This window comes from Lissotriton helveticus, chromosome 10 (assembly GCF_964261635.1).
Source record: "Lissotriton helveticus chromosome 10, aLisHel1.1, whole genome shotgun sequence".
In the NCBI taxonomy this organism is placed as follows: Eukaryota; Metazoa; Chordata; class Amphibia; order Caudata; family Salamandridae; genus Lissotriton; species Lissotriton helveticus.
The window spans coordinates 55,281,608-55,353,696 of record NC_136071.1 but is presented as its reverse complement, the minus strand read 5'-3'; the positions used below and the strand labels follow the sequence as shown (position 1 = coordinate 55,353,696).

The following is a 72,089-nucleotide window of genomic DNA, read 5'->3' as shown; positions in this document are numbered from 1 at the left end:
ACCGTTCAGGGGATGCTGATGTTCATTTTCCTCATAATTTGTATGGTGAAACTTTGAATAACTTCCTAATATATTATGATATGGAAATTATGGAAAATGAAAAGAATGACCTGGGAGAAAGTTTACCGACGTTCAAAGGGAGGGGGGCTAATACTACCATTGATTTTATGTGCATGTCTACTAACCTAATCCCTTTGTGCTCAGAGACCAAGGTGGTTGATGTCATGTTAAGTGACCATAACTGCCTAACTATTGAAGCCATGATCTGGAAAACAGTCTCCACCCTCGATCAGGGCACTATAGTTAATATCGAACCACATAGACCGAATGGGTTTAGGTTGAGGTGGAAAGGAGATAAAGCCGAATTAACCTCTGATTTCATCATCCATAACTGTTTGACGGAAATTACGGCGATTCTTGAACAGGATGAAATCGTGGCTGACTGTATTGATCACTTTGAAAGAATTAACGCAATCATCAATAGGAAGTTCTCTAGAGTAGCAGGGCACAAGAGTGGACAAAAAAGGGGATGGTTTGACCATGCTTGTTTTATTGCCCGGAGAGATCTTAAAGAGGCCTTAGCAGTTAAACCTAGAGATAAGAGTCTGGTGATTCAACTTAGGCAGGATTATAATTTGACCCTTAAACGTAGAAAGGCTGAACACCAGCAGGAAGCGTGGGATAATCTTAGTCAAGCAGCAGAACTGAAGAACTGTACACTGTTTTGGACTACCGTGAACAGCCCATTCCTTAAGGACGAGAAGGTGCCAGAGCTTACATCTAATGTAAGCATGGAATCATGGATTCAACATTTTTCCAGTATTTTTGATTCTGGTAATATACCGGCCTCCCTTCAAGATGGCTGGCCTATCGTTGTTTTAAATATTACTACAGCTGAGGTTATGCATAGTATAAGAGCCAGTAAGGGAGGGAAGGCCCAGGGACCTGATCGGGTACCCATAGATGTGTACAAGACTGCCCCGGAGATCTGGGGCCCATTGTTGGTTAAGATCATTAATGCAGCAGTTAGTTGCAAGATACCGTCAACATGGGCAGATTCAATAATTGTCCCGATTTTTAAAAAAAGGGGACCGGGGCAATGCAAAAAATTATCGGCCAATATCCTTACTGGACTCATCTGTAAAAGTTATGAGTCGGGTCCTTTTAGTGAGACTAGAGGAATGGGCTGAGACTAATGAGATTTTAACTAACAGTCAGTTTGGGTTCAGAAAAGGTCGGGGCACCATTGAACAGTATTTGAATTTAGAACTTTTGGTAGGGAAATATACCCAGGCCAAAAAAGGGGCAATTTATCTATGCTTTGCTGACACAAGCAGCGCGTTCGATATGGTAGACCACGCAATATTATGGACTAAACTGATTGAAATGGGAGCTCCCAAAGGTATAGTCTACTTTTTGGCACGCTTGTATGAAAAGCTTTACACCAGTGTCCGGTATGGACCTAATGGGGAGTGTACCAATAAGTTCAGGATCAGAAGGGGAATTAGGCAGGGGTGTGTTCTAGCACCCCTGCTCTTTACACTCTTCATTAATGAGGTGGATTCTGTTCTACAGACAGTTTCGGCAGACGCCCCAAGAGTAAACAATCTTAACATCCCTGTGTTGCTCTATGCGGACGATGCTGTGCTGCTGTCTAGGACCCCTCTGGGTCTCCAACGCTTGATGGACAGATTTGTAAAGTTCATCAAGAGTAGGAAGCTGGTGATTAACAGGTCGAAAACCTATGTGATGGAGTGCGGGCCTGGACGAGCTAAAACGATAGCTAAATCCCATTATTCCATAGAAGGGGAAACAGTTCAAAAAGTCGATAATTTTTGTTATCTGGGGATCACATTTTCAAAAAATGGCAGCTGGGATACCGAACATAAAGCGGTTAAAACAAAGATGATTAGGACTGCTAATGGGGTCTTTGTATTTGCCAAGAAGTTGGGGAATAGGAGTATTAGGGACATGTTAAAAAAAATTCAATCTAGATGTCTTTCTGTGGCCCTTTATGGGGCTGGAGTTTGGGGTGTGGCATCAGCCGGGAGTCTACAGGTAGAGGAGAATAATTTTCTGAAAAGGCTCCTGTGTTTACCCAAAACTACCTCGAACAACTTGGTTCATAAGGAAACAGGGATTCAATTCCTGAATGATTTGATTTTGCTAAGACCCCTACTATTATGGCGCTCGGTATGGCTCAACGATGGTACCTCTCTGAATAGAGCCATTATCGAGGACTGCCTTACTTTGGACCAACACCTAAAAATCCCTTGGATCAAATATACTATTGACTGTTTTGAAAAGGTTTTTGGGTTCAATATGACCATTGATCGACATTGTGCCTCTGACATCTCCAAGTCTAATATGAAAGACATTTTTCTGAACTATTGTGCAGAGAGGCGTGCTCTGGAGGAATTAAAACTTTCTACCTGTGTACTGTATAATAGCTTGAATGATTTTATTGGATTTCATCCATACTTGACACAGGTGACCAGAGTTTCGCACCAGTTTGTGCTGACTAGGATGAGGATGGGAACAGTACATCATTTGGTCGCATGTCCTAATATAAAAATGCGCCCTACTGGACCCTGTGCCTGTGATAATAACACAGAACAGAGCACTACGCACTTTCTTTTGTCATGCCAATTGTACAGTGAGTTGCGGAAAAAAAAATTAAAACCATTGTTGAGAAGATTTGGAGTAAGGACAATTACTAACTCTATGAAACTGCTTTTTAATTTGCATCATCCGGATATTTGCTTTTTTACAGCTACCTTCTTGCTCAAAGCAATCGGTGCCAGGAAAAGTATGTGTTTTTAATCATTTTTAAATTATTTATTCCATCCCCTTCTGGATAATTATATTATGTATTATGTGTGTTCTTTTTCTTAAAATGATGAAATGTTCTGTATTTGTAATTTGTGTGCTTTTATGGACATGTTTCTTATGCTCCGAATAAAGCTTTATGAATTGAATTGAATTGAATTGACTGCAAGTGGAAGGGAAGGAGGGTAGGCTGCTAGCAAGGCCGGACTGGCCGTAGCGGGCACCGGGCATTTCCCTGGTGGGCCAACAGGGTGGGCCCCTATGGGGCCGTTTTTGTCATAGGGGTAACAAATCAGCTGAAACTGGCTCTAGCCAACAGCTCGGCCGCACCAACATGGGGTGGATTGGGGGGCGGCTGAGCAGCTTGCCAGCAAAGGATTCGGTTCCCAGTCCGGCCCTGGCTGCTAGGGTGTCCCAGGGGTCTAATCTTATATACTGTACTATATGGTTGGAACATTGTGTGCTGTTTTCTTCTGTGAATATGTGATCTGTGATGAATTTCTATTTTTACCCCATTGTTTGATATATTACTTTATTATTGGATGGATGACAAAAAAGGGTAAAAGCTTACTAAAAAAACTTATAAAAAAGAGAACATGTTGACAAAACATATCTATACTACTATTATAAAAAGAGAACTGGGAACCTTTGAGGCGGGTAAACTCCAGAAGTACACCACCAATCACAACACCCAATACAGCGTTGGAAAGGGGAGTTTCAGGAGATGGACATAGGCTATACATTTGTCCAACATATACATTACAAAGGGCAAACAACATTAGGGGTAAAGTAGTTCCTTGTGGGCGTTGTTCTGTTGTTAGGGAGTAGAATGGGCGTGTCAAACTAAACCTGTGGGCGGCAACATTGGCAGAGGGGCATGTCCCAAAATGCATCAAACTTCACTCGCTTACAGGGGCTGTGAGCTTCAAGCACACAGAAAACACAAAGAGTTCAGGAAGAAAACTTCAAGCCTTTATACAGGTGCCACTGGTGACATAAACAGCGTTTATTTGCCTGTTACTGAGGAGAGTGGCCATGTGTAAGTAAACATGTCGGCAGAAACATTGTCATAGGGGCATGGCTAAAAACAGGGTACTCACTTCAGTCAGAACATCGCTAGCACATTCCGAGCTATATTAATGCCTTTCGAAAAGCAAGGTTCGGATCGGGCATAAACAAAAGGGCGCGGCTTACAGAAAGAAGATGCCTAACGTAAGCAAAAGGGGCACGGATATAGGGGCGCGGTACCATACGTAACAGCCCACTTCGCGACCCCTTCATTTTCAGTCGGATCAGAGCACAGCAAAGGGGCGCGCCTTGGGCAAACAACCAATGACGATACATTAAGTAAAAGTATAAGGGGCGCGACTTTCACAAACAACCAATAGCTACGTAAAAGTATCACACTACTTGCCGCAAAATATATGGTAAACGATTACAGATTGGTCCAATACACACGTTACAAAAACTAAAAAGCACAATGATTGCTTTACGCACTCTGGCCATTATTTCGATCGTAGGGACAAAGGCGTTCTCTGAGGGCTCACTCGAATTGCTGCGCCAAAGCGGAGAAACTTTCACACTTTGCACGACATCAAACGTTCAAACAGGGGGCTGAGATTGAAAGAAAAACATGCCGATTTGAATAAGGCTCTTTGAACTTGCTGAAAGACACGTCATGTATGCTAATTGATGGGGCTTTCCGTAATTGCACTGTTCTTTCGCCACAAGCCGAAAACGTGCTTCTAAAAGCACAAACATTGCTTTGCTAAGTGCGCCCATTAGTTCAAGAGTCAAAACTAAAGCTTTCTCGCAGTGATCTGTCTAATTGCAGCACGAAGAGAAACACCCGTTTACACTTAGCCCTACATCAAAGGTTCTCTCAGGGGGCTGGACAAAGGCGTTCTCAGAGGGCTCACTGAAATTGCTGCACCAGAGCTGACAGTTTTTCACAGTTTGCACTACATCAAACGTGCGCACAGGGGGCTGCCACTGAAATAAAAACATGCAGATTTGAAGAAGGCTAATTTAACTTGCCGAAAGACACGTCATGTATGCTAATTGACGGCGCTTTCTGTAATCACACTGTTCTTTCGCCACAAGCCGAAAAGGTGCTTCTAAAAGCACAATCATTGCTTTGTTAAGTGTGCACATTACTTCAGGAGTGCAGCACGGACACAAACACCCTTTCACACTTAGCCCTACATCAAAGGTTGTCACAGGGGGCTGGACAAAGGCGTTCTCGGAGGACTCACTGACATTACCGCACCAAAGCCGACAGAATTTCACACTTTGCACTACATCAAACCTTCGCACAGGGGGCTGTCATTCAAAGAAAAACATCCAGATTTGAATAAGGCTAATTTAACTTGCCGAAAGAGAGGTGATATATGCTGATTGACAATGCTTTCCGTAATTGCACTGTTCTTTAGCCACAAGCCTAAAAGGTGCTTCTAAAAGCACAATCATTGCTTTGCTAACTGCCAACATTACTTCAGGAGTCAACACTAAAGCCTTCTCGCAGTGATCAGTCTAATTGCAGCAGGAAGACAAACACCCTTTCACACTTAGCCCGACTTGCATTTTAATTAATATTTACTGCTGTTTTCACCTTGGTCGCGCGTCTGCCTGTAGCGCTCCGCTGTGCTCCCCCCTCCGCCTCCATTTTGATTGTTGTTGTGGTCCTCGTGTGCCCGCCCCGCCTCCCAGCTGAGACGCCCTCGCCCCTCCCCCTCCACCTTCCATTTATGACAGTAGCTCCCGCGCGCAGCGTTCACGCGCAGCGACCGCGCCCCACTCGCGCCGAAGGTGCGCCAAAGGTAAGCCCGTCTACGTCCGTCCGCGCCTGGACCGCGCCCAGCGCCAGACCCCCTGCCCCTCGCACTGCCCAGCCCTCCCGCATTACCTACGATGCCGCCACCCTCCTAGCCCTTAACCCCGGTCGCGCCCCCAACTGCGTCCAAGCCGCTCCTGGACACACCCATGGACCTTTCTCTTGCTACTCCTGCAAATTCATAGGCACCGACAACTTCTCCGCTACGACCACACCACTGATCCCCGACCCCAACCACCTACAATGCATCCTTCTCAACACCCGATCGGTCCACAGACACGCCATTGACCTCTGGAATCTACTAGACACCATCTCTCCAGACATCGCCTTCCTAACAGAAACATGGATGAACGCTTCCTCCGCCCCAGACATCACCATTGCCATCCCTGAAGATTATAAGATCACACGCAAGGACCGTACCAGCCACACAGGAGGAGGAATCGCTATCGTCCATAAGAAATCCATCCACATCTCAACCAGCTCAGACGTCAATCTCGCCAACTCTGAACACCTTCACTTCCAGATCCACATCGACCCAAAGACCACACTCAGAGGCACCCTCCTCTACAGACCACCTGGACCCCGCGCAAAATTCAGTGAAGACATCACGGACTTCATCACTCCACACGCGCTCCCATCCAAAGATTACATCCTTCTGGGAGACCTCAACTTTCACCTTGAAAAGAACAACGACCGCAACACCACCACCCTCTTGGACAACCTCGCCAACCTCGGACTTAAACAACTGGTCACTCCCCCCACCCACATCGCAGGTCACACACTCGACCCCATCTTCACCTCCAGCAATCATGTCTCCTTCAGCCACACTACGGATCTCCTCTGGACTGACCACAGCTGCGTTCACTTCACCTACAACAAGCCTAAACCCATCAACCACCTCCAACCAACTCTGCAAAGAAACTGGAACAAAATCACCATCGACCAGATCTCCTCATTGCTCCTTCTAAACACCCCAGCCCACTCTTCTAACCCAGACCAAGCCGCCGCCAACTTCACCCTATGGTTATCCAACACCGCCGACACCCTAGCACCACTGAAAAAACGTCAAAGCAAACCTGGCAGCAAGAAGGCCTCATGGTTCAACGATGATATTAAGAAGTCCAAGAAACTCTGCCGCTCCCTGGAAAAGGCCTGGAAAAAAGACCCAACCACTACCACCAAGGACGCCTTCAAAAACGCCACCCGCACACACCACCAACTAATCCGGAAGGCCAAGAAAACAGCATTCAAGGATCGACTAGACAACAACGCCCACAACAGCAAGGAACTTTTCAACATCGTCAAGGAATTTACCAATCCCTCAGCCAACTCCAACGACATCACCCCCTCTCAAGCCCTCTGCGACTCCCTGGCTTTATTCTTCCACAACAAAATTGCAGACATCCACAACAGCTTCGACAACCAACCCGGAGACCAACCCACCCAACCATATGCTGAACATTCTTCCCCCTTAAACACCCTTAACGACTGGAACCCAATCTCCACTGAGGACACCATCCGCCTGATGAACTCCATCCACTCAGGATCCCCCACAGACCCTTGTCCTCACCACATCTTCAACAAAGCAGACTCCATCATAGCACCGCACCTCCGAGACGTCATCAACTGCTCCTTCAACTCCGCCACCTTCCCGGAAAGCTGGAAACACGCTGAACTCACCGCCCTTCTGAAAAAACCCACAGCAGACCCCACCGAACTCAAAAATTACCGCCCCATATCGCTCCTTCCTTTCCCGGCCAAAGTCATCGAGAAAGCTGTCAACAACCAGCTCGCCGCCTTCCTCGAAGCCAACAAATCCCTCGACTCCTCACAATCTGGCTTCCGAGCAAAACACAGCACTGAGACCGCCCTCATCGCAGCAACAGACGACATTCGAACTCTACTGGACAATGGAGACACAGTCGCCCTCATCCTCCTCGACCTCTCTGCAGCCTTCGACACAGTCTGCCACAGCACCCTCTTACAACGCCTCAGAAACATCGGAATACAAGGAAAAGCTCTTGAATGGATCACCTCGTTCCTCACCGGAAGAACCCAGAGAGTCCGCCTTCCACCATTCAAGTCCGAGGCCACTGAAGTCATCTGCGGCGTACCACAAGGATCCTCACTCAGTCCCACCCTCTTCAACGTATACATGAGCCCCCTCGCGGCCATCGCTCGCCAACACAACCTCAACATCATCTCTTACGCGGATGACACTCAACTGATCCTTTCTCTCACCAATGACCCCAGCACCGCCAAAACTAACCTACATGAAGGAATGAAAGAAGTTGCCGAATGGATGAAACACAGCCGTCTGAAACTCAACTCAGATAAAACAGAAGTCCTCATCTTAGGTACATCCCCCTCGGCATGGGACGACTCTTGGTGGCCGGAAGCCCTTGGAAAAGCACCCATCCCGACAGACCACGCACGGAACCTAGGCGTCATCCTGGATTCTTCACTTTCTATGAACAGACAAGTCAGCGCCGTATCCTCATCCTGCTTCAACATTCTTCGCATGCTCAAAAAAACATTTCGCTGGATCCCCACCGAAACCAGAAAAACAGTCACCCATGCTCTGGTCACGAGCCGACTGGACTACGGAAACACCCTCTACGCAGGTACTACTGCTAAACTCCAGAAGAAACTCCAACGAATCCAAAACGCCTCAGCCAGGATCATATTAGACATCCCGCGTAACGAACACATCTCTGGTCACCTGAAAGACCTCCACTGGCTACCCGTCAATAAAAGGATCACTTTCCGACTGCTAACCCACGCACACAAATCACTCTACGACATCGGACCAGAATGCCTCAACTCACGTCTGTCCTTCTACACCCCCTCCCGCCAACTACGTTCTTCCAGCCAAGCCCTCGCCACCGTACCTCGCATCAACAAGACCACCATGGGAGGCAGATCCTTCTCATACCTGGCAGCTAAAACATGGAACTTACTCCCCACTTACCTTCGCCTTACCCAGAACCACCTAGCATTCAGAAAGCAACTTAAAACGTGGATATTTGACAAGTAATCCTTCTCCCCTCCCTCAGCGCCTTGAGACCCTCTGGGTATGTAGTGCGCTATATAAATTCTTTGACTTGACTTGACTTGACTTGACTACATCAAAGGTTGTCACAAGGGGAATAACATCAAAAGACGCATCACTATTTCACTAAATCAAACTCCACTTTCCCAATAACAGCTGCTGTATGGTACTTCATGCTGCTTTTCTCTATCGCAAACTTCTGTTGCCACAAGAAATCAACTTCACAATCCAAATTTAGAACGTGTCAGGACCATTAATTACACTTGCACATTTTCACAGATACATAGGGGCCAACAGTACAAATAAGACCAGCAGGAATTCAAGCACACTTTCAGACTTTAAAATACATCAATCTTTTGCATCAACTTACACTTTCACACTGAGAAGTGAATACTGCCTTCTGCAAGAAAGTTAACCATTTCACATCTAAAGTACCATTAAGTATACTCACCAAATCACACTTCGCCCTGCTGACAAACATAACAATAAATAATTAAGGGGCATTATCTATACTACTATTATAAAGGAAGAACTTTGAACCTTTGAGGCGGGTAAACTCGGGAGCCACAGCGCCAGTCCACACACCCGATACATCGCTGTAATTGTCAGGGTGTGCAGATGGACATAGGCTATATAAACGTAATAAATTTACGTTATTTAAGAAATTTACCACAAAAAAAAAAAAGTAGTCCCTTGGAAGAAGCGCCGGCCGCGACGTGCGTGCCCGACGTGAGGAGCGCCGGGAGGAGCGGCGTCCAGGAGCGCGAGGAGGACCGGAGGACATGGCGTGGGGAGGAGCGGTGAGGAGCGGCGGACAGGCGGTGAGGAGCGGCAGACAGGTGGTGAGGAGCGGCGGACAGGCGGGAAGGAGCAGTGAGCGGCGGATGAGGTAGGTTATTTATTTATTTAGGAGGGGTGAGCGCTGGAAAAATTAAGCAAAAATGAAAATCGTGCGCAAGAGGAAACAAACGGAGCATTACAAAAGTGAGCCAAACGGTGCATTACTGGAGGAAAAAGGTACGTGTGCAGGTTACAAAAGAGTACATCGTGAGCAAGAGGAAGCAAACGGAGCATTACAAAAGTGAGCCAAACGGTGCATTACAGGAGGAAAAAGTTACGTGTGCAGGTTACAAAAGCGTAGAAAGTAAACATAGAGGTATAGGAGGAAAAAGTGATGTGTGCAGGTAGCAAGAGGAAGCAAACGGAGCATTAAAAAAGTGAGCCAAACGGTGCATTACAGGAGGAAAAAGTTACGTGTGCAGGTTACAAAAGCATACAAAGTAAACATAGAGGTATAATACTGCAATATATGGAGGAAGGCTCCGGGGGACCCACGGAAAATGTCGGGGCGGGCGGGGGCCCTGAAGCCTAATTGCTCCCGGACAACGTCGGGACGGGCTGCTAGTCTTAAATAAAGGAAGCCCATTGAAAATGCTCTTAATATTTATTCACAAAATAATTGTGTAGGCAATAGCAATACTTTTCAAATTCAATGTCAAGTGGCTAAGGCCAGAGCTGAGTCAGTGTGCAAGGGAAATAGAATGGAGTACCCTAGAAGAGGTAATACCAATATTTTGACTGAATTTAGAATGTTTGCTGCAATTTGGTGAACTGTGCTGAATTGACTTCCCCTGAATTTCTAGAAGAGGAGGTCGGAGTGGTGTCCATGGCTGCTTGAGGTGAACACATCAGTTAGAGACAACCAATTACAATCCAGGAAATGCTAGACTATCTGAACTGTGGTAATATCCACATTGTAATTGTAAAGAATTGATCATCACTAAATATCCAATGTGTTTCTTTTTTGATCAACAAAATGAGTCTTGTTCCCTCAAAAAAGAGAAAAACTTTAGGTAAACTAAAAGGAACGGTGTCTCATTTTGGAAAGTTTCCCCAAGTGATTAAATATTACAACTTATGATATTCGGTGTTTGGCTGCAAGAGCGGTTGCGAAAGATCCGTATCCAGATTAATTATTAAGCTGCCTGATCACCAGGATAAATGATTTCTCTTTTGAGAAGCATCAGACAATTACAACCGTCTGTGTGATACTATGGTGAAAAATATAAAGGTCAAAAGGAAATAGAGGCATTGAGCTCCTCCCATCTGATCTTTATTGCAAGAAGAGTTGAATTTGAGGATACAAAAGACTGCAAAGGAAGAGAATTAGGCACACTATCACTAGCTTCCAAACTAAACAAAGAACAAATAGCAAAAAAAATCCAGACACAGCTATGTAACATTACTCAAAATGGCCTATTTGATTTCAGAACTCTTAAACAGGGAGCAGTGTGGTAAAGACAAGCTGGAGGCAAAATCTAAGGAAACCTTAGGACACAATACCCCAGAAAAGTTCTGTAGCTGATGTCAATCAGTACTATAAAGAAGCACTGTTTACAAATATAGAGAATCATGAAGTCCAAATGAACCACTGCAGTCACCGACATCCCCCACAGATGGTAAGAATAAGAGAAGTCAACAGATCTATAGCAACACCAGTCATGAGATACAGTGGAAGTACATAAAAGCCAGAGGAATAATGATGTCCGAGATAATTCCCCCTTTACAGTTAAGAATAGGAAAAGCTTGGGTAATACACTTAACAGTCACAAGTGCAGTCAGAACTTTTCTTAGAAATGTGTCTCTCTATAATTCCAGCATAAGTAAGGACATGTTTTAGTTAACCATGTTTTCTGTGATTATGCAGCATTTAGAAATATTGGATAAAAAACTAATCTCTGATCAATGAAGCCCGAGGAAAAACCAAACAAGATATTTGAGCGATAAAATAGTAAAATGCTACTACTTACTAGACTGTCGATCTTGGATATATCAATATATAACACAGAGGGCAGTTACTCCCCCTCATTCTGACAAGAAGATCCAAATCAGATCAAATATGAACTTCAACTGAAGTTGTCCCAGAAACTGACCTGTTAAAGGGTTATATATGTTGCATTCAATTTGGGAATCAATCCTCGATGTATTGGAGAATATTCTCTCTAACTCTGACCATAGTGCTGTTAAGATGACTCAGACTTTAACTGCATTAGGTGCTAAAATAAAGAAAGAAACAATAATCCATGATTTCCCAGGTGAGATTGGGATTCCAAATTGAAGAAAGAACTTGGAATACCCTGCAAAATAAAAACAATTCAAATACAGCAGGGAAACTGGGCATACAAATGTACCTTGATAGAGACATATTGTGAAGTACTGGAGAAATTAGGATGTGGATCTGAGCGTAAGCAAGAAAAAGACAGATCTATAAACATAAACAAGTGGAACAAGTATGGGGATAAGAACTCAATGGCAGATTTACTACTTCTGGCGCATCTCTGCTAATCAGCAGGGATGCCCCAGAAGAGTTGCGATGCATCTGCCCACCCCTGCACAACTACTGATTTTTCCATGCCATTGTGCATTTTCTGCACCATGTACTATGGCCTTACATGGCAGGTAAATATGCCAATTAGTAGTTTTACGATGTTACTGTTTTAGGGGTCGGAGCACATATACTAAGGCCTGGACAGCAGTGGCATTGTACACAGAGTTCAAGAACCAGCATTATCTGCAACAAATGGAGTCATTACACAGAAATAGATACATCTTTCTCTAACTCGTTCACTTGGACTCTTAGTCAGCCAGTCACTGATACACCGTCTCAGTCAATCACTAAACCAGTCAAACATTTGCTCACTCACTCACTGACAGTGGTCCTTTCAGAGACATCATACTGATACAATAGACAAACCTTTATGAGCCCTGATAAACATCTGACACAACATTAACCCTCAAATCTTACCTCAATAAAGTAGATAATGAAGTTTCCTGTTGACTCTATAAAGAGGGCTGTGAGTGATGGTCCATCGTTTATTTAATTTGGCTTAGTAAATCTTGTATAATTGCCTGCCATGTTACAGACTGTCTGAAAGAGTGGAACCACCTAGATTGCATCTTCATGTAGTACTGATACCTAAGTGGCAACTGCAAGACTCATGCATAAAAGTCTATATGGAAAATAATAATATATCATGTTCACTACATTGCCTACAACTACATCGTCAAGGTGAGTATATATTTACTATTCTTAACTGCATGTCTACTTTACCTAAACTTAGAATATGCTACATCGTTTAGGAAAATATAATTGCATTGCAATATTTTTGCTTTATTGCATGTGATGTAGTTTGAGTCTAGGCAGGCAATCATGGTAAGGACGCAGTGGTGCTTCAATAAGCGCTTGATGTACTGCTAATACCTCAGAGGGCAGCTTCCAGGTACAATCCATAAAACGTACAGATTAAAGACAGAGTAGTCAATATGCTATTGATTATGTTGCATTGAATAAACTACTGATGCCTATAGGGGAGATATCAAGGCTTGTGTATTGAAAAAAGGCCTACACAGTCTCCATCATCCACCGCGACGAAGAAGTCTGCAGCAAAATGACCATTCGTGTGGTCAGTAATTCATGTAATGTTTTACAAAAACATTTACAACCACCTGAAAATCCCCCCCCCCCCCCCCCCCGAAGAATTGTCTTTCTTTAACTGTATAAAGAAAGAGGCAGTGCATGCAAGCATTAAAATTGTCTGAGACAATTGCATCAACATAAACATATTATCACACTATAGGTTCTAAACTAAACAGCCCCCACTCTCACATTCTGGCTCACATACATAGACTGCTCAGTCCCTTCTCCTAATACTCGGTTCTGCTCTGATACTGTGGATGATAAATTCAGGCACTGCTGTCAGCACAGAGCTCTGGCTGCAAAATTAGCAGGTATTTAAGCAGGTTGTGAGGTCCTTGGGAGCTCCATTCCGCTTCCCTCTCATGTGCACAGGGAGCCGCAGATGGCAGAAGACGCAATACATTTCAAACATTTCAGTTTAATGATGTTGTTGTCTAAGAATTAAAGGATACACAAGCCACCCTGGGCTTTGACTCATTATTTTATTTTATTTAATGCTTGTACCATACAGCATGGTCCCATCAACAGGATTCAATGGAGGTGAATGTTCATCAACATCGTAACATATTTGTAATTAACCATATATGTCATTTCGAGAAATAGTGCTATGAGAAATAGGCTATAATAAGGAGATTATATATAAACACAACACTAATAAAACAGTATGTAAACATGAGTTTTTAAACAACAGTAGAAAATGTACAATCAGCAGATTCTTTACAAGGAACCTTTGTCAATCACTATATATATTTTGTGGCTACTTCTTTGCCATAAAGGGCCTCCTGGCCATCCCAAACTATTAGTTTGCAATAGTCACGTAAGGTATAGTTAACACAGTTAGATTATTGAAAGAAATTCCATTCACTGGTTTCAAGGTTAAACACAGGAAATGATATTGATTTGTATGAGGTTGACATGCTAGCTTCACTTTGGATCATTTGTAGCTGATGCAGATTCCTCAGTAGAGCCACTACTTTTCCCAGGGCTATTATAAGCCTCTCCTGGATCAATGTAATTTCACATTTGACGTCTTGAGGGCACTTGGCTCAGACACAATCAATTTGGAGGCCTGCACCCAACTTCCTTTGATCTGTCAAGGCCATCGAAGGATAAGCTAGTGCCTTTCGAACAAATCTTCATCCATCTTGTATAAACAACACGTTCAATCAATTAAACAGAACTTGTAAAGCAGAGCACTGTCACCCTTAAGGGTATCTGGGTGCTGAGGATGCTGCGTCACCTTTGCAGCACCATGTCTTGAGTCTCTTTCTGAAATCAGCCAGGGAGAGTGCAGTTTGGAGGTGGAGGGGCAGGTTATTCCAGGTCTTGGTGGTCAAGTAGTAGAAGGATCGGCCTCTGCTACGGCTGTGATGGATGCGAAGCGTATGGGCAAAGGAGAGTGAGGAGTAACGCGGGTGTCTGGATGGTTAATGAAAGTTCAGTATTTGGTTGATGTAGGACGGTCCTTGGTTGTGGTGGGCTTTGTAGGTTTGTGGGAGGATCTGAAACTGGCATCTCTTCTGGAAGGAGAGCCTGTGGAGGTCCCTTAGGTAGAGGGTGATGTGAGACCATTTGGGAAGGTCCAAGATGAGTCTGGTCACAAAACTCTGTTTGGTCTGAAGTTGTCTGAGAAGCGGATTGGAGATGCTGTTGTAGAGAGTGTTGCCATAGTCAAGGTGGCTGGTGATGAGGGCCCGGGCGATGGTCCCTCTGGTGTTATTTGGGATCCATTTAAAGAGCAAGCAAAGTGTATAGGAGGAGGCAACTACATTGACTTGATGCTTCATGGTCAGTTGGCTGTCAAGGAGGATTGCGCAAGTATTGGAGTTGGTCCAAGGTCAGCTGGCCACCAGTTGTGGTTCTAGGCTGACGTATTGTTCCTGAAGATCAGTACTTCTGTCAGTACTTCTTTCTTGTCTATTCTAGTCATGGCAATGGAGAAGTTGGTTCTGGCGTTGGTGGGGTCCTTGGTGAGTGAGATGATAAGTTGAGTTTCATCTGAGTAGGAGATTATGATGAGGTGACATGCTGACATGCTGACATGATACCTCTGGCTTCCATGTGCATCATAGCAGCCTTCCTATTCAGTGCAACCGGCTGAGTGTGGAACTGAAACCCATCTCCTCATCCCTTTTAATGGCTATTTATTTTGTCAGGTGAGTTGGTTCACACTACTTAGATGATTTCAACTTCCTTCTGCAAAGTCTTGCTATTTATATATTCTATTTCCTTTTTGGGTCTGATGAATGCCAACATTTGGCTCCATAATCCATCATTTGGTCCATTCCATAACACTAGTTTTGCCTAGCAAAAATGGATCTTGGTCCTTTTTTAAGGCTCAACTCCACAACAGTGAACCTCTTGCCCATTTAAATGTTTGAGAACGTATTGGTTCAGTCCATGATTTGTAATCACTTACTTTATCAGCCCTTGTCCGGGAGCAATCAGGCCTCCCTGACCCCCGCCCGCCCCGACATTGTGCAGCAGCCCGGCCCCCCGCCCGCCCCGACATTGTCAAGCAGCCCGTGCCCGCCCCCGCCCGCCCCGTCCCCCGCCTGCCCTGACCCCCGCCTGCCCCGACCCCCGCCTGCCCGGAGCCTTACCTCAGCCACCGCTCCTCCCCCGCGCTCCTCATTTCACCGCTCCGCCGCTCCTCGCCGCTTACCGCTCCTCCCACCTGTCTGCCGGTCCTCACCGACATTCCGCCATTCGTCACCGCTCCTCCCCCGCGCCATGTCCGCCGCTCCTCCTCGCGTTCCTGGACGCCGCTCCTCCCCGCGCTCCTGACCTCAGCACGCAGGTTGCTGCCGGCGCTACTTCGAAGGGACTACTTTTTTTTATGTTAATTTTTTAAATAACGCATATTTTTATACTTTATATAGCCTATGTCTATCTGCACACCCTGACGATTACAATGATGTATCGGGTGTGTGGATTGGCGCTGTGGTTCCCGAGTTTACCCCCCTCAAAGGTGCAAAGTTATTCTTTTATAATAGTAGTATAGATTTTGACATTTTTAAACTTGATAGCAGTGTCTGTGCATTAGTTGTACCTCATTACTACCAGTTTAACACCCAAATATAGCAATACGTTATAGAAAGGTGACCAGTTAATCTTTGCGAAGGTCTTTCCACCGCGCGGCAACATGTCGCTGTGTTTTTTCTAACTTTTCAACTGGGCTAGAAACTTTTTTTGTTAAACTCTGCAGAAAATGAGGCAGATGATGGATGGATTATGTGGCAAATGCGGCAAATGTACAATTATGCGAAAAGCCCTGCAGCCCCACAGTCACATAACTCCAGTGGGCCTTCCTATAATTCATGAAAGGCAAAGGGGTGTAAGAAGGGGACTGCTCAGTGACCAAGATTCCCAGAGAGCGAGGCCACCTTGAATCTCCACACTGCTTTGCAGATTGCAACTACCTGCACTGTAGCATGCTTCTGATAAATGTGCGCACACTACTCTGGGTGCCTGGAGATGTCTGTTTGTGAGAGAAAACAATTGCATGCTTCCAGTGACGCATCCCTTTTACGGGTAAAAAGCAATTCACAGCGGTATCCAGCTGGCATGTCCTTGACCCTCCCTGTACATCCCAGCAGAGCCACGGAGGGGTTATCTTTCTGCCACCCAGTGCTTAATTTGTAAAATATTAAGTGCAGGTGCTCACATTTTGTAGTAGGCCACACCCACTGCCCCAGCTCCACCCACTTCCTCACTGGCACCACTCACTTACTCTATTGGCTCCACCCTGCACTCATACAGGAACACCGCTCACCCTACACTCATACAGGAACACCTCTTACTCTACACTGACACAGGAACACCACTCACTCTGCACTCACACAGGAATACCACTCACCCTGCACGGAGGCAGTGGTCACTGCAGTGCTGGACACTCTCCGAGATTGTGCAGACAGACGCTCTCCCCAGGCACTGGTGCTCCTGGACTTGTCGGCTGCGTTCGACACGGTCGACCACAACATTTTGGTCGACCGTGTCGGACAGGCCGGCATACAGGGCACGGCGGCCTGCTGGTTGAGATCCTTCTTGGAGGACCGCTCTCAAGCGGTACGCCTGGGGGACCTAACCGGTGTTAAACAACTTACCCCATGCGGAGTGCCACAGGGTTCCTCCTTGTCACCTCACCTCTTCAATATTTACATACTCCCCCTTATACAAACTTTGAGGGACAAACAGGTGAGAGTATTTAATTATGCAGATGATCTGCAGTTACTCTTCACCGTTGACAACTCTGAAAAATACGTCAGTCACTTCCAGTCGACCATGAGGTTTATTAAATCCTGGATGGACCAAAATCAATTGAAATTAAACCCAGGTAAAACCGAACTGGTACTGACCAGGGACAGCGCCAAATACTGGGGTCCCAAATACTGGCCCTCAGACCTGGGTCAAGCTCCACAACCATCACCATCGGCTAAAACACTAGGAGTCATTGTGGACAATGACCTTTCTCTAAAGGCACAAGTGGGCCTGGTGGTCTCCAAGTGTTTTTACCAACTAAAAAAAATCAGGAAGGTTCGGCGATTACTAACGCCTGAGGCTACTACCCAGGTTGTGATCGCCACTGTTCTGTCCCATCTGGATTACGCCAATGCCATCTACTTGGGTCTCCCAGGCTATCTACTCAAGCGTCTCCAGATGGTACAGAACTATGCTGCTAGGATGATCTTAAAGCAACCAAGGTGGCAAGCAGCGACCCCCCTTCTCATTAAACTGCACTGGCTTCCGATCACACAACGCTGTGCCTTCAAGGCAGGCTGTATGATGTTTAAATCACTGCATGGCAGAAGCCCTAAATTCATTAATCAATTAATCACCAGTTATGTTCCCCACCCGCAACCTTCGCTCTCTCCATCGAGGCCTTCTTGAGATCCCCCCGTTCAGGCTTAAACGTTATGGTGGACGTAGGTTTGCAACACTTGCCCCCTTCTTATGGAATACCTTCCCACTGGAAATCCGGCTCTGCCAAGATCTTCTACCTTTTCGGAAAGCCTTGAAGACATGGCTTTTCAGACAAGCTTTTTAACCTACCTTTCTTTACCACTGTTGTGTTACCATCAAATTAGCGCCAAGAAACTAATCAGTGTTAGTGCGCTCAATAAATGATTTAATAACATAATAACATAACTCATACAGGCACATTGCTCACCCTGCACTCATACAGGAACACCACTCACCCTGCATCACACAGGCACACCACTCACACAGGAACACCACTCACCCTGCACTCATACAGGAACACCACTCACCCTGCACTCACACTGGAACACCACTCACCCTGCACTCATACAGGCACACTGCTCCCCCTGCACTCATACAGGAACACTGCGCAACCTACACTCATACAGGAACACTACTCACACTGGAACACCACTCACCCTGCACTCATACAGGAACACCACTCACTCTGCACTCACACAGGAACACCACTCACCCTACACTCATACAGGAACACTGCTCACCCTGCACTCATATAGGAACACCACTCACCCTACACTCATACAGGAACACTGCACAACCTACACTCATACAGGAACACTACTCACACTGGAACACCACTCACCCTGCACTCACACAGGAATGCCACTCACCCTACACTCATACAGGAACACTGCTCACCCTGCACTCATTTAGGAACACCACTCACCCTACACTCATACAGGAACACTGCGCAACCTACACTCATACAGGAACACTACTCACACTGGAACACCACTCACCCTGCATTCATACAGGAACACCACTCTGCACTCACACAGGAACACCACTCACTCTACACTCACACAGGAACACCACTCACTCTGCACTCACACAGGAACACCACTCACCCTGCACTCATACAGGAACACTGCTCACCCTGCACTCATACAGGAACACTGCTCACCCTGCACTCATACAGGAACACTGCTCACCCTGCACTCATACAGGATTACTGCTCACCCTGCACTCATACAGGCACACTTGCTCACCCTGCACTCATACAGGAACACTGCGCAACCTACACTCATACAGGAACACCACTCACCCTGCACTCACACTGGAACACCACTCACCCTGCACTCATACAGGCACGCCGCTCACCCAGCACTCATACAGGCACACCGCTCACCCTGCACTCATACAGGCACACAGCTCACCCTGCAGTCATACAGGCACACAGCTCACCCTGCACTCATACAGGAACACCGCTCATCCTGCAGTCATACAGGAACACTGCTCACCCTGCACTCATACAGGCACATTTGCTTACCCTGCACTCATACAGGAACACTGCACAACCTACACTCCTACAGGAACACCACTCACCCTGCACTCACACTGGAACACCACTCACCCTGCACTTGTACAGGCACAATAAAACCAAGCACTTATGTCCATGGAAAAAGCTAAATATCAGAAATAATGCCCTTTAAAACAAAAATAAGCGTTGGAAAGACTTTTAAGCCACTTTCTAAGATTGGACTATTTCTGCCTTTTCCGTTTTCATATTGCCTTTCAAAAAAATGTTTTGTCTAAACAGAAGCGTTCAGGTCTTACAAACAATATGCTGCTAAGGCCGCTTGTGGAGAGCAGGACACCACGTTAGGATGACAACTCTGAAAGATGAAAACTGACTCCAGAATTCCCAGCGCTTTTAGGTGACCTTTAGACGCCATAACGCACTAAAGAAAACAACCTGTTGAAAATAAAATGAAAACTTTTGTACAAAAACGCGGTCATGGAGATCAGATGCAGTCAGTGCATGTGCATAACAAAGGGGGTTCAAATCAATTTAAATTTGCTAGTGTCCTAAACAATTTCAAAGCAGGCGGCCCTCTACAACAAGTCTAAGTTGCATTGGCGTAATGAAGTGCGAATACAGAGCAGGACACTGCCCAGATTAACAGAGGGGCTCCTTCATATATTTGTTTCCAGTTATGGGCTGTCACAGAGCAACTACACCGACACACACTGGCAGGCACTGACCACGTTAAGTAGGGGGCAGCACTGTTGGCGCGCTAGTGCTATTAATAAAATGTAGAGTGCACTGAAAAGAGATACCTCACTGAAGCACAACATATTTAATGAGTAGATTTGAGTAATGTCAATTGTGCAGGCACTGGCAGCACCTCACCGCAACGACTTCCACCGCAGTAAGAACTGGCCCGGGCATGATTAAATTGTGTAGCTCAGCAGCAGCTGCATAGGAGGGGGCCCCCGCTGGTGTATGCTTGTGGGAAACAGTCCGTGGGGAGTTCAGCTGATCCGACGGGCGGGATAGTTTTAAAAATGTTTCAGAGAGATGTATTATTTTGTACCGTGTACACAGCCTTGCTCAGCACTCAGGGTTACTAACTTTCCACATTTAGTTGCCACTCTCGCTACCAATTTTGCATGTATGCACGTGCTAACCTTAGTGCCCCGTCACCGACTAAATCACTTACTTGTCACTGTCGGAGACTATGCCGGTCCGTGACTGCTGCTACATCGATGGTGCACTCTGCAGCCTGTTCTTCATCCATGCTCTGTTGGCACTCTCGTCCCGGCGGTCCGGCCCTGCTCCCACTGGCCAGCCTGACTGAGCCGACTGCACTTAGTGTGTTGCGCCATGAGAGAGAGACTCTGCGCCTGCCCGAGGCCACGCAGTGGCCATTGAGAGGGCGGGCCACTAGTCGCGGAGGGCTGTCCCGCCCCCTGCAGGATGTTAGCCTCCCCTCCTCACTGGTTGGAGGAGGCGGCTGGACGCGAGTCTCGTCCGGGGGCGGCGGGGAGGGGCCTCCGTGGGTACTTAGGTTGCCGCACCACGTTGGAGGGCCTCTTTGCCGCCCCGGACGCCATCGATTCTCTTCGGGACACTCTTTTTAAGGTGAGCAAGGCCTTGCCCGGCCTATAATTCCCCCCCCCTTCCCCTCCGCCTGCTCCTCCTTGAGTCGCGAGCCTGGCGAGGCGGCCCATTACGCGTGGGCTGCTGTGGGGGGGGACGTCCAGTTCCCGATGTGGTCTCCGTCCTTGACCCCCCCCCCTCACGGCGGGTGGGGTTTAGCGGGCCGGCCGGTAATTTCGTCGGTCCCGCCGCGGCTTTCGCGACCGCGCTGACAGAGTGCCCCCATGCGGGCTACCCGGTGCGTTGGCCGATCCTCGCCCTACCTCTGTGGTGGCGCTTTCTTCCCCTCTCCGACCCCCCCCCCCCGCCTTAACTGCGTGCGGTGGGGGGGCCAACCTTTGCAGGGTTTTCCTTCCTTTCCAGGGGCGGCAAACGACGCGGCGACGAGACCAATGAGCTATAGCTCAAAGGAAAGTCTCGTACCTTTGGTGTGTACAGCCCTCACAGACCAGGGTTCGAATCCTGCCAATGCTGTAGAATTATCCCAAGGTGGGAAAATTTCAAAGGTTTTATTTCCCCCCTCCCGCACTCTCTCGTTGGGTGCGGGCGAGACCGGTTAGCCCACGAGGCCGTCTGGCTGGCCATTGGGGGTGATGTGCCTCCCTCCCCCCCCCCTCTCCTATATCCTTTGTGAGCCGGGCAGCTCGACTGGCCCTCAGTTGGGCCCCATAGGAGGGAGAATGTCTTCCGCTGGCGGGTTGCCGCCTGTACCAGAGTGCGAGGGGACTAGGTGTCAGCACATGTGCTGGGCGCATACTATTGTCTCGGCCCGGGCCTTGAGCTTGCCGTCTTCGTCACTCAGGCCAGGCAGTGACCGTGAGATGGACTCAGATGGTCCCTAGAAATCCCGTCTCCCCCCCCCCATTGCCCCCGTGTGGGCCTCAATTGAACGCCGCGCTTCGTTGAATTGCATCTTGTCGACAGTGTCGTGTATCTTTGGTGCTTTGCTATTGTGTCTATTTTGTTAGGAGATGGTTGGTAAAGGGGGTCACCGAGCATAATCTTGGCGGGCTTGCAACGCTAAACATTCCTGGAACCGCATTGTTCTGTGTAGGTGGGGGATGTGTGCCGACAGCCATACTGTAATTGGAAATTGCTGGACATTGTATGCATGTTATCGATTATTTCATTTATGGTTTCGTTTACATGCGATTGCTTATCCTATTGATATATACCACGTATGGTGGGCGGTTATTTTGTGTGGGGCAGGTAATCTTTGACGTTCTCTGGCCTGTTATGCTTGCTGAAACCGAGTATTTTGTTGCATAACCTAGCACCCCCCCCTCCCCTGTTGCTTGCCATGTGGTGGGCGGTCTCGGTGTGTGATGTCGCCATGTCCGGGTTTGCGTGCCGTTTAAGATTTTGTTTCGGCAGGGGATTTGTTTATCACGCTTTGCACGTGGCGGACAGCCATTGGGGTCAGTAGTGTATGCTGTCTCCCGTGCTGATGTCACAGGCCGGATATCGGCAATTCCTTTGGTACCTGTGCGACTACCATGCCCCGCTTTATTTTCACGTCAGGCTAGCTCAGTCGGTGGAGCATGAGACCCTTAATCTCAGGGCCATAGGTGCGAGCCCCACGTTGGGTGAAAACAAGTAATTTTTCACAGCTACATTTCCACACCCCCATGCTCCGGTGCCACTACGGGATCCGGCGGCATTGAGCATCGGGCCTCGGAATCGATGGGAGTCGCGGCTATGACGCCGCTATTCATGTTCTCGTGAACACGTAAATGATTGTCTTTAATTGGTGGTGTGTGGCGCGATGGGTTAAGCCTGGTTCACCTGCCGGGTGCGGCTGGGTGTTCGGCGGCTGGTTGCACGGGCAGCCGGGTGTCGTAATATCGGTAGCTGGTCGGGTGGGTTGGCTACACTGCAGGTGGTCGCTGCTTCAGGCCTCATGCAGCAGTATCAGTTTGTGGGGACGCTTTCCAATGTGCCATTTCTTCACGATTGCAGGCTCAGATCGCTTCCTGCTTTCCCGTTCCGCACCCCCGGCGCCTCGCGGTGTCAAGCAGCTTCTACCCCCCCTTCCGGGAGGTCAGTATACTGGCGAAGCAGGAGGGGCAGGTTCAGGAGGGAGCCCTGTGCATGAGATTTGAGTGCATTGATGCAATCGCTCGGTGGCCACAAAAAGAGGTGTTTTATGCAGATTTACAAGTGTCATGGCGTTGGCAGCAGGAGGGATATGCCTTTCCGTGCGCCATGGTTTTAATGGGGCCCATATTTAATCCAGTGCGATGGATAAGCCTTACGGGCGCTAATTTGTTCATTGCAGGTCTGATTTAATTTACACGTGGCATTAGATGTGAGCGCGAGGGTTCAGCACATTACGCGCGTAAATGTGTGGGAGCATAGTATCATCGGGCCATAATACCTCGTGGCCCATTTGTGTTAATTCTTCTTGTAATGCGTTGCGTGGCATTTTCAGCGCGAGGGGTAAGCATATTCTGTGCACAGTTTAGTTTGTGTCGTTCATATTTACAAGGAGGTATGGTATGATTGGGCCTTAGTACATCTAGACCCAATTGTGTGACTGATTTAATTTGCACGTGGCATTAGATACTCGAGCGCGAGGGCTCAGCCGACTACGTGCTAATTTGTGGTTTTGGCTGTATTTACAATTGGAGTACAGTATTATGTGCCATAGCACCTCGAGGCCCTATCGTGTGACTTATCAAAATTTAACGTGACATTGTGCAATGCTGCGAGACGGTTAGACTGTTGCGGGCGCGAATTCGTCGCTTGAGTCCATTCATAAGTAGTAGCATTGGGCCATATTACCTCAGGGCCATCTGAGTGACTTTCATCTTTTCACACTCGGTATTGATTTCGCAGTGTGTTTACTTATCCTAATCCGTGCGCAGTGGCGGACATTAGTATCTCGTAGCACTAACAAGGGACTTATGCAGTTCGAACACGTGGCGACGCATATTTCAGGGAGAGGTAAGCCATTATGGCTGTAACTTTGTTTTGTGTTCGCATCTCCAATTGTTGTTTCCAGCACCATGGGGCCATGGTATCCTTAAGTCCAATCGGTGTATAATTAATTTTATTCGTGGGCTTACATATCTCAGCGAGTAGGGTAGGCCGATCACGTGCACTAGTTGCTTGTTCATTCTCCCGACATCTCATCTACTAGGGGTCTTTCTTAGTGTGCAGATGAGGAACTAAACTACTAACACACCTACGTCCAGTTGGGAACGAATACTTGCCTAATACACAAACATTATGATATGTAAGTTACTTCTGGTTGGCTGAAATATCTTTCCTGGTATTTGTTCCCTTGTACGTGTGTTACGAAATTGTCAAGCTATTTATAAGGAAGGCACTTTGCGATTTTGAATGAGTGTCAGCCGTGACGGTGCTCACCTTCAATACCTGTTACTGCAGTACAATACCATCCCACATCGGTGGTACCTTCCTCTCACATCCCTAGGAACAGGTGTGTGCGCTCAAGCCTAATGTCACCAGGTTTGTTTATTTGTAGGATGTGCCGTTATGAAACTTCTCAAATTTCATTGTCTCGGTACGCCAACTTGCTCCTGTTTGAGAGCCCGACATAGTGGGAATTTGACGTTAATGTGCAACTTCCGGCCACAAGGGTATCTTGCTATAAGTTGTCCAACCATCCCACTACAATGTGAGGCATTTAGGGGACAGATGACAGGCCCTCGATTCCAAGAAAAATATGGGATATTCTGCCAGCGTCATCAGGATTTTAATAGGACAGTTACACCGACGATGGAGGGTGCGAGGGGTTCATTACAGACTCCAGAAGCGATCCCTGCTTCTATGTTTCTACATCCTATCATGCCCCCCTGTTTAGTAGTGCCATACCCTCCAGCTTTACAGAGTATTAGTTGATCCTCTGATTGCGAGCCCGCGAGTTAAGGGTGCACTAGCTCGGCTCACTTGCGTACTATTGCTATAGTCTTCCAATTTGGTACCACATACAGGTCTGTCGTAAGCATTATATTCTGTCTGCAAGTTTCCGCATCTGCAGCATAGTGTCAATTTAGATGGGGGGTTAATTTAATCCTGGTTGGTATCTCAGCTTTACTACACACCAGTAACCCCCAGACAAAGTGTTCGAGGTCACTGATAGGCATGATGGGCCCTGCGCTATTTGAAGTATAGATGCTTGGTGGCCATCAGTATACAGGATTGTCTTCAGCCCTACAATAGAATTATTTCTTAGTTCTCTGCCAGCTGTTGAATCACTTCTTGAGTAATTTTATATGGGAGTCCTCTAGGGACTGCCCCCTTCTAGTGCGTCGTTGGCAGTTCAGCCTCAGGCTGAGGTTTCAACAGTTCCCTCCTTTCAGCGAAATGAGTGGAACATTGCAGGCTGGTGACCCTACATCCCACGGAGCAGCAGGTGCTCCTAACTGATGGCACAGTATTGCTGTCTGTCAGATCCCGGAGCCGTGGATAAGCAGACAGACAACAGCAGTAGTGTGGAAGAGCATAGATTAGTGGCATGGGACCTCTCCTTCCCATGGGTTAAATTAACATCGCAGGTCCTGGTCTTGTCCATACAACGAGTTCGTCGCTACCTGGGCCTGGCTGCACCTGCACCTGCTTCCACACTGTGTGCTGGGGCATGCCCCGCCCCCCCCCCCCAATTTTCTAGACTAAGAGTAGTCTTTGCATACAAGTTGCTAACTTTCTTAAGCACTTGCCCTGGTGGGCACCACTAGTGCATCCACGGCGCTCTGCCACTTGTCTCTCACACTTCTCCAGCCTATAAGCGGCGCTCTGGCCTTTCCCAGTGTCGGCACCCATGAGCTTTATCATCGGTAAGGCACCGAACATTTGCTATTGTTGTGCCCTGGGTGATCAGCCTTTTGATGTTTAAATTTTGTTGGTGGTTGGGTATGTGGGCCACTTCTGATGTTTAATTTCTTATTGGTGGCTGGGTATGTGGGCCACTTCTGAGTGGCCCCGGGGCCTTGTGGTGGTCTCGACCCTCCCTGCTGGTGGACAGGCCTACCCAGGAGTGTTTGGTTACGCAGGCGTTAGTGCCGCTGGTGCGTCAGGTAACCAATCTTTTCTTGAGTAGCACGTAGTGGTGCAAGAGGTTAGATAAGTGTATGTGATTACTAGTTATCCCTGGTAGAAGATCACCTGACAGTTGTCCGGTTGCTGGGAAGATACCTCCACACTCGGGGCAAGTAGAATTACTAGAAGTGTAGGTCCGCCTCCAAGGTGGGGAAAGGTCAGGTAGTGTCAGTGGAAGTGTCCCTTGTTGGGAAATCTTGCGTGTCAGCTTGAAGACACACGACTTCACCTTTCTCATGCAGTAGGCGGCGTAGTCACTCTAAGCTCTCGTCCACTGTGACATAGAGTTATGTGACGCATGCTTATATATGTCGCATGCTTATGGTAGAGAGAGTGTACTCTCGGTACCTGGCTGACTCCTTCCTTGGGTTAACAATGTGAGCCCACCCCCCCCCCCCTTAGTATAGGAGACCTCTTTCATGTTGAGTTCCTCTTCAGACGAGAGAGGGCCCGCAGTGCTGGGAGGTGTCTTTAAGAGAAGAACCTTTTGGGCCCCACCCTATGCCTTCTTCTGGCGGGGGCGCCCTAGGGCTCGGGCCGTACACCAAATCTGACCTCTGTCGTGTGGGGGCGGTTTCGGCGGCCTGCGCCCCCCGTGTGTTAGTAGACAGGGTGGCCTGTCACCGTGGCACCCTTCCCGGGCTTTGTGATCTCCCCCCCCTGACAGCATTGCAGCGGGTCAGTGCGGGCTTGTACAGTGATTGGGCACTTGCATCCTGTTGGGCAGCTAGGACACAAAGTTTATTTTTTGGTATAACGTCATCCCAGTACTCCGGGAATCACGCACAGTGTTTTACACACTGGCTGCCTGAGGGCTATAAATTCCTTTATGCCCCTCCCAAAGTGAGAAGCTGGCCTGACTTTCCATGTCACCAACCTGGTGCCCCCCCCACCCCCCACCTGGGTTTAGTTTATCATATCCCTTATGAGGGTCGTAAGTCATCAGACAGGCTATCCTCGAGGTAGCATGGACTTGCAGCCGTCTGGCTAAACTGGGGGGCTTGTGATCCCGGCTGTTACCTTGGTAATACTATAGATCACATGTCAGTCTACCTCGCAAGTTCTATCCCAATAGATGCTACGCGCACCGCAGGAGGCTTATGCATCCTTCGTGACTTTTGTTGCACAGAGTATACTTAGCAGTTTCAGTTGAAGTTTGAGAACTGCGCTGTGGCAGTAGTCGTACATCATTGGGTATAGTTTACTGATGCTTTGTACGAATGTTATCAGCAGGGGAGGTCCCCTTATCTCTTGGGCTCTTTCATGGGTATTCCTTCTGACCTGGGTCAGTCTACACCATTGCTGTAGGGGAATTTGTCCCCTGGGGTCCTTGCTGACTACTCTCAGAGGGCTTGTGGTGTCAGCGGCCGTGTCATGTTGCAGGTCTGGATCTTTCGGGGGCACTTTGTTTCTGTCCCAGCAATCCCTTGCGGGGGTCTTAGTCATCCTTCAGACAAGCTATCAACAGGTAGCGTGGCCTAGGCCGCTTCCAGACTAATCCGAGAGGGCAGGGGATGCCTGCTGTTAATACCCGTGTATATATGTTTTATCCCTGCAATGCCCCTGTGCTCTTTCGAGTATAGCTGCACAAGCGTCATTATAAGCACTCTTTCTCCATGTCTGCGGAGAACGGCGTACAGCAGGAGTTACTTACTGGGTATAGCCTGCTGACGCTCGTGGTGAAAGGATGTGGTTGAGTTGTTGGGCATGTGCTGGAACACCTATTGTCGATTCAAAGCACCTTCAGCAGTTTGGCCCCTCCTCAGCCTTTGTCATTCTCCTGGTAGTATGACTTCTGGTAACCAGGTTAGTGGTATGACTTCAGGTAACCGAGTTAGGTTACTCCCTGGTTGGATAGCCTTAACACCCGGGGTGTCGGCAGAGTAGGGGCAGAGGGGCCTGGGTGACTTCAGGCATGTAATGTTCATGTCAGTATCTGGTCGCTTCGAGGTGGACAGGGTCCACCGCTCCCCTGTTGCTGTGGTCTTGTTCTTAGACCGCTTAAATGCTCTGCTGAGCAAGGTTCAGGTTTCCCTAAAATCTAAGTGGTGGGGGCCGTGAACGGTTTCCCACAACGGAGGGGCCTGGGATCCAGCAAACACAAGATGTTTCGGGACGAGGTCAAAGGTTACCTCGTGGAGGATGGGGTTCTCTCACGCCCGCAGGCTTTGACCTGTTCCTCCTATATTTTAAGAAGCTTTATGAGCAGAGGTGGCAGGTAATGAGGAGTAGCAGTGGTGGGGGGGCCTGTGCGGCAGCGGGTACCACCGCACAGGCTGTGGCGGAGTTACTGGGCGATCCGGAAGAAGAGAGGTGCAAACGATGTACTTCAGCGGGCACATAGGGGTGCCAGAGCCTAACCTGTATCCTCATGGGAGGTGCAGGAATTCGTGTCGGCGCCCCAGTAGTCCTTCGGGCGGTTGTGGGCCTGTGCAACCGGGGGTTTGCCTAGTCACGCCCCACAGGGGGGCGTGTCAGTAGTTATAATTTTATTAATACAGCAGTTGGGTGCTTTGCCACTGTGCTGTTTGGCTCAACAGGCGGGCAGGTGGCGAGAAGGCAGCCTGCCCGGGATCGCCCGTAATCTTCACCCACCATCATTACATATGTTGTATGTAAATAAACCTGCAGCAATTGTTTCCCAAACTAATACGTTGTCTGTGCATTATTTTGCATGTTTGGGGAACCAGGGGGGCGGGAGACTTCATGTGGCCCTGATGTGACTATGCGCCTGCCCGAGGCCACGCAGTGGCCATTGAGAGGGCGGGCCACTAGTCGCGGAGGGCTGTCCCGCCCCCTGCAGGATGTTAGCCTCCCCTCCTCACTGGTTGGAGGAGGCGGCTGGACGCGAGTCTCGTCCGGGGGCGGCGGGGAGGGGCCTCCGTGGGTACTTAGGTTGCCGCACCACGTTGGAGGGCCTCTTTCCGCCCCGGACGCCATCGATTCTCTTCGGGACACTCTTTTCCCTCCCTTACCTCTAACCCAGAGTGTTGGTGTGGGGGGCTTTGTGGAGGTTTTTAATGTGTCCATTTATCGTTGCAGGTTGGAGTTAAGCGGAGTTACTGGGCGATCCGGAAGAAGAGAGGTGCAAACGATGTACTTCAGCGGGCACATAGGGGTGCCAGAGCCTAACCTGTATCCTCATGGGAGGTGCAGGAATTCGTGTCGGCGCCCCAGTAGTCCTTCGGGCGGTTGTGGGCCTGTGCAACCGGGGGTTTGCCTAGTCACGCCCCACAGGGGGGCGTGTCAGTAGTTATAATTTTATTAATACAGCAGTTGGGTGCTTTGCCACTGTGCTGTTTGGCTCAACAGGCGGGCAGGTGGCGAGAAGGCAGCCTGCCCGGGATCGCCCGTAATCTTCACCCACCATCATTACATATGTTGTATGTAAATAAACCTGCAGCAATTGTTTCCCAAACTAATACGTTGTCTGTGCATTATTTTGCATGTTTGGGGAACCAGGGGGGCGGGAGACTTCATGTGGCCCTGATGTGACTAGAGTCTGGTGGGCAGACTCAGTGAAAGCATGAGGTGGCTTTTAGGCAGCAGCTGGCGGAAATTTAGACATGCTGGCAGGGGCACGTACCGGCCGCTTCTGGAACCCCAACTGCAGGTCACTCACCTTCCTGGACGCCGCTCCTCCCCACGCTCCTGACGTCAACACGCAGGTCACGGCCGGCTCTACTTCCAAGGGACTACTTTTTTTTTAATGTTAACTTTTTAAATAACGAATATTTTTATACTTTATATAGCCTATGTCCATCTGCACACCCTGATGATTACAATGATGTATCGGGTGTGTGGATTGGCGCTGTGGTTCCCGAGTTTACCCGCCTCAAAGGTGCAAAGTTCTTCCTTTATAATAGTAGTATAGATAACAGGGGCTTCTGAGCACCAGCTATCCTGAGGAACCTATTTACTAAATGAATCAATTAGTCTTTCACTGAAACAACAAGGTTCTATGACTGTTTTGCACATAAGACCACTCCCTGCTTCCACCATCTGCCTCCATACTACCTCTGCATCGTGTAGCTTCTTTCAGGTTCTGTTACAACAAATATTTTGCTATTTCTTGACAAAGCAGGTGAATTCACACTGGAATCTCACCGTTAGATGGGGTGACTGATCCCGACCTACAATGTACCATAAGGGTTTGACCAGACCACTAACTTCGCCATATTTGTCTCTTAGGTCTTTGATTTAAGAAAGACCATATGGGTACCTGGCATGGCTTCAAGCCCCCTTGGCACACAGCATGAACTCCCCTCACAGTGGTGCAACACAGTTGAAGTACATCGAGAAAACCCCACACCAGTCAAGAGTCATGTCAGTAGGGCAGGTTGCAATCCCATGAACTTTGCCTGGAAACTCCAAGAGGGGCAAGGATTTCACAAATGAGGCTTGGGAGGGCATCTTTCTCCCTCAGCCTCCTAGACACTAATAAACTCCTTTCAGGTGGCTGCATATTTTCTGCCTGGAAGAGAGAGACCCTGAAACCTTTTCAGCTAAATCTGACCCACGTTTCTGTAGAGGGAAAGCACCATGTGGCAACTGGCATGCCTAAGCAGCATTTCCAGAAAGGGGATCAACCATTTCCAGCAGATCAAGCTTTCCACTGTATTTATTACTCTGGGAAGACTGTGAATACCCAATCTGTTTACTTTTATAAAGATTCAGTTCTCTTGAACTTTCTTTCCAAATATCTTATCAACTTTATTTATGGTACTTATTGACTACTGGTCATGCGCCTATATTTTGGATTCCATTTAGTTTATACGCTGCTTTGACTGCATTTTCAAGAATCTGACTCTTAGAAGATATACGTCAACTGTCTGGGAGTCCATTAAAGACCTAACACCATTCAAGGTTGAGCCTTAATCAGAAGAATTTGAAACACCAAAGCAAATCTGTCTCCTGTGCGCCAATTTTTCCCATACTAGCTAGTGAGGAGGTTCTGCTTGGGGCATGTGAATAATATCTGTGCATATTCATTGTACTTAGTACATTTCTACTTGGAAACAAAACATTTATGAATAGAATGATTCAATTAATCGCAGCCACTGGTAATTTCTTTCTATACCGTAGGCTATACAACCATCAAGGCTATATTTCTTTTGTTGATCCCCAGCTGGAAAAAAAGGCAGATATGAAATAGTGGCAGCAAAAGATGGTTATTATTGGGGAGCAATTACTGGTCCTTCTTTTAAAACCCGGGAATGGTCTCCTCTTACAAAGGAAGCACGTGAGCTGAAAGTTTGGTAGCTACAGCATTCAAAAATGTTAGGTAGATATCCCATCACTAGACTCTGACTCAAGCACAGGGAAGGAGGTTCTGGATGATATGAAAAAAGACATATCTTGGTATACTGAAAATGAAAGGAACCTCTGATGATTAAGAGGTAGTGGAAGGAAGTTATCTAAGTATTGAACTTTCATTGTCTACATAACAGCAATACACGACATAATGTTCAGAGGTTTTATATCAATATATCATAAATAAGGGTATGGACATCTGAACAGCTTTTGACTCTGTATTGAGTTGAGAATAGCCAGTTTGGCCTCTTGACTCGATTGACCTTAAAGCAATTAACATTTACTTTCTTCCTTGTTGCAGTGCCTGCTCATTATCTGAAGGTGCCCCTTTTTAAGATTTTAAATGTCCTACCATTAGAGGAACCTAGTACCCTACAACAGAAATATTTGAAAGACATGCACTCCTACTAGGCCTGACATTTTTTTACATTTGTTTCATTTTGAGAATTTCGCATATACTTTTTATGTGAAATTCCTGGAATGATATCATAGTGCTACAAACTATGGTACAGGAACAACATGAAAGACTAGAATGTGGGTGGTGGCTTTTCGCACCACCTACGTTTTGGTGTTATTGTTAGTGCAAAATGCTTCCCCGTGAAAAGAAGCAAGGACATACATTGTGGTGAAATGCAGTGTTCATTGCCAGATTTGCATTTTATGTAATTATGTCGAGTTTTGAGGATTTGTCCCAAATGATTTAAAAGGAAATCACACAAATTTCACAATACTACCTATTCAAACGTTTCTCAATTTTTTACGCTATAAGCCCTCTTACTTCAAGTCTTTAGCTTTCTATGAATAAGAGCCTACAGGTCCACATCTGGACATACCCATTCCTTTTAGGTGGAGTCAAAGAGAAAATCAAAATAAGATTGAATGAATAATTTAATAACTCTTGGCCATTAGTTATCCCTCTGAGCCTCTTTCTATTCCATATATTTTGCTTACTGTCTCTCTGTGGGCATGTACCAAGCAAAGACAAATCAATCTTGCCCTGTCTTGATATGGATTGAGCTTGCAAAGCGATAGTTTGGGGAAGGCCTATTACTTTGCATAGAAATACTAAAGAATGAGAAGTAAAAAAGAAGCAGAGTGAAGAAGTAAAAATATAGGACTTAGTAAATTAAATTTTTCTGATTGAAAATAAACAGTACATAATTAAGTATATTCTAAATGTGATTTAGTTCTCGGAGGTATTTTTTTTATGAAGTCACAGTGCTACAATGGTCAATGCCAGTACATAATTTGTAAAAGAATGAACGGTGCTCAGAAAGCAGTGACTGGTGCTATTAAATGATAGAGCAAGAACGCATAATCATGAATCCATCTCATTTCTCATTAACTCACTATGAGACAATTTCTGCCCCCTTATCTCTCTCAGGCAGGAAGGTTGTTAAGTCAGTGGCATAATAAAACTTGAGGGGCCCCTCTCCAAAGTACATGCACCCCCCTCCCCCCCTCTGGAGTTAGTCAGGAGCTCAGAAGCAGGGGTACTGTGCTGAGACAACCCCCTGGAGGTTGGGGCCCCCTTGCCCGGTGAGGACAGCAGCAGCCTATGTTACCCCGGTGTGTTAAGTGGGGTGGGTTGTCACAGATCTCAATTCCATTAGTAATTAAAAATCGAAATTGTAATTATCCTTGGCATGCCCTATATTCATGCCCTTATCTTTACTGGCACATAACACTGATTGATTTCTGAATAATTATTGTAAAACATTTTTAAGGTAATCCATATTAGTGAATTAGTTCCTGTTTTTATTCCACATATTTTTGTTAACCTTGCACTAAAATACCAGTTGGGTGGCACACTATTGTGATCAGAGTAATGTAAGGGTATATTTAAAAGGGAATATCGTCAACAGGCTGTCACTTTTTTAACGTGCTGGTGGTAAAAACCCCTTTCCCTTATTTACAAGTCGGCGTTAAGCCACTTAACGTGGCTTAACACTGCCTTGTAAATAATTCCCCTGTTCACGCAGTACTTAGGGTGGCAGGGGCGGGCAATGGGTGCTGCAGTGGGCGTTCTGCCGCAATACTCATTACTTTTTGGCGCTGCACCATATTTACCAGCTATAGGGTAGTGCCAAAATTAACAGCAGGGAAAACCTGGTCTTAAACTGGTGTGACGACCAGAAATGATTAATTACTCCTTGTTTTTGATATTTCTATGTGTGCTATATTGTGCACCCTAAGATTTCCTTCAATTACCATCAACAGCTCCACGCATCTGTCTGTCACAGTCCAATGACCATGTGACATCAATGGGTATGTGTAAAGACTGAAGGACACCAAATATTCTTGAAAGTACTTTATTGTACGACATCCTAGCTGAGCTCTTAGCTCAACAGCTTCTCCAGTTCACCTGTCAACATTCCCTACCAAGTCTGACATCATGACATTCTATGATGTCAGCTTAGCATATTTCCACACATCTTACCTCCTTACATTATTTTGAAGAGGAAAATTCACATTAGTAAAATAGAATTCTTGAAAGAACTGTACAATACAGTAACAAAATTTAGAGAAATACAATAAACATAACCATACAATTTCACTAAAGACTGAGCCCACTACACATGCAGAACGTGATCAGGCTGTAACACAGATGTCACATGGTTACCGCATGACTTTACAAACATCACCCATACTTCTTGTAGTGCCATTCTCCAAATTTACCACATTTCGCTTGACTTCCTTCATTTTACAAGGATTGGAATACTTGCTCTCCCCCCTAAGAACAAAGACTTTTCTTCTCACAACAACCCAATCTCCTGGCACAAAACTAAATCATTTCACACCCATTCTCCTATTATAGTACAAAACATTTCTACCATGCGATTTCAATACTCTTTTCCTCATTTCTTCACAATCAACCACAATTTCCACTTCACTCTTTAACCATACTGGACATTCGTATTTGGCAGCCTCCTTTTAAGGGAAACAAATGGGGAAACTCCAGTTACCGAATGAGGAGTTGTCCTATTTGACCACATCATTCTTTTCAACTCCTTTTTCCATGACAATTGATTAGCCAAAGACAACTGTACATTCTCCATAATTAAACAATTCACTCGTTCCACTAAAACATTGGCCTAACCCAGACAAATAAATCACGAATTTCCTTGGACACAAATTGCACCCCATTGCCAGTAAACCTTCATCCATAAAAGCTCCTTCCATAAATTCAATAACCACAGATGTGTTCACTGTCTTAATCACGAATCACTAGTCCACTAACACTAAAATAAACTTGTTAGCAGTTCCCAACTTAGCCACGGGTCCCAGAAAATCAATGGCTACTTTCTCCCAAGGCTTGCTAGGAAAACTTGACATTTCTAATGATGACTGTCTAATTAGTTGGTTTTATCGCTGTTTGTACACACCACGCAATTCTTCACTCTTTCCTCTACATCGTGGTCAATTCCCAGGCACCAAAACGTTTCACTTGCTTGCCTCTTCATGGCACTAAGTCCAAGATGACCCTCATGAATAATATCAATAATTCTAGGTTGTATACCCATCAGAGGAACAAACTGACTTCTCCTTCTCAACTTACCATCAACGATGCTCAACTCATCCTTGACCTTGAAAAACTCACGCATATCCACTCTTTGAGCGTTACTGTCCCGCCATCCATGTACCACCTTTTTGTTGTGTAGTTCCTATTAACTCCTTCCGTGCTCATGACGAGCTCAGCTCATCACGAGGCAGGTGGCGCTGTGCTCATGACGAGCTGAGCTCATCATGACACGCGTGGCGCTCACACGCTTGGCTAATTCCCCCCCTGTGCTGAGCGTTCTGGGAAATGGGCGTGGTCATGACGAGCTCAGCTCGTCATGAACACAGCGCCACAGTGCAGCGTGATGAGCCGAGCTTGTCACAAGCACCGTGGCGCTGCGCGTGCGCCCCCCTCCCTCAGCGCCATGGGGGAATTAGCCCCAGGGCGAAGGGGTTAAACCTTTATAAGATCTGCACCTGTAGATTACATAAACTGTGGGACTGGTGTCCAGATTGATTCCAGACACCCCCACCAGGTATGTTTATCTGGATATCTAGCTAGCTCTCAGTGCCACTGTAAACTCCTCTTACCAAGGAGAGAATAATTCTTGCCAACTATTGAACAGAAAAACTCTGCCCCATCAGGGATCATGAAAACAGTGCAATACTTTTCGCTCAGTCACTCTTGCTCACTTTGTCTCAGAGAAATACAAAGAATACATGGTGGGGACATTTTCAATAAACATTTATTGAACCAGCATCATTCTAGTGTAAAATAGGTGTGCCGAAACAGCCATAAGACAAAAAAGATATAAATGATTATAAGCACTAACAGAGTAAAAGGATGGTAGATTTCTACCATAGTGCAAAAACAATGAATATATGCAAGCATATAAATACATGACAATTGAAATGCGCACTCCTACAATGCAACCTTAACTTAGGTGTAGAGCCAAGAATCCCCCTAGGCTGAAGCCAACCCCATAACCTGAAGTGAGATAATGTGGGACCATGTAATGGTCTCAAGAGGGACACCACGCAAGCGATGTCAGAACACTGCAAGCTGGAGTGTCTGCGTGAAGGAACCTCAGCGTCTCGTGTCAGTGTGTCAGCATGGAAGTCTTTCTCCTCTGCCAGACCCAGCAAAGATATGGTGTATGCACGCTCACAAAGGTACCCTCAGGGGTTCTACCTTGCTGTGTCATGTCAGCCGAGGATAAGGGAAGGGATGACCCTCATACATAGCTAATATGCAGAAGATGTTAATCCTGATGGGATTCAGCGAATCCTTATGCTAATTAATGAGGTTAGTTTTCAGGGAAAACCTCACAACATTTATGCAGCGCTCAACTAGGTAAAACATGTTATGTAGTACATTGGTACGGTAAATGTATGTGAAGGGTCAGGTGACTACTAAAGTCTATATTGGGGTACCCTATGAAACATAACAGTGCAGTGGGCAGAAGATAACTAAATTGTCCCCTGAATCAACCAGGGTTTACTGAAGGGGTGGCTCTTCGACCAACATCCTGGCTCGATTGAGAAAAATGAAGAAGCTCAAGATAAAAACACAACCGATCTACCTCTGATGCAAAGACTTTAGGGTCGCATTTGACTATGTGCAGCACAACCTTCTTCGGCAAAAGCTGTAAATTTGGGGCATTCCGACTCACGTCCTAAAAGCTATACAGCTGTTATACACTGGTACCTGGGCAAGGGTGAGAATTGAAGATGGCTACAATTTGTTCAGGAAAATATAAACCTTTCAGGGCTTCACGCAAGGTTGTATCCTGGCATCATATTTCTTCAACCTTTTTATGGCTGATCTTTCCCCTGCCCTGGATGCAGTACATATGAATGCCGCAAAATTAGGTGCCATGCACATTTCAGATCTTTTATACGCTTATGTGATCCTCCTCAATCAGACAAAAATTCACTACAACACCTTATTGATAAATTATTCCAATATTCCTCAGATAGTGGCATGAGAATAAACTTGAAAAAAAATAAGATTGTGGAATTAATCAGCAATAATAAATAGTTCTTGCACCGTCAACAATTGGAGCCAGTAACAACGTACAGATATCTAGGATTTTGTTTTTATTATAGAGGCTTCTTCCAACAGCATAGGAATCATCTGCTAAGTAAAGTTAACACTTTGCTCTTTATTTTTCCCACCCTACAAAGATTACTGGATGGCCCAAGCTAATGCCCTCTGTTGAAAATATTGCCATCAAAACACATTCCGAGAATTTTCTTCTAGAAGTGAAACCCTTCTCGGGAGAAACTTAGCAACCATAAACTCAATCACCTCTAAAATATTCAGATTGATGTTTCACCTCCCTCCAAATGCTTTGCCAGCCCAGATAAGGCTGGACTTCAGCTTATTAAACCAGCTCATAGCAATAAAAGGGGCCTTGATAACAACATGAAAGAGAATCAGGTCCTCCTCGGAAAACCAATTGTGCCAAGTGCTCTGGCAGGAACTACAAGCAAACGAAGGCTACCGTTCGCTGGTAACTAGACCTGACCATTGAAGTCCTTGGTGTTCACGCAACGTGGGAAAATCCCCCATCTGCAGTTTCCTTTTAAAAAACTTGTCAATGGGATCATGGAAAAAATATCTGTGCTCAAAGACAAAGAGTCCTTATCTTGCAGATCACACACCTGGACAATCTTAAATGAGTACAAGGTACTTAAGCCCTAATTTACCTAAGAAGCTGGCGGGGTAAAAATTCATACGCTATCGCTTTGGCCTCCTTCCAGGCGAAGTCCACAGAAAGTGGTGGAAAATGGCTACTGAAAATGCCTGTTACAGACTCATAATTCTTTGGAAGGAAACATTATACACATCCCATGCCTATGCCCTGCCCTATTGAAAGCAAGGAGGTCACAGCTGAAAACCCCTTTCAATTAGTGTGGTAGACGGACCTGTAGGCAAGCGGTGAACATAAGTCTAAAAGCAACAGACTTTATTTTAAACAGCCAGTGTACAAAATTCCTAAGGGTTGCAGAATAAATGTTGGTCGCCAATGATGTCATGCAGTGCTACACATTTCTTCTCTGCACTTTACATTTTCTCAGTCTGTACTGTTGTCTGACGTGAAAGGACTTGATACATGGGGTATCCAAATTTGATGCAGCACTTGGAACTATAATTTGCTGGTTACGCCCATATTATATTTTTCTAACAAACTGATAAGAATGATCTTGGACCTCTGTATGATGGCCAAAATAATCTGAAGTATGGTTTATTAAAAAATGTCACATTTGTACATTACTGTCCCCTTCGATGTTATATTTTATATCCTAACAGACTACAATAAAAACGACATTATAGTCCCTACTGTATAATTTTAAAAAAGAAAAAAAAGTTCCTATTTTTTTTCACAGAACATTTTGTTAAGGTTTTAAGTAACTGTACAATGAAAAATGACTATGAAGATAGCTTCATCACATACTCATTTCTGTATATAAACAGTCTCAAAATCTAATCCGAGTTTTCCGAAGAGCCCCTTTGACCTCCTTATTTCTCAAGCTGTAGATGAATGGGTTTAGCATTGGGGTCACTACAGTATATATAACACTGATCGCTTTGTCATATTCTAAGGAGTAACTTGACGATGGCCGGAAGTACATGAAGAGAATTGCACCATAGAACAATGTAACAACAGTAAGATGTGATGTGCAGGTGGAGAATGCTTTGTCCTTCCCATTTGTTGACTGAATCTTAAGTACAGTAGAAATTATTCTGATATATGATATCAGAATGAATATCATGGGCCCCATGATGAAGAAGGAGCCCTCAGTAAAAATTATCATCTCATTTGCAAACGTGGTAGAGCATGAAAGCTTCAGCAAAGGTGGGACATCACAGAAGAAATGATGGATTACATTGGAGCTGCAGAAAGATAACCTAGTAATCATAACTGTGTGCATCACTGAATGCAAGCACACTATCACCCAGGAGCCAGCCACAAGTACGACACACACTCTCCAGCTCATGATGGTTGTATAGTGCATTGGGTCACAGATTGCTAGGTAGCGGTCAAATGCCATCATCGCAAGGAGGATGCCGTCCATAACTCCAGCACAGAAGAAGAAATACATCTGGATGAAACAGCCATAGAGTGAAATCGTCTTTTGCCCAGAAAGGAGATTAAACAGCAGTTTGGGCACAGTAGCTGTGGTCAAGCAGAGGTCCACCATGGACAGATTGCAGAGAAAGAAATACATAGGGGTGTGCAACTGACGACTTATGATGATCACTAAGATAATGGCAACATTTCCAATCAGGGTGGTAAAATACATGATGAAGAAGAGCACAAAGAGGAGACTATCATGCTTGGGATTACTCGACAGTCCCAGAAGGATGAAATTAGCCACACTGGTTTTATTATCCATCTAGACAATGTGTCTGTAGCAAGAGAGAAGTAGAGAAATCATTAGTACGCTGTGATAGAAATGTAGGAAATATGACAAATGTTGAGCTCTTTGACTCAATGAACGAAATACAATATTGAAGTTCACAAAAGCTGACATCTTTGGCCAAGTCCTATGTTCATGCAACAGGGGTTGAGGAAGAATCTGCTAGATTGGAACAGATAGCTCTTCTGCGTGTTAATGGTCAATGGCAGTGCCAGATCAAGGTATTTGGTTATGGTATTTCTGAATACTATTGAGGACTTCTGTAATTTAACAAGTACAAGTGAAGTCAGACTAATTGGACGAAAATCCAAATAGTGTCCTAATAAAAGGATCCAAGGGGTCAGATCTACTATTATGGCACGGTCCCCAACCTTTTGTGACCAATTAGCAAACTGGAGAGTGACATCTAATTTGCAACATGACATGTCTGCATTGAAATGTTATGAAAGTATTAAAGTATTGAAGAATTAAATATTGTGGTAACAAACACATTATGCTGAAATAATGCACCTATTTTTGCACTAATCAACATTATTTTGTGTGCATTTATTGGCATAGCGTTCATTTAAGGCACAATATACTATCCATTAAAAGCAACCAAAATCAATTTGGGTCTAAAACCTGTCATGCCAAAGAAGTCAGTTCTTCCAGGGAAAATTTGAAAAGAACATTATGTCAGGAAAGCTAGTCAATGCTGGAATAATTTGCAGACTCCTCTGCTAGATTTCTGGCTTCTCTCCATGCAACTTGTTGGGGCATTACATTTGAAAACCATTGAGAGATAGCATGCTCCAGACAGATGTTTATTCCAGAAGCTAGCCTTGCTACATTTAGCTCAGCAGCAGTTGTGTATTCTTTTTAAACTTTAAAAGAGAAATTTATTGAATACATGCAAAGTATTACAATCATAGCAATACATATAAATACAGCAGTGGAAAAAATAAAAATAACAAGATCAGTAAAAATGAGAGGTAGGAAAAAAAAGAGGGAGACCTATGAAGAAGTTAAATAGTAACCATATATTAAAACACTTTTTAAAAATACATTTAGAATAGAATAAGGAGCATTTAAAAAAAATAAGGAATCAATTTGAGTCCAGACTTGTAACCAGAAAGTGGAAACAAGGGGACAAGTAAATATAAAGTGTTTGAGGTCATCATGTTGTGCAGAGCATGTCCAACAAGTGTCTGGAGTGTCTGAATCAACTGTGTGAAGAAAAACAGGTGTTGTAAATAGTCTATAATAGACAAAATAAATGTTTGTGTTGTATTCGCTGTGTGAGAGGATTACCTCATGTTGATCCAAATCTGCCTCCAGGTAGAAAGTGACATGAAGATCATTTTTCCAAGTGAATTCTGTTGATAATTTAGGGTGATCACTGACCTCATGTTTAAGATTTGAATAAATAGAAGAGGCTTTTGGGTTTGTATATAAAAGATTAGTTAGGTAAATGGAAAGTGATGAATTAGTAAAGGAGACGGACTAAAAGTGAGTATATAATTGACAAATGATATCTTGTAGGATGATGAGAAGTAGAAGATAAACCAAATATAATTGAAGCTTCATAAAAAGAATTAAAGACTCACTGTTATACAATTGTTTGACCCACATTAACCCTTTTGATCTCCAAGATGGCCAATAGATAGGTCTGATATGTATTTGTATAAAATCATTATGCCAAATTGTTTCCAAATCTGTAGGATAGCGTGGTTTGACAGAGATCAGCAATTTACAGGTGTGTCTAAAGATCGAAGTGTATATCTTTTGTGGTCTTGGCTAAAAGGTTATCATTTCATGAAATGAGAAAGGAGCAAGAAAATCTTTGCTCTAAGTCTACCCATAATGGAGTAAAAGAAGATGGCGACAAAATCAAATATACAGTTTTTAATATAAACACTTTGTGGTAATTAGGAAAACTCAGGAAATGTACTCCTCCCTGTGAATTAGGGTGCTTCAATTTGAAAAATAACATATGATATTTTGTATTATTCCATAGAAAGGAGGATTTTAAACAATTAAAGTGGATTATGTGATGTTGTCAGCCAACCCCACCAATATAAATAGAAAATGAAGCATTAAGTGATTGAGTACATTGAAGACCAAGATATTTAATTTGATTAGGTTGCCATTTAAAGTTCACATTTGTCAGTATTTAATTTATATCCAGAATCCAAAGCATAAGATGCAACCAAAGATAAAAAAGCAGAAAGGGGGGAATGGTGATTCAATATCAATAATAATAATAATAATATATCATCAGCATAGGCAGCTAATTTGATGTGTTGAGCACTATATGAAAAAACATTAATACGTGAATTTAGTTTAATTCTAGATAAAAAGGGTGCAAGTGCCAGATTAAAACAAAATGGAGAAAGAAGGTATACCTGTCTTACTCCCCTTCCCAAAGGAAAAAAAGGAGAAGTGAGGCCGTTAGTGCAAATGGCAGCTTAGGGAGATGAGTACAAGAGGGACATACAATTAAGGATTTTCGGGGGAAACCCAAACCAGCAACGGGTGTGAAATAGAAAAGAGCAATTTACCCTAGCAAAAGCCTTCTCGGCATCTTGCGCAATGGCTTCCAAGGGTTCAAGGAGCCCTGCAGATTTTGAGATAAAGCCAAAAAACAAAAAAGTATTATCTGAAAGCTATCTGCTGGAGACAAACCCTGATCGTTCATTTCCTAGAAGAGAAGGAAGAAAAGACAGTAGCCAATGCCTTAGCAAAAATGTTAATGTAAATTGACCAAAGAGATGGGTCTGTAATTTTTTCAATAGTGCAAATCTTTACCATACTTTGGAATGAGACAAATAGGTGCAACAAGAAAAGAACCCGAAGACTTGAAAGAGTTAGAAAAAGATTGGATTAACGTAAGTATTTTGGGTAAGAGAATTTGACGAAAATGAATATAACATTCTGCAGTAAAACTAAGGAAGACCCTAGAGCTTTATGGGCCATATGTATCATCAACCTGATTTGCGATTCTCAAATATCGATTTTTAAGAAATTGCTATTTGAGAATTGCAAATAGGTATGTATGTACAAAATAGCATTTTTTTGCGATTTCGTAAAATTCCTTAATTGCGATTAGCAAATTTTGAATCGCAATTAAGGAATACTTTCCCATTCATTTCTATGAGCCAGGAGGCCCATAGGAATGAAAGGGAAGTTATTCTCAATTTGCCATTTGCAATTTGCTAATCGCAAATTGAGAATAATTCCAAGGGTGCAGGGGTGTCCAAAGGACACCCTGTTGCACCCCTGAAATATGCATGGGGGCACATGTGGCGCACATACATGCCCAAGGGCATGTATGTGCGTCACATGGCACTTTAAAAAATGCAAAAATTTGCAGTTTTTCAAGGAATTCGCAAGTTACCACCAACTAGAAGTTGGTGGTAATTTGGGATTCCTTAAGGACATTTTGCAAATTTTTTTTGCTTTATACATTGCATTTAAGGAATCGCAAAATTTGCGATTCCTTAAATGCAATTGCAAAATAAGGAATCGCAAATTTTGCGATTCCTTGTTTTGCACCAGATTTTGCTTTATACATACCATTTAGCAAATTCGAATTCGCAAATTTGCATGATACATATGGCCCTATGTTTTTTTATGAAAATAATAACAAGATGCAGTTCTGAATAAGACAGCTCCTTTTCCAAAGATGTAAAATCCATTTGGGAAAAATCTGTTTTGTGAATAAAGAAGAGATATTGTAAATTTTCTTGGACTGAAGGTAAATACACAGGGATGTATATGTTGGTATAACAATTACAAAATTGATCAAGAATATCTGAGTCATTGGAATAAGTCTGAATAGAATCATTTATAATCGATTCCATACACAGTCTATTTTTTTCTAAATGTAAGATAATTTGCTAAGAATTTAAAAGACATTTTTTGACGATGAGGCAGAGTCAGTGGATACTTTGTAAAAAGTAACTTAGATTTAATAATTTGTTGTAAGGATTACTGTGTGAGAGAAGTGTAATATGTATGTTCAAGAGATTTTATATTCTGGAGTCATGTTTTAGAATGGTCCTAAGATGCTTTCTGTGTTTTAGAAGCAAAGATGATGATAAAATCTCAAGCTGAAGCTTTAAAAGCATCCCAAGTTGTATGAAAGGGAATAGTATCAGAAAGATTAACATGAAAATATTCTTGAAAAAAAGGTAAAGGAGAAAGTGAAATTGGTGTTCAACAGCAAGAAATTGTTAAATCTTCACTGTTTAGGAGACTTATGCTTAAGCAAAAGATCTAGTTGATTTGAAACTGGACCATGACAGAAATGTGGATGATTCCAATATCCGCAGCGTGTTAAGATTGAGTGAGATGCATCTGTCAAGTGACCCTGACTAATAGCGTGTACAAATGGTTTTTGTAATTTATTGGGAACTTAGGGGCCTATTAGGATGGCGGGCGGCCCTGCGGAGCTGGGAACATCCACCATAGGTGTGCTGGTCCCACCTGCCGAATTAGGATGTGCCCGCCATACTGGAGGGTGCATGCTGGTAGTTTACCATTGTGGACGGTGCTGCTGGCTGCAGCACCGTAAGCAATGTTAAACAACCATGTTTTGCACTGCGACGCACAACGTGGCAGGCACTGCACGGTGTCTGCCACCTTGAGCATAGCAATGGTAACCCCCAAGTGCAGCCCTCCACCCCCTGAGGGCCCGCAAAAGGCCCTGTAGCAGAACTCTGTATGCCTTTCCATGGCAGCATCGCCGCCATGGAAAGGCTGGTGTTTGCTTGCATCCTAATCTAGAGGTCGGCGCCTACTAGGCAGTGCCACCATTTTAGGCTCCGTGGACTTTCCACCAAGCAATTGGATCGATTGCTGGCGGCGGACGGTCTTTGCGCCCGCTACAGGAGCATTCCGGTTCCCAATGCCATCCTAATCTGGGGTTGAGAAATATCCGTTCAATGGCGGAAGGACCGCGACCACACGGCCGGCGGTTGCGACCGCCGGCCCTGAGATGGCTCCCTCCGCCATCCTAATCAGCCCCTAAGTGTGTTGGAGAGTGCCTGTCTAGAATGATCAACACAATGATTACAATCGCCTGCTAATATTACATTTTCATCTGAATGCTGTAATGTTTTCTAGGTAATAGTGGAACAAAACAGACAATCATGGCCAGTAGGGCCATAGACATTGAACAAAATAATGGGAACTTTGTTAATAGATAATGGAAGGAATGACCATCTCCCTTCTGAGTTTGATTCTTGTGAATGGAATTTGTAAAAATTTGTGACATGAAATGATATTTCTTTTACCATTACTAAGCAAAAACAACACATCACCTACCCAGCCCTTGTGTATTTTCATACAATCCTGTTCTTTTAGATGGGATTCTTGCAAAAACGCAATATGAGCATTCATTTCCAACAAGTGCATTAGGACTCCTTGACATTTGATAGGAGAGTTTAAACCCCTGACATCCCACTACTATCAAACACTTTTAAAGGAAAAAATGCAATGAATACAATCTGACTTACCATTAAATTGAGTGAAAAGCCTCGTGCCATTTGTTAGAAATGATAAATTGAATAATAATGAAAAAACAAAGTTACATGTCCAAAAGAGGGATACAATGCTTAAAAGAACTGAAAGAAAATGCAAGAAAATTAAAGAAAGTAGGTGAAAAGAATAAAAAAGGATGAGATCCATAAGAGAGACAGAGTATAAGAAGAAAAGGATAACAGTAAAAATAAACATACCTATGGGAAATGTTGATGAGGACGGATAGGGAGACGGCATAGGAAGATAGGATGTCGAAACCCCAAAGGAAAGGAAGGCTCATGATGGGCAATGAAACACAAGGCGAGAGACAGAGAACATAAGACAACACAAGATCAATCCTATAGGGAAAAAAGTATTATAATTAGTAGAAGGCATTAAATAATATTCAAAGAATGTTTCCAATACAATAGCGAAAGCTCAAACCACAAATTATTAATAGGAACACATCCATCTCAAATGCTGCAAATTTCAAATGACAAACCAGTACAGAAGAAGAACCATGAAGTCAAAACCATGAAGCATTATTTGGACATCTAAGGTGATGCAGTAAAATCCATCTTCTTTGTCTTTTGACTTGCAAAAAAATATTTCAAATGAGATTAATCATCTTAGGTAGTAGTCTCATTATTATATGTGACCTATAAAAGACAAGGGTGAAAAAGCCCAAAATGAGCAAAGCATTGGTGGCATTTTCAAAAACTCTTTTCGCCGGTCTGCTGTAATCTTGGTATAGTCCTTAGAAAAGAATAAATCATGCCCTACCATGAAACAAGTTTGAGTTGTCTGGCAGCATTAATTTTGTGTACTCTAGAAAATACAAGATGGCTCCTTAAGGCTTCATAGAGGTGGTCAGGACTTTGGAATAATGTCCCAGTCTGCAAGCCTGTTGAATGTTAAGAGATGGTCCTTCAGGTTGGTTTAAAATCTGTGGTAAGAAAGTCTTGAAAAAGTTGAGAAGACTTGTACCCAATGTGCCTTCAGGTAGACCGTAAATGCAAAGGTTGTTTCTTCTGTTGCAATTTTCTAAATCTTCAACCTGTCTGCCTAAGCTAGTTACTTGTTCCTGAAGAAGATTAACCTTACGAGGAATATCCTTGAAATCGAAAACTGAGACATACTCCTCCATAAAATTCCTCCTATCAGAATGAATCTGTAACTTAGCATTAGTTTCTTCCATGAATGGGTGCCAAGCTATCATTTCCTCCAATAACAGATCCAGAGAGGCATTTGGGGGAGACTTAAAAGATGACAGTGGATTTTTCTTGAGTCTTTTAATTTACGCTTTGCTATTAGTAGCTTAGAGAGCTGTAGCAGGTTCAACTGTGGAAGAAGATGCACCATTCTTCTAATCTGAAGCATTCTCCATTTTGAAGTAATTGCGTATTGCAGGAGAGGGTTTAATGGACTTTCTTGAAGAAGAAAGCCTGGTCCATTACTTCTTATTTTGTAATCTTCTGATAGGTAGGAGACAATTATGAGTAGCTGAGAAGCAGTGTCTCAAAAGATGAAAAATAAACCTGACCAGTGCTTAAAAATATGTCCCTGTATGAAAATAAGTCTCCTCAGGAAAAGCTTAAAAAAGATTGAAAACACAGTAGAAAGTGTTAATTAAGCCTTAGCAAGAATAAGAGAAAGTAAAATAACCAAATACTTGCTAAGGCACATACAGGCACAATTAGGCAATATATCCATTGAATGTCAGTCAGAAGAGGAAATGTTGCCCCCCCCCCAAAAAAAGCTGCAGCCCAAGGAAAGTTATAAATGTAAGAAAATAGCAGCTCCAAACCTGTCTCACTTGTAAGGGTTAACAGCTCAAAACATGCCTCATTGCAAGGGTTTATTGCAGGAAGTTGCACAGATCAGTGACCTCATACTTCGGGACGTCTCCTCACCTTACCAGAAAATACAAGCAGCCCATGAAGCTAAGATGTGGTCCTGAAAGGAGGTGATTTACATGCTCCAAATCCATAAAAACATAACTAGGGTCATCCTGAGTGTTTGTAGAAGAAATATTTGCCAGCAAAGTTGGGTTTACATGAGGGAAGCTGCTCCGTCAAAGCAGCTGCAAGTGCCATCTCAGCGACATGCCACCATCTTCCATCAGCGTCAAGCCAAAATTTGTATATTCTTTGATCTTAAACTGCTGTGTGCTGGCACACTGAAAAGATGTGTACTGCTATTCTGCAACTTGTGTCATCAGTATGGATGACATTTTTCTACCGAGGGTGGCAGTCCCAAACTTCTTTTATTTTCACTCCACCTAAGACTCTTTGTCTCCTTATCTCTAACCATTTCAGTCTCCTTGGCCAACTTCTCAGTTTAAAACCCTCTTCTCTGAATATTTAGATCACCATGCAAAACCAAAGGAATGGAATTTTGCTTCTTTACATGTTGCAGAATTCGTGCAATATGCTGCAGTCTGACATAAGTAGATAAAAAAAATGCAAGTGGAATCTTTGGTGCAAATGGGAAATACCTAAACATTGGAAATGATCTTACCCTTGCTGTGGGTGCTGCACTGATATCAACGTATTCAAGAGCGGAATTTTCGCCATTGCTGTTGTACAGCTACTATCATGCATGAAATGAAACAAAATGAAATGAAATTAGGATTACTAAAGCACACGACTACCCGTAGGTGTCTAGGCACTGACTTCCAGGGGTTGGAACAATGTAAAGACAACATCAGAAAACGGAGTGCGTGGGGGTGGTGGGTGTTGATTCTGAGCTAGTTGTTGAATAGCCTGGTTTTAAGGGCCTTGTGAAACGTAAGCACATTGTTGGTGGTTTTCAGCGTCAGAGGCATCGAATTCCAGAGCTTGGAAGTGGCTACTACAAAGCTCTTTCCTCCCAAGGTGGCCTTACTGAATTTAGGTACCACCAGATTAGCCTGGAAGGAGGATCTTAACGTTCTGGGGGGGATGTATTGTTGAAAAAGTTGTTTGATCCATTCGGGACCCACAAGATGTAGGGCCTTAAAGGCTATGCATAGAGATTTGAACACCACCCGCGTTCTAACCGGCAGCCAGAGTAGTGAGGGTAGGGCCTTGGAGACCGATTTATATTTCGGTATTCCTAAAATCAATCTGGCCACTGCATTTTGGACCATCTGGAGCTTGTCTAGAGCTTTCTTGTGGGCTGTCAGAAAAAGCCCATTGCAGTAGTCAAATTTAGATAAGACCAATGCAGTGAGCATGCACCTATGGCACAAAGGAGTAAAAAGGACAACATAAGGGGAAAAACTTGTCCCTAATTTGTGTACAAAGAAAAAGATATGACTTATGGATGTAGGTTTCATACCTATCAATAATACATGGAACGTTGTCAACAATTTTAGAAAGATGGATACTTAACACAATTTGGCAGTCAGTAGGTCTGATTATAATGTGGAATATCATGCACATCGAGGCAAAAACACTCTTTGCATGAACTGGCACATAACAAAACCTGACTTATTTCCTTTGTTTTAGCTTGTATTTTAATGTTTTGTCCTGCAGCTCGAATTTTGTTATTGATTTTGTAGGCACTCAAGGGTGCGCTTCAAATGTATTGCCTTAGCCAATGTTTTATTGCTTTTCTATTCACCACCCAGGAGTGCCTGGGTATCCTATTAGATCCCTTTCCCTGCTCTCTGTTTCTCCTACCCCACCACTTGCTCTCATGTTCCTGTTTTTATTATCTAGTGCCCCCCAAAGGTTTTGTGTTTTTCTACCTTCTTGCTCCTCAGTAGCTCCAGGGTCCCTCACCCCATCTCGCTCACCATGTTTAATTTGTGCCCCCCACACATACTCTCCCTTTGACATCCATTACTTACCAGTGATCATTGGTCCTGCCCATTTACCTTTTTTTCTTTTTTTACAAGGGTGCTGAAGCAGCAAGTTACTGCAGGGGCTACTCACTACATTTTGCACTTTACACGGCACCATATTTGTTTTTTTTATTTACTATTATAAAATTGTGGCCAACAATGCTGGAAGGGTAAATTAAAATGACACTACGGATGCTAAAGCACCAGGACAGATTCACATGCATTTGCCAGTATTCAGTCTCTTTCCCTTAATTGGACAGAGCTTTAACACAAAAACAATTCTGCTCACAGATTGGTTGTAGCAATCAGTAGATCATGGTTATTGTTATTTTTAATGGATTTAATTGATTTTTCCTACCTCCCCCCCCATGTGCATGCTTCCCTTCCTCCCCTATTGTCCCAATGAGTCCTGGGGAGTAAGTTTTATTTGTTTTTTTTTTAGATTTTTTCTTTACTCATTTTCTGCCACATGGATTGTACCAGCTGGGATATGGTTGTTGTTATCTTTAATTAATGTATTTGATTTTTGTGTGCATCCCCCTGAGGTCCCATGGAGGGACACAATGTATGTTTTACTTACTTTGCTTCCCACATAATGTTGTCTAACTAGTGTCTTATCTAACAAAACAGTTAGCTTGCACATGTACATCTTTTATTGTGATGTACTATATTGCATTGACTTAAATGGTCAAGGCTGACTTTCTTTTTATATTACTTTTGCAGCTTGAAGGTGGACACGTAGCAAGTGAGATGGAGGGAGATTGGTGAATTAGCTGATAATGGAGTCTGCAGACCAATCTGCTAGCATGCCTAACTGGTATATTTAACTTACATATAATTCTCGAGTGCATGATACAAAGTGTATCCAGGACCTGCAAGTTAAATGTGGACTGCAGCACCCAGAGTGACAGTGCAAAACATGACTACAGGCCTACCAGTGTAGCCTGTCTATGCAGTTTTAAAACTGCAAATTCGACCTGCCAATATCCCCCTTCTTGACAGGCCTAAAATCGTCCTTTGAAATTGTTCTATATCACCCCTAAGTAAGCCTTAAATACCTATAGGTCAGGGTGCTTGGTATTTAATTTACAATTAGGACATGTAAATGTTTAATGCTAAGCGTGTCTTTACACTGAAAAGGCCTTAAAAACCTTTTTCACTGTAGCAGGGGTATATGTTCTATTGGAAGCATGAGGAGGTAGTATTGAAATTGAATAATGAATAATGGTATTGCCACTTATGCAACAGCTGCAAAGTTAAGTCTTAAACTTCTTAACATATTTTAAAATATTTATTGCAAGCCCAAGCATTGGTACAGTTGGAGTTGTAATAAATATTTAGCAAACAACACTTTTAAAATGTGACCTTTAATCTGCCTCAAGTATATAGAAGCTCATTTCCATAATAATAATAATAATATTCCACATTTGTAAAGCGCGAACAATCACCTGTAAGGGTCTCTAGGTGCTGGGGGCCGTTGGGAAGATTAAGCAAGCTATTGCCCAGAGTCACATGGTGCTGGGCTAACCTGCCGCCAGAGCCGGGGATCGAACCGTGATCCCCAGATTCCAGCGTCAGTCGCACTGGCCGCGGCGCCACACCTGTTCCCACCCATCCATTACATTCCAACTGTCAACCAGGAGTTGAATAGCCCCTTTGATGTGGTGTGACCTTACTCCCACAGCTGAGACCTCAATTGTGGGGTTATTTTCACCTCCTCTGACAAGATGATCATCTTGGCTGTGCACAAGAACCTGATTAACTTCAAAGAGTCCTCTCTTATTAAAGGCAGGTGTAGCAAACTCCTGGGCCTGTCACCTTATTTGTCCCTCTAGCCAGTGGGGCTCTAATCCCTGTGGGAGTGGAGCTGCCATCAGATCCGGTTTTGAGTGACCACAGAGGCGAGCTTACTCATTTCCCCAGCCTCCTCAGAACACTATTGGGCCTATGGAAGACAGACAAAAGACTGCACCTGGTGTGGAGGCCTGGGAGGAGTGCTGAAAGGCTTGACCTTCTTCCACTTCTACCTAGGACAAAGTAGTGGGCTCAAAAGGTCAGTTGGCTGACCTTTTGTTAAACTGCATGGACTCAACAAGCTACTAGAAGCCCTTTCTTCTGAAGAGTCCTGCTGTCCATTTAAAAAAATGACTTGGCTTGGACCCTGCTGATGGCTTCTGCTGGAGTGAATCTTGACACCCATTTTCTGTTTCTGAGGTCCTGGAATCCTTGGCTTTTTAAAAGTGTATTCCTCCTATCATCTAGCAAAACCTGGGACTTAGAAACTTTTTGACTCCAACGACTCCCGAAGGTTTGGGACACACCTGCTGAGTCAATCAGAGATAGGTTTGTTCCTGGTGGGCAAAACATTCTGGGTGGATGAAGAATTCTGCTCCACCAGTGGAGTTCGCAAAGTTTTGCCCACTCTGTGCGGAGTTTCAAAAAATTTCTGTGAAGTGACAAGGAGCAGAGTTTTTTCTCTTACGCGACTCATCAACAGTAAGTTGGTGAGTACTTGTGGGAAAATCAGACGCTAAACCTCCTACCGGTGAGATTTCGCATTGCGGGAGGTTGCGGCAGGTTGTGGCAGTTTGCAAACGCTCACGTTGAGAAATCTGCTATTCGTGCTGAGGAAGCAGCCACTCGAGTAGAATGTCTACTCAAGCTGTTAAAGCAGCAGCACCCTCTGACATGTAGCATAGTGCCATTCACGCAGAATTTACAGTGCAGGGCAAAATCCTAGCACAAAAAAAATTTGATCAGTACAACTTAACAGACTCCACTGCTGATGACCTCCTCGCAGCGCGGCAGAGTTTTTCTGGCACTTCTTAGTGTTCTGCGGAGTAAAACTCCATGAACTCCACCCAGGCTTACCAAATATTCAGCATGCTCTGACTTTGATATTTTCCACAGAAGCCAATCATTTTCAGAGGGACGCCACAGAGAAGTTATCTGGCTGTGTGAAGCGCTGTTCATCTACAGGTTTCACACATTCAGATTAACCAGCTGGAGGAATCCAAGTTCTTAAATGTGGCGGAGTGTGAAGGTAGAAATCTTCACTAGGCAGAGGCGCTAAAAGTCTCCAGCTGGAACAGGACCTTCCTTGGGACACACATTTTGAATTTCCCCTGCTTGTAGCTTTCCCAACAAAAGTCACAGGCTTCACCAGGACTTCTCACTGAAAAGATCCTGATTTCTGTAGCCAGTCCACATCCTATTGTGGTCAGCCTTCAATCGTGCCAAGCCCCAGTCCAGTACAAGAAGATGATTGTCGGTGGTGCTTAATGCTTTTTGACACTATTTTCATTGCCAACCGAAAAACATTCATCTCAGATTCCCATTTCAAATGTTTTTCATTTTTGTGTCATTTTGTTTGAGTGGGATTCTTATTATGTTGGGTTGTTGACTTTTTAAAATTATTTTGGGTATTTCTAAAAGTTTTTCACATTTTGTTAAGTGAGCCTGTCTGCTCTATGCCGTCGATACCAGAGATTGAGCTCAGGTTTAAATAACTTAAATGTTTACTGGATCCAACTAGAATAGTGACATTATTACGTGTGGTGGGCGACCATCCACCACAATGAACGATCCCCTTTATCGTAGTATTCATCAAGAGATTGTATTTTCCAAAGAATACACCTGTCCAACTATACAGTATCTATGCTACAAACATGAATGATGATACACACATGAACCATCTACATTCATTTTTTTTTAAGCATTGGATGTCTCCCTTTACAAGAATGTGGTTGCCAATAATGTGGTTGAACTGAAAGAGTTCAATTTTGAAAGGCAAAAAATAACTGCAGTACTGTCTTTAGTAACCTCTGGAGAGCACAGTGGTGTCCTTTATTCAACAAATACAACAGCTTCCCTCACCACTGTTTAAACAATCACCAATCCAAGATAGTACTAAATAGGCAACACCAGCAACATTACATCAACCAACCTCTGCACTGTTCTGGTATGTGGATGTGCCAGGAATTAAATTAAGCAGACAGGTTCATGAAACTCAAATAAAATAAGTGTCAGCAAATATGACAATGAAGACGATGTTACAAAATTACTTGGATCAGCAAACTGGATTTTGCAGGGATCAGAAGCCAATGGTCTTCTTGCATTAAACAGGGAACAGAGGATAGTACTCTGTTACTAGGAATAAAACCTCTAGCTTGTCTTGTAGCCAGCATAATCTCTCAGTGGGTTTTCAGTACATCTGCTAAAATTGTTACAGATAGAATGACCACTCTCTCTCTTCTCTTAAGGGACTGACGATAACTTAAATGAATAAACATTACGCCACTTCCAAAATTTATCAGCCTCTAGAAGACATCACATTGGACAGTTTAAAGGATGTATGTCACTACAACGCATGCTTTTACAACGCATGCCATTACGATGCAGGTTTTACAATGCAAGTCGTTACAACGACTTGCGTTGGGGGGCGCTGGATAGTGAATAGTTTAATTCACTATTCCAAATCCAGACCCCGTGGATAGTAGGGAAGGTGTTGGATAGTAATTAAACTATTCCCTATCCTAGAGTGCCCTCCAGCGCAATTCATTGTAATAACTTGTGTTGTAAAAGTTGCGTCGTAATGGTAGTGCGTTGTAAAAGTTGCGTTGTAAATGATGTTTCCCCAGTTTAAATATTGGTAGTGGTTGTCTTCAAGATAAAGATTATACATATTGATATGAATTCTGCATTCTGGACTAAAAATAGAAAGTAATAATCTAGTAACACAACAGAAATATATTCAGCAAAAAGAAATAGAAAAAAGTTTGTTTTATTTTGGTGTGTCAAGAAATGTAAATAAATGTGCATAGACTAGTGTGCAAGATACAAACAGATAATTAAGGAGAACACACTCATTATAGCCTTGTGGCTGAGTGTTGACAAAGAATAAAAAATATTTTAACTTAGGTTCAACCATGGCTTTTGTAATGAGGTAGGACCTTTAAGTCTGCAACAGGCACGTACTTTTCCTAAAAGAGCAAGATGCCTGATATGCCTAAATTTTCATTTCCATGCTCCAATCAATGGATTGCTTTTATCTGTGGTTTTCAAGGAAAAAGGGACGCATTGATAGATAGCACACCACATTTAGAACAGCTGACTTGCTATAATATGATTAATGTGACTCCTCCTCTTCATCATCATCGCCCAGCTGGCAGAAGGCTACCACAATGGCCTGGATCTTCTCCACCTGAAGCCAATAGGCGAGCTTCCACTGGGCCTTTCTACCAGAATTTCCCTCCTGATCCTCCAGTAGGAACAACAAAAGGGTTTAGGGAGAGAAGAAAACAAAATGAATTGTAATTCCAACTGCGGGCACATGTTTGTTGAGTATACACTTTCAGTGCAAGCTTTCAAGGACCACTGGAATTATGTGATGCTTCATAAATGAGTTTTTTTGTGCACTATTCCTATTTACGATACTTTCCATTCATAAATCGAGGATCACCTGCATTTCTGAAAATGGATTAAAAAAATCTACAAAATTACATATGTGAGGTTACACTTTTACAGTGCCCAAACAGCAAAATTAAACAACCACAGAAATATATGGGTCATTACAGTAGGTCGCACATTGTATTAGACTTTTCATTTAACAAAATTAACTTAACTAACCAAGCTGCATGCTTTTTAAACCGCTATTTGCACTTAATAATTATTCCAGTTGGCTTTCTCTTCCTCTACCTGACCAACCAACACCACAACCTTCTTTTAAACGAATATTGTTTATATGTTAAAGAGAGAGTGTTAAGTAAGGCTGAATTTAAGCCAGTGCCTGGGCTATGTTTAGTTTGGCTATGGATGGGTTAAAGTATTAATAGAAGGTGAAAGATGGACCAGTGTAAAAGTATTTATTATTATTATTTATTCCAATGGTATTAAAAGAAACTTCAAAAGAAGTTGAGGGAGATGTAGAATATTCAGGGATGGGATTGGATGGGAGAAGATTGGTATGGGATGCAGCCCACTTAAACTCATTAATTTGAATGGCGGGGACACATATTTAGGAACATAGTAAGGTGGATAACTTAAACAGGGTTAAGGATCAGATATAGGTGCATGAAAGGGATTTTTTTATTAAATGCAGGAGTGATCATTCAGAAAAGAACTTGACGTACCACTCATTCAAGGGGAACTTGCTCCCCCTCAGTTAGTTCCTCCTGTTCGCCCTTCTGCTCAAAGTGCTTATAGGCAGGCCTAAAAACATCTAATATTTCTTATTTTTAGCAGTCACTACACTGCAGTATTTGGACAAGTAAGAAAAACCTAAAAAACTTGTAAACACACAATGGGCAGTATTGCAGCCGCTGAAGAGTGACAGCATCAAAAATAAGAATGCTAGGGAGCATCAGTGAGCGGAAATTTATAATACTTGAACATGGCCAAATAACTAATAAGTCACAGCAGTTTAAAAAAAAAATTGGGCATCACCCACTGGAGTGTTATTGATTGAAACTGGCGAGTGCACTACAAGTACCAGCATGCTATGCAAACGGGCAATTGGGGAGTACACCAGAGTGGCCAAAACTATAAACTGAAGCAATTGTCATGTGGTGAGTATTCAGCAGATGTCAAGGCTTACCTTTGATAAAGGTCAGAGTGAACGAAACGCGTCAGGACTGCCTATGCTGTATTTCAAATACATCATAGATTGCCACCGTTGAGAGTGTGGCTTCTTCTTCCGTGTCATGAGTGATGTAATATGTGAATTCATCCGCAGTGCACTGCGGGGCGCAAGTTATAGTTCGCTCATTAAATTAAAGGAAGGTGTAGGTTTCCATGTTGTAACCCAAGCATGTGCTAAACAGAGCTTTTTTTATCCTCAGTGATATTCTACCTTCTCTGCCTTCTCCTGAGAGTTGCTCAGTTGCATATCAATCCCCTCTCCCATGCCTTGTGGTGGTTTACTGTTTTGAATCTGTTCATGGCTGGCGCTCTAAGGTGTGAACTGTGAGTGCTACTATCCTGCCAATGTGTCTGTATCTGGTCTTGAAATCCGAGCAGGATAGATATAAGAAACAGGCTTGTCCAGCAAAACTATTATATGAAAAAATGTCAATCTAATCCAGCATGTACTATTAATCAACACTAGTTACATCCAGATGTCTACATAGAACCTATGTTGTAGCCACAAAAAAGTAGGATAAAACAATGAGTACATGTTGACAAAATATATTTTAAATAAAGGAAGCCTATTAAAACGCTATTAATATTTATTCACAAAATAACTGTGTAGGCAACAGCTATACTTTGAAAATTGAGGTCAGTTGGCTAAGGCCAGAGCTGAGTCAGTGAGCATGGGAAAGAGAATGGAGTACCCTAGAAGTGGTAATACCAAGTCCCTTTGAAATATTTTGACTGGATTTGGAATGATTGCTGCAATTTGTTGAACTGTATTTGATTGACTTCCCTTTGAAGTTGTAGAAGAGAAGATAGGTGTTTGTGTCCCTGGTTACTTGTGGTGAACACATTAGTGAAAGATATCTAATTACAATCTGTGAAGTGCTAGACTGGCTGAAGTGTGGGCATATCCACATTGTGCTTGTAAAGAATTGATGATCACTAAATATTACATTCTTTTTTCATCAACAAAATTAGACTTGCTCCCCCCAAAAAAGAGAAAAACTTAACGTTAACTAAAAGGAATGACGTCTCATATTGGAAAGTTTACCCCAATGAATACATATAAGAAAATGTTTATGATATTGGGGATTGGGCTACAAGAGTGGTTGCAAAAGTTCTGTAACTAGATTCATATTAAAGCTGCTTAATCACCAGGCTAAAATATTTCTCTTGAGACACAATTCCGTGTGATAGTCTGGCAAAAAATATTCAGGTCAGAAGGAAATAGAGGCATTGATCACCTCGCATCTGATCTTTATCGAAGGAAGAGATGAATGTTGAAGAGACAAAAGACAGTAAAGGAAGAGAACCAGGCATAAGATCACTAGCATCCAAACTCAACAAAAAACAAATAACAAAAATAAAACATCCACACACAGCTATGTAAAATTACTAAAAATGGCCCGATTGATTTCAGAACTCTCATAAAGGAAGCAGTAAGGCTAGAATGTGGTAAACAAAGGCTGTAGACAAAGTCTCAGAAAACCTTAGGACATAAATCTCTCAGAAAAGATCTAGAGCTAACATCAATGAGCACTGTTTACAAAGATAGAGCATTACAAAGTCCTAAGGAAGCACTGTGCTCACCAATATCCCCCACAGATAGTAATATGAAGAGAAGCCAACAGAGTTATAGCAACAGCAGTCATGAGATACAGTGAAAGTATATAAAAGCAACCACAGCACCAAGTCCACACTCCTCACCGCCACCGACGATATCCACTCTCTCCTCGACTAGGGCAAACCTGTGGCCCTCATCCTCCTGGTCCTCTCAGCCGCGTTTATCACTTTCTCCCACCATACCCTAATCACAAGAGTCCACCATGCCAGCATCCGTGACAAGGCTCTGAACTGGATCTACTCCTTACTCACCGGTCGAACACAGTGAGTCAGACTACCACTGCTCCTCTCTGAACCCACAGAGATCAGCTGTTGAGTGCCCCATGGTTCTTCCCTGAGCCCCACTACCTTTGACAGCTACATGGCTCCAATTAGCCTTAATCAGGAACCATGTACTCCACATTGTCTCCTGCAACAACGACACCCATCTGATCCTCTCCCTCAACAACGAACCCACAACCATCAGAAAAAACCTCCGCAGTTGGATGAAGGATGTTGCCACCTGGATGAAAGACAGTTGCCTCAAACTCAACTCAGATAAGAATGAAGTACTAATCCTGGGATCCACCCCCTCAGCTTGGGATGACTCCTGGTGGCCCACCACACTAGGAACCACACCATCCACACAGACCGCACACACAACCTCGGCATCATACTGGAATCCTCACTCACAATGAATTACCAGGTCAACGCAGTGCCCACATCTTGCTTCCACACGCCTCACCTACTTTATAAGACATTCAGAATGATCCCCACCAAATCCAAAAAGATGGTCAACCATGCTTTCATCAGCAGCAGACTCAACTACGGCAATGCACTCCACACCGTCACCCAGAATATCCTAAAAAAACAACAGAACTTTCAAAGTGCCATAGCCAGACTGGTAACATCACCGAACAACTTCGAGAACTCCACTGGCTCCCAGTCAATAAAAGAATCAATCTTCACACATGCCTACAAAGCCATCCATAAAGCTGGACCAGCATATCTGAACCACCGCCTCTCATTCCATGTACCCACCAGACCTTCTCTCCACCCACCTGGCCACTGTCCCATGGATCCACAACACCAAAACTAGAGAAAAATCCTTCTCATAACTTGCCACCAAGACCAGGAGCATCCTGCCTCTCTACCTCAGGCAGCACCTGTTGCTGACCCACTTCAGGAAGGATCTCAAGACCTGGCTCTTCGATTCAACCCCTGCGCCCAGATGGATCAGCAGCCCCCTAGCGCCTCAAAGGTAAGTAACTACGCTTTATAAACGCTTGATTTATTGATTGATTGACTGATGGTACCCAGTCTGAGGTAATTCTCCCACTACAGTTAAGAAATAGGAATAGCATGGGGATAAACTTAAAAAAGTCACAAGTATAGTCAGAACTATTATTGGAAATGTGTCTCCCTATGATCCAAATATACCTAAATAAATGTTTTAGTTAGCCATGTGTTCTGTGGATCTGGAAAATGTAGAAATACTGGATAAAACACAAGCTGCCATTAATGAAGCCTGAGCAAAAAACAAACAATGAATTTGAACAATAAATAAGTAAAATGCTACAACTTACTAGACTGTTGATCTCAGATATATCAAAATGTAACACAGAGGACAGTTTTTCCCCCTCATTTTGACAAGAATGTCGACATCAGTTCAGGGATCAACTCCATTAGAAGTTGACCCCGAAACTGACCTGTTATATTATTAATTATGCTGCATGCAATTTGGGAATAAATACTCACTGTATTGGAAAATATACTTGCTAACTATGACCACAGTCCTGTTAAGGTAACCAAGATTTTACTTGCATTAGGTGCTAAAAAAAGAAAGAGGCAATAAGCTGGTAATTCCCGGTGGAGAAGGTGATTCCAAATGGTAGAAAGAAACTTGGAATACCCTGCAAAAGAAAAACAATTCCAATGAAGCAGGGAAACTTTGGCACATAAATGTCTCTTGATAAAGAGGTGTATCGTGAAGTACTGGAGAACATAGGATGTGCATCTGAGAGTAAGTAGGAAAAAGATGGATCTATAACAGTAAAAAACAAGAAACTCTGAAACAGTGAGGGAGATAAAGAAGACATGAAACATGCCATAATATGTTATCAACATAAACCTTGATACATACTATGACGTATCCAATTATTACCAATGCCGCATATCATCAAAAGAACATAAGAACATAAGAAAGACAAAAAATAAGACAGACAGACAAACATAAGAAAGACAAAAAATATCAGAGCAATATTAGGGTGTTTCAGGTTTCTGAAATTTGAAGAAGTTGGAGAGCGACAAGTATAACCAAGATATAATATGATAACCCAGTTTAAACTTATGTGCAATACATTTTCCACAAAGCTTGAGTTAAGTCAAGGAACATTTTCCATCTGAGGTAAATAGGAATGATCAGGGTTTTCATTTGGACAAAACGGAGAACAATCAACTAATACAAAAGCATGAAAAGAGGATACTTTATTGGTAACAGTGTAATACGGTCCGAAGGTGGTCTAATGAGATCACAAACCGCATGCCTGATGGACGAGTATTTTGTGAAGCCCTGAGAATACATCATAGGACCATATTGCACATGGTATTTATTACGTATTTTTGATATTGTATATTTATTTTTGTGGAGTTACCACGAAAAATCTGTTTTCTTTGATGCGCAGCTAACAATGTGCCCTGGTCAGAAATAGAATGATTCGGCCTAGTTTACTATTCTAGGTAAATAAAGTAATGGGTAATGGATTTAGTGGATTTAAGTGATTTTAGGGCTGCAGTGCTCTTTTCATAGCTAAGGATTTACAGCATTTGCCACATGTTTGTCATATAATTTGCATCATAATATGCAATATTTGCATGTTTCACCAAAAAGGTTGTTCCTATTTCAAATAGATACAAATGATACCAACAAAGACTAGCCAGCTTAATTTAAATTCTTTGAAGTATAATTTAGATAACCATACCACATAATGTGGTCCACTATGCCAATGTTAAATCTCTGCTGAGTGATGTGGGGGCTGTCATTATAATTAAATCAGTTTTCACTGACAACCGTTAAACATTTCTCATATCTCACCAACATACGTAATATAAAGTATTTATAGAAACTGTATTGAGAGAACAGGTTAACCTAAGTCATCTTGCTAAAGAAAATACATATAGGGAAGAATGACATCTAACTAAAAACAATTAGAAGAAAATGAAACTACACCCACAAATATTTAGTTAATATTTTTCATAAAGCAAAGAAATATTTGTTGAATGTTGAATTGATGATTTATTGTTCAATAATACCTAATCATTTGCATTTAATCTATAACCTATGGAACATTTTTATCTGAAGGCCTAATGATGGTATCCTTCCAGAGTGAACAAAATATGGAAATAGTGCATTGGGATTTTCTGTTCACCGGCCTTTATGGATCAAATCCTGAAGGTAGCTGATGAAATAAGGAGGTTTGAGATTGAAGTTCCTCGCCCCTCTGAGGACCCCGCCTAGCAGACCCGGCAGCAAGAAAGCCCCATGGTTCACCGACGAACTCAAGAGCTCCAAGAAGGACTGCAGAGCCCTTGAGAAAGCCTGGCGCAGAGACCCAACACCGGACAACATGACTGCCCTCAAGCTCGCCACCCGAATACACCACCAACTGATCCACACCACCAAGAAAACTGCATTCAAGGAACGACTGGACAACAACACACACAACAGCAAGGAACTCTTCAACATCGTTAAAGAGCTCTCCAACCCCAACGCCGGAAACAACGACATCACCCCTTCGCAAGACCTCTGCAACTCCCTCGCCTCCTACTTCAACTACAAGATCGCGGACATACACAACAGCTTCAGCACTCAACCGACGCACGCCACGACCGAACCACCGCCCCCCACCACCACCCTCCGCGCCTGGACCCCGATCAGCACCGAAGACACCATCCGCACGATGAACTCCATCCACTCCGGATCTCCGACCGACCCTTGCCCTCACCACGTCTTCAACAAGGCCGACGCTGTCATCGCACCCCACCTGCGGGACACCATCAACACCTCCTTCAACACCGCTACCTTCCCGGAGAGCTGGAAGCACGCCGAACTCAGCGCCCTACTAAAGAAGCCATCAGCCGACCCCACCGACCTCAAGAACTACCGACCCATCTCACTGCTCCGGTTTCCCGCAAAAGTCATCGAGAAGACCGTCAACAAGCAGCTGGCCGCCTCCCTCGAGACGAACGGATCCCTGGACCTCTCACAATCCGGCTTCCGGGCCAACCACAGCACTGAGACCGCCCTGATCGCAGCAACCGATGACATCCGAGCCCTGCTCGACAACGGAGAAACAGCGGCCCTTATCCTCCTAGACCTCTCCGCGGCCTTCGACACTGTCTGCCACCGTACCCTAGTACAGCGCCTCAGCAACATCAGAATCCAGGAGAAGGCACTGGAGTGGATCACCACCTTCCTCGCTGGAAGGACACAGAGAGTCCGCCTCCCCCCGTTCAGATCAGAAGCCACCGAAGTCATCTGTGGCGTTCCTCAAGGCTCCTCGCTCAGCCCAACACTCTTCAACGTCTACATGAGTCCCCTCGCAGCCATCGCACGCCAGCACAACCTCAACATCATCTCCTACGCCGACGACACCCAGCTGATCCTCTCCCTCACCAACGACCCCGCCACCGCCAGAGCCAACCTACACGAAGGGATGAACGAGGTAGCCAAATGGATGAAGAACAGCCGCCTGAAACTGAACTCGGACAAGACGGAAGTCCTCATCCTGGGTTCCTCACCCTCCGCCTGGGACGACTCCTGGTGGCCCCCCGCCCTAGGCAGCGCACCCAAACCAACAGACCACGCACGCAACCTGGGCTTCATCCTGGACTCCTCCCTCTCCATGACCAGACAAGTCAACGCCGTCTCCTTGTCGTGCTTCAACATCCTACGCATGCTACGCAAGATCTTCCGGTGGATCCCCACCGAGACCAGGAAGACGGTCACCCAGGCCCTCGTCACCAGCCGACTAGACTACGGCAACGCCCTCTACGTCGGAACCACCGCCAAACTCCAGAAGAGACTCCAGCGGATCCAGAACGCCTCGGCACGACTCATCCTGGACATCCCCCATCGCAACCACATCTCCGGACACCTGAGAGACCTGCACTGGCTCCCGGTCAACAAGAGAATCACCTTCCGTCTCCTCACCCACGCACACAAAGCCCTGCACAACCAAGGCCCAGGATACCTCAACAGCCGCCTCAACTTCTACGCTCCCAAACGCCAGCTTCGATCGACCGGCCACACCCTCGCCGCCGTCCCCCACATCCGAAGAGCCACCACAGGGGGAAGGTCCTTCTCCTACCTCGCCGCCAAGACTTGGAACTCCCTCCCGACCCACCTCCGCCTGACCCAGGACCACCTCGCCTTCAGGTAGCAGCTCAAGACCTGGCTGTTTGAGCAGTAGCGGACCCCCCCTCCCCTAGCGCCTTGAGACCCTCCGGGTGAGTAGTGCGAAAATACAAATGCTTTGATTGATTGATTGATTGAAATAAAGGTGAAGCTAAAAGCAGTGCTTGGTGATACATTGACTAAAAATGCTAAGGCTATGCAAATATGCATAGGTACCAAAATAGAAATTCAGAGTATGAATAGAGTGAACTACTCATCCAAGAAAATAACTCTTTTGTCACAAATAAGAGCAGATCAATGCAAGCACATGGTGATGGTAGGGAAAATGATGGCAAAAACATACTTGATAAGAATTGGGTAGCAACAGCAGTAACCCCTGAACATCCAGTACAGAGGCTGTATGGGTGCTATTGATAGAGCCTCCTATTACAATGCAGCATTAATAAGAAGTTAGTGTGTTTTGATGGAAAATTAACTATCAAAAGTGGTACTGGATTCTATATCTGGACCTGGAGGCGAGAATTAGGCTTTACTTTCTTCACTTTAATCAACCGACATTTATCAATTTTTTAAAGATAAACTACATTTCCAATGAGTCCTTCGGAAAAAACTGGAAAAACAGTTCACCCAATCAGAGGGCTGCAGCTCCATATAACAATCACTGCATAACCTCTGCCCTCCTTTTTCTTTGCATCTCCAGCAGCAAACAGATAACTGCCTTCATATTCTTACTTCCCTTTACCTGAAGGAATGGTTTACATTTCTTGAGCAGGATCATTCTTGCCCATCGGACTCCTTGTTTATCTGTGTGTGCACTGATTAAGTTTTTTTTTACCATTCTCAATGTGACCACAGGAGAGTCCATGTTTCTCACTTTTGCACCCAGTGAGCCTCTAACTCCCAGCAGCTGGCACGAGCCATCTTCACTTAGCGAGTGCAGTGAAGCACATCGGTCGCATTTTTCATGTACAGGAAAATTGGTAGGCCGCAATAGCCCTAGTTTATGGGCAGCTTTGTGCCTATTTGTTACCTCGTATTACTCGAGGCCACCGCCTGGAGAGAGATACCTGTCCAGTGGGTAAGAACAGCCTCGGTGAGGGACATTACCATACAGCAATAAACCTTCTAATAGTGGGTGAAAGTCCCATACATCCCAAAACTCATTAAATAAGCCATACCCTGTGGGACAACAGAATACTTAGCAGGACTTACCTGCCTGTAAGTGCTCCCTAGAATATGGGATCCCCATACATGAAGGAGATTGAGGGCACAGAGGAATATTTGGAGGAGGAGGAGGAAGTCACGTACCTCCCCATAGTTGAATATTTCTGTCAGGTGATGGATGCCTCCATCTTTAGGGCTGTCTCAGAAGTAGTAGCTCCCCTGGAGAAGAAAATTATTCAACTGCAGGAGGAATGCCTGAGACCCCTCGAACGAGCTGCCATACCTCCAGGGCAGACAGCTAATCCTGATTCTGACAAATCAAAGCACACAGATGACGAGGATTCAATAGCAACTCCTTTGTGCACATTAAAAAGGCATTTATGGATTCTAAACCCACACAGACTGTGTCCCAGGGGATGCACATTTTACCTCCCCCTTATTGGCCCAGGGGATGGTGACACCTACCCCAATACCTTGGACAAGGATGGGGACCCTAGTCGGCCATGGCGCTTGTCCATCAATCCCTTCTCAGACAATAGCTCCACATTGGATACAACAAATCCCCCTGTAGAGGACTTATTGGACCCAGAGGATATTTTGTATCCACGGTCAGTGGAATGGTGCCCACCACCAAAAGTGGCCGCCTACATGGCAGGCAGGTTAAGAAAGCCCTTTGACAAGGAGGTACGGAACTGCCTATGGACAGAGTGCCTAGACCATCTCTGGAGGTTAAAGTGGCCCTTACACTGGAAAAAGACACCACAATGGCCACTTTTCTTCCCAAATTTGTCTGAGATCCCAAGAAGGGCATAGGCAGGTCATGATGCTCATGCCAGGATAACGTCCTGGATGTGGCAGAGCCCATGGCCAAAATAATGGAGATGGTGGAGGATACTAAAGCATCCAGCTCCCTGGTATGTCCTGACGCCATATCCAGTTGACCCCAAAAGGCTTTCATCTTCCTTGGAAATGCCAACTGTGTGATTTCCACTGAGCGACGTAGCTCACTTTTGATTACGATTGATCCTAAGTTGGGTAAGCTCTGCACCTTGGAAGCCAGCACAGTGGCCCAGGGTAATATGTTTGGGGATCAATTGATTTGCAAACTGGCCAAGTTTGTTTCTACTTTTAACTTACTAGACAAGACCCAAATATCACTAAAACGTATATTCACCCCCAATCCTGGTTGATTAAAAGTTGAAATTAGGAATTTCCAATACACTAAAACAGCTTATAATTGAACTTTCAAAAAAGATAATGACTCCAGTAGTGTTTGACTTTTCTGGTTGCTTGTTTCAAACCAGAGATAGGAGTAATTAAATTGTATTCTGATCTTATTTAGGTTTTCTAACAGCGTTCATAGTGAAAATAGCTTTTAAGGGCTAGTCTCTGTATGTACATGACAACATTAAATTCCTGAATATACCACTTTCCGAAAATACGAAAGCTATGAGGTTTACTTTATGGATAATTAATTTAATATTTAAAAGTATTTTTGACAGATTCACCTGCAGGTTTAAAATATGCAGGAGTCAGGCTACAAAGGGAGGCATGAAGCCCACAATACCTTTGATGGCCCATGTGGATGGCACAACCTGTACTGCAGCCAACAGGTGACATTTAATTTCTTCTGTGCCATTGTGCATTTTCTGCACCCTGTACTACAGCCTTACTGGGAAGGTAAATATGCAAATTAGGTGTTATACAATTTTACTGTTTTAGGGGTTGGAGCACATACACTAAGGTCTGGACAGCTGTGTCACTGTACGTAGACTTCAAATACCATCATTAACGGCAACAAATGGGGTGACAACACAAAATGAGGTACTTTCTCACAACAAATACAAATCCATAATCTCAGTATGAAAGTATGACCTTCTCTATATTGATCCACTATTTGCAAATGCATTCATTAAATGTGTCAGAGTGCAGAATCTGTGACTCCTAGGACCTCTCATATACGGAAACCCATGGGGCATTACTGCATTTCAAATTCAAGTGTTCAATATGTGGTCTCTTTCTATCTATTTATTAAAAACCTTGGCAGGTATTTTAGCACTCACATGTTAAAGAAGTTTTTTGACTGACTGACTCACTCACTCTCCCACTTATTTGTTCACTCACACACTCATTCACTGGGTACCTCTCCAACTCACTCACTTGCTGTCTTAGTCACTGATACACTCTCTCAGTCAATGACTAAACCAGTCACACATTTGCTCACTGACAGTGATCTTTTCAGAGACAACATACTGATACAATAGACACACCTTTATGAAGTCCAATAGACATCTGTCACAACATTGAACCTAAAGTAGATAGTGGAGTTTCCTGTTGACTCTATCGAGAAGGCTGTGAGTGGTCCATTTTTTATTTCATCCTCCTAAGTAAATCTTGTAAATTTGATTGTTGTAGGCTGTACAGACAAAACCAAAGCTGCCATGTTGCAGAGTGTCTGAAAGAGTGACACCACCTAGAATATTTCATCATGTAGTACTGATATTTCAGTGGCAACTGCGAGCCTCATGCATCAAAGTTTATATAGAAGATAATAAAATAATATCATGTTCATCACATCGCCTACTGCTACTATGCATAGTAAGTATATATTTACTATTATTATCATTTAGGCCAATATATTTGACTGCAATATTTGTGCTTTATTTCATGTAATCAAATTTGAATATATCATTAAATTAAAAAGCAGTGGCGGCCGGCAACAATCGGGGTGGAGGCCAGGGGATGTTACATTAAAAAAAAGCATTCAACTTACCTGTCCAGTGGGTAAGAACAGCCTCGGTGAGGGACATTACCATACAGCAATAAACCCTAGTGGGTGAAAGTCCCATACATCCCAAAACTCATTAAATAAGCCATACTCTGTGGGACAACAGAATGCTTAGCAGGACTTACCTGCCTGTAAGTGCTCCCTAGAATATGGGATCCCCATACATGAAGGAGATTGAGGGCACAGAGGAATATTTGGAGGAGGAGGAGGAAGTCACGTACCTCCCCATAGTTGAATATTTCTGTCAGGTGATGGATGCCTCCATCTTTAGAGCTGTCTCAGAAGTAGTAGCTCCCCTGGAGAAGAAAATTATTCAACTGCAGGAGGAATGCCTGAGACCCCTCGAACGAGCTGCCGTACCTCCAGGGCAGACAGCTATTCCTGATTCTGACAAATCAAAGCACACAGATGACGAGGAGTCGATAGCAACTCCTTTGTGCACATTAAAAAGGCATTTATGGATTCTAAACCCACACAGAATGTGTCCCAGGGGATGCACATTTTACCTCCCCCTTATTGGCCCAGGGGATGGTGACACCTACCCCAATACCTTGGACAAGGATGGGGACCCTAGTCGGCCATGGCGCTTGTCCATCAATCCCTTCTCAGACAATAGCTCCACATTGGATACAACAAATCCCCCTGTAGAGGACTTATTGGACCCAGAGGATATTTTGTATCCACGGTCAGTGGAATGGTGCCCACCACCCAAAGTGGCCGCCTACATGGCAGGCAGGTTAAGAAAGCCCTTTGACAAGGAGGTACGGCAGCCTATGGACAGAGTGCCTAGACCATCTCTGGAGGTTAAAGTGGCCCTTACACTGGAAAAAGACACCACAATGGCCACTTCAATCTAATCAAATTTGAATATATCATTAAATTAAAAAGCAGTGGCGGCCGGCAACAATCGGGGTGGAGGCCAGGGGATGTTACATTAAAAAAAAGCATTCAACTTACCTGACTGCCGCTTACTCCTTACCGCTCCTCCTGGCTTCATCTCTCCTCCGGCCGGCAGGTACAGGAAGCAGCCTGGAAGCACCCATGCTCCCCTGAGCCAATCACAACGCTTCAATGTGGCATTATGTTTGGTCTGAGTGTCAGGGTGCTCAGACGGGCATGTTCTCCATTCAGGCTGAAATGCAGCCTGGGTGGAGAAGAGGGAAAGTACATATGACTGTTATGGTTGGCCGGAGAGGGCTGGCCAAACAGTCATTGCACACTTGGGAGTGGGGGGCAATCCACTTCTAGACTGTTCTGTCAGCCCCGCCTTGCCTCACAAACCTGCCATGCACCAAAAAGAAAACAATTTATTGATAGTAACTTAGTTATTATCATTTTTATTTTTTTACTTTTTTATACTGCTGAAAAAAGCAGTGGGGCAATGCTCCTCTCCTTTAGTGGAGGAGCCATCACTGGTAAAACGCACATATTTTAAAGGCAGACAGTCATGGTCGGGACTGTATGAAGCTGCTGTGGTGCTCCAATAAGCTCTAGATGTACTTCTGATACCTCAAAGGCCAGATGTCAGGTACCATTCATAAAATGTACAGATTAAGGACAGGGTAGTCATTATGCTATTGATTGTGTTGCATTCTATAAACTACTGATGCCTATAGGGGAGATAATAAGGCTTGTGCATAAACAAAACGCCTACACAGACTTCATCATCCACTGCGACGAAGAAGTCTGCAGCAAAATGACCAGTCATGGGCTCAGCAATTCATGTAGTTTGTTACAGAAACATTTACAACCACCTGGGAACCCTTCCCTGCAATCAATGATTATCTGTATATAACTCTACAAAGAAAGCAGCAGTGCACACAGGACGAGCATTTTCATTGTTTGGGACAATTGCATCAACATAAACTTAATATCACTATGTAGGTTATAAACTCCACAGCCCCTCCACTCTCACACTCTTGTTCACATACATAGACTGCTCAGTCCCTTCTCCTGAATTCTCGGCACTGCTCTGATGTGTGATAAATTCAGACACCGCTGCCAGTGCAGAGACCTGGCTGCAAAATGAGCGGGTATTTAAGTACATTGTAAGGCCCTTGGGAGCTCAATTCCTCTTCCCAGGTATCTCATGTGCATAGGGAGCTGCAGATGGCAAATGACGCAATACATTTCAAACATTTCAGTTTAATGATGTTGTCTAAGAACTGAGAGATCAAGAAGCCACCCTGGGCTTTGGCTCATTAGTCTATTTTATTTAATGCTCATACCATGCCGCATGGTGCCTTCAAAGGGTTTCAATGGAGGTGACTGTTCATCAAACATCTTAATATATTTAAAATAAACCATATAAGTCTTTAGGAGAAATAGTGCTAGGAGAAATAGGCTATATTAAGGAGATAATCCATAAACACAACACTAATAATGTAGTATGTAAACAGGATTTCTTATACAAACGTAGGGAATTGTAATTTTTTTCTGTATTGGAATACAATAATCAGACTCTTTACAAGAAACCTTTGATAATCACTAATATAGTGAGTGACCAGTCCTTCGCCTTAAAGAACCTACTGGCCATCCCAAACTATTAGTTTGTAATCATCACTTAAGGTATAGTTATCAGAGTAAGATTGTTGGGAGAAATTCCATTCACTGATTTAAAAGTTAAACACAGGACATTATACTGATTCGTATAAGGTTGACCTGTTGGCTTCATTTTGGACCGTTTCAAGTTGATTTAAAATCCTCAGTAGAGCTAGGAATTTTCCCAAGGCTACTATCAGCCTCTCCTGGATCAATGCATTTTCACATTTGAGGTCTTGAGGGCACTTCATCAAGACCAATGAAGGATAAGTTAGTGCCTTTCAAACAACTCTTCATACATCTCTTAGAGACGACTCAACCAATCAATCAATCAGTACTTGAAAGCTCAGCACTGTCACCCCTAGGAGTATCTTGGGGCTGAGGATGCTGTGTTGCCATTGAGGAACCAGGTATTGAGTCTCTTTCTGAAATCAGCCAGGGAGGGTGAGGTTCATAGGTAAAGGGGAAGGTCGTTCCTGGTCTTGGCATGATGTACGAGAAGGAGTGGCCCCTGCTATGGCTCAGATGTATGCGGGGGGCAAGGGTGAGTGAGGAAGAGTGTAGGTGTCTGTAGCGTTGAGAAAAGTTCCATCTGTGGTTGATGTAGGATGGTCCTTGGTCGTTGAAGGCTTTGTGGGCATGTGTGAGGATCTTAAACTGTCATCTCTTTTGGATGGGGAGCCTGTGGAGATTACTGAGGTTAGGGTGATGTGAGACTGTTTGGAAGTTCCAAGATGAGTTAGGCTGCCGAATTCTGTATGGTCTGGAGTTGTCTGAGGAGCTGGGTGGAGATGCCGGTATAGAGAGCGTTGCCATAGTGCAAGTGGCTGGTGATTATTGCCTGGATGAAGGTCTTTCTGATGCAGTGGTGTAACTACGCCTTAGGCTGCCCGTGGCTGCCCCTGCTTTTGCAGCCTGTGGTGGCCTGATTGAAGACAGCTGCAGGTAGGCAGGGGGATTTGAGGAGGTGCTGCTGATTCTTGTGGCTGCATTGGCCACAGGTAAAAGCAGAGGGAGGTGGAGGCAGCCGCCGCCCCACAACTCATACCGCCTGGGGCGGACCGCCCCAACCACCCATTCCCCCCCAGCTACGCCACTGTTCTGGTGTTCATTGGGATCCATCTGAAGAGTCTGCAGAGCAAATTAAGTGTGTGGGAGAACACAATGAGGCAATTGTGTTAACTTGTAGTTTCATGGTCAGTTGGCTGTCAAGGAGGATCCCTAGGTTTTGTATGTGGTCTGTTGGTGTTGGAGTTGGTCCATGTTCAGCTGCCCACCAGTTGTGGTCATAGTCCAAGGAGTTATTCCAGAACATGAGTACTTCCATCTTTTCTGAGTTGAATCTGAGACAGTTGTCTCTCATCCACTTGGCTACATTAGTCATGGTGTTGGAGAAATTGGTTCTGGCATTGATGGGGTCATTGGTGAGCGAGAGGATAAGTTGAGTGTTGTATGGGATTATGTTTAGGTGACATGATGACATGTTATCTCTGGCTTCCTTGTGCATTACAGCTGCCTTCCTACTCAGTGCACACTCAACTGGGAGAGTGTGGGCCCAAAACCCGTCTCCTCATCCCTTTTCATGGCTAGTTATTCTGGCAGGTGAGTTGGCACGCACCACTTGGTGGATTCAAACTTCCTTCTTCAAATTCTTACTGTTTATATCACCTAATTTTTTATGGGTCTGATGAATGTTAACATCTTGCACTATAACCCATCATTTAGTCCATCCCATAACACTAATATTGTTTAGACAAGTTGATACTCAAAGCTGCAACAGGAATCTCTTACCCATTTAAATGTTTTAGAACCTACTGCAATAGTTTCACCCCATGACCTCTAACCAATTACTTTACCAGCTAAAGCAGAGGTTTCTGAGTACAAGATATCCTGGGAGACCATTCTGAGGAACCGGGTTACTAAATGAATCTATTAGTCTTTCATTCAAACAACAAGGTTCTATGACCATTTTGCACATAAGACCACTCCCTGCTTCCACCACAGTTTGTCTGCCTTCATACTACCTCTGCATCATTCAGCATCTTTCAGGTTCTATTACAACAATTATTTCCAACTTCTTGACAAATCAGATGGTATGCACTGATCCCCACCTACATTGGACCATGCGGTACGACCAGCGCTTCAACTTGTCCATATTTGTCTCTGGGTCATTGATTTAAGACAGTCCATATCGGTACCTCGCATACCTTCAAACCCTCTTGCCGCATAGCATGATCTCCCCTCACAGTAGTGCGACATAGTTGAGGTACCCCAAACCAGTCAACAGTCATGTCATTAGGGTGGGTTGCCATCCCATAAACTTTCTCTGGCAACCCCCAAAAGGGGTCGGGATTTGACAGAGGAGGCTCAAGAGGGTATATTTAGAAATGAAAAAACTGCTGCCCGGTGGCTGTATGTTCTCTGCCAGGGTGGAAAGCCCTGAAACCTTTTTAGCTGATCCCAAGCTAAGTATCTTTAGAGGAAAAGCACCATGTCGCAACTGGCATGCCCTGGCAGCATTTCCACATAGGGGATCGATCTGCTACTTCTTGCTTTTCTTTTAATGTGTTCCTCGAAGCAGAACTATTTTTTCTGACACCAGTCCGTAGTTGGAAACGGTGACCGGGAACTATAGGAGGAGGGATGCCACGGTTTTGATACTTCCGGATTCAAGGTGTATCCACGTGAATCGGAACCTGCCGGTGGATCCCCTCCCAGTTTGGGCTTAATCTGCACACGTATTAAGCACGGTCGATACAGCACTCTGATTCCCTGTGCTGAGGATCGCTCAATACGTGAAAATATCACCACGTGAAGATCCAAATAACCCTTCTTCAATTACTACTCCGATTGACGGAAGTTGCCACCACACCTGGAACCTCCTTAGACGTTTTGAGCTTTTGCTCCGCTCCTTTCCCTCAACACACGTGCCCAGCTGAGACGGACAGGAGTATTAATCTCTTACACGATCAGATTTAATAGAAATATCACTCCAGACCTACACGAGTGTAGGTGTTGTCTTAAGCCCTGAGGAGTCGTAGTGAGTTGTTCCCACTCGACGAAACACGTGTCGGCTGATTGTGGAACTAATAAACTTATATTCATCTTCAAAGACGAAATTGCACTGTCTCAACAATTGTCTCTTTACATAGAATGTTGTTTACTTTATAACCACTGTTGACATACCTTGTTTGTTGTGTGCGAGGGCATTGCTGTTTTACATAACTATTTT

The 72,089-nt window shown here is 44.3% G+C and overlaps 1 protein-coding gene across 1 annotated transcript; it reads right to left on the bottom strand.

Annotated features, from left to right (window-relative positions):
* Positions 1-38,437: 38,437 nt before the first annotated feature.
* LOC144783857 (olfactory receptor 1f45-like) lies at positions 38,438-39,361 on the bottom strand. The gene has a single exon (XM_078662606.1). The coding sequence runs from the start codon at positions 39,356-39,358 to the stop codon at positions 38,438-38,440; it is 921 nt and encodes a 306-aa protein (XP_078518732.1). The 5' UTR covers positions 39,359-39,361.
* Between the last annotated feature and the right edge of the window lie 32,728 nt (positions 39,362-72,089).

Coding starts and splice junctions, on each gene's coding strand:
- LOC144783857 (XM_078662606.1), bottom strand. CDS start 39,358: ATGGATAATAAAACCAGTGTGGCTAATTTCATCCTTCTGGGACTGTCG.